The sequence below is a fragment of the Babylonia areolata genome, chromosome 18 (assembly GCF_041734735.1).
Source record: "Babylonia areolata isolate BAREFJ2019XMU chromosome 18, ASM4173473v1, whole genome shotgun sequence".
NCBI classification, from domain to species: Eukaryota; Metazoa; Mollusca; class Gastropoda; order Neogastropoda; family Buccinidae; genus Babylonia; species Babylonia areolata.
Window position 1 is genome coordinate 5,669,364 of NC_134893.1, and position 72,089 is coordinate 5,741,452.

General features: G+C 39.4%; 2 protein-coding genes across 4 annotated transcripts in view; one reads left to right on the plus strand and one right to left on the minus strand.

Moving 5' to 3' along the window:
• The first annotated feature begins 14,674 nt into the window (after positions 1-14,674).
• LOC143292390 (uncharacterized) lies at positions 14,675-44,342 on the plus strand. 3 transcript variants are annotated; one of them, XM_076602615.1, is made up of 13 exons: positions 14,675-14,923; positions 20,931-20,991; positions 21,970-22,020; positions 23,011-23,068; positions 27,345-27,451; positions 29,857-29,991; positions 30,507-32,629; positions 33,571-33,684; positions 34,359-34,445; positions 36,509-36,566; positions 36,797-38,419; positions 38,906-38,970; positions 39,431-44,342. In XM_076602615.1, exons 5-13 carry the CDS (start codon positions 27,442-27,444, stop codon positions 39,443-39,445), a joined length of 4,230 nt encoding a protein of 1,409 aa, XP_076458730.1. In that variant the 5' UTR covers positions 14,675-14,923; positions 20,931-20,991; positions 21,970-22,020; positions 23,011-23,068; positions 27,345-27,441; the 3' UTR covers positions 39,446-44,342. The 3 variants fall into 3 exon arrangements, with proteins under 3 accessions (XP_076458730.1, XP_076458732.1, XP_076458731.1); XM_076602617.1 differs by having other exon boundaries at positions 34,362-34,445; XM_076602616.1 differs by lacking the exons at positions 14,675-14,923; positions 20,931-20,991; positions 21,970-22,020; positions 23,011-23,068 and having other exon boundaries at positions 26,974-27,451.
• Positions 44,343-65,909: 21,567 nt separating this feature from the next.
• The window catches only part of LOC143291852 (uncharacterized), a 38,436-nt gene continuing 32,256 nt past the window's right edge, over positions 65,910-72,089 (minus strand). The window contains exon 9 of the mRNA XM_076601969.1: positions 65,910-72,089. This exon is cut by the window's right edge and continues 1,888 nt beyond it. The gene's annotated coding sequence lies outside the window, so the exon portion shown is untranslated.

A 72,089-nucleotide genomic window follows, 5' to 3' on the forward strand; every position in this document is an offset into this window, starting at 1 on the left:
TTAAAAAGGAACGGGCGTGGCTCCGGGCTTTGTCAGGTGTACAGAATCTATAATATACAAAAAAATCCGAAATTGTTATCAGTAAAGTATACACACGTTACACCACTCACCAACACACACTCTATCTCTCAGTATCTCACACTTTCAGTCTTAAATACAGCTCAAGCGCGCGCGCACACACACACACACACACACACACACACACACACACACATGCACACACGCGCGCGAGAGAGAGAGAGCAAGCACACAGAAAGAGAGATATTAATGAAAGATAGAGACATTTTGACGTGTAGGGCTTTGGTGGGCTAAGAATAAAATTAATGCTTTCACGCACAGTACACAAACACACACATGCACACGTACTCACACACACACACACACACACACATAACATAAAGAAGCAAACAACCCATCCCCACAACACACACACACACACACACACACACACACACACACACACACACGACTACAACGAAGCCATGCTGCTGCATTGCTATTCCTGTCAGCTACACAAAAGCTTTCACCGGCCGGAGGGTCTTTCTAGCTTGGGGATGATGTTGTTTTTCCACTCAGTCCACCTTGGCCTCTGCCCCTCATCGCTCCCGACAGTTGTTCTGTCGTCCTACAACAGCACCACCGCTACGAACCGTTGTCGTTGACCTCCAAAAAATGTCACACGGTCACCAGACATGCGTATAAAAAGTAGGTCACGGCAGGTCAAGTTTTATGTCATCGTTCTGCGGACTTCGCTTGCGGACAGAGTAAACCAGCTGCGGAGTCCCCGTTCCCTCTCTCACTGCCATGGCAGTCTGTAGGCTACAGTATCGGTTTCTCACTGTGTCAATCTCATGAGAACATCTTCGGAGCACGACCATATAGTATGTCTTGATTTCTCATTGCAATTAATTACGTGGGTCTGATTGTGAGTCCATGTCAAAAAGAGAGCGGGAGAATCTTGTTTCAGTGTTTGACAATGAATGCCCCACTTACTCTCGGCCCTCCTCCCTCTGACACAAGACTCAAGACTTGTGTAATGTAATTACCATTGGGAGCATGTGTCATACGCAGGCATTGATATCGACACGTGTCTGTGAGCCATCGTTATAAAATCTTACACGTCACAGCTGTGCAACTTGAGATTGAGCCGAGGGCAGCAGGCGAGAATGAAGACGCACAGGCACGTGTGTGTGTGTGTGTGTGTGTGTGTGTTTGTGTGTGTGTGTGTGACAAGACAAGACAAAACCAAATCTTTATTAGAGAGAGAGAGAGAGAGAGAGAAAGTGTGTGTGTCTGTGTGTGTGTGTGTGTGTGTGTGTGTGTGAGTGATGTAGGCCTACATGCCTGGGTATGTGTCTGCATGCTTGTGTGCAGTGCGCGAGTGTGTGTCTGCATACGTGTGTGCGCAAGTGTGTCTGCATGCGTGCAGTGGGTGCGCGAGTGTGCGTGTGCGTGCGTGGGCCGATGCCGGCGGGCGTGTGCATAACGTTTGTTGTCCATGCGATTCGACCTGGGTAACCCTTCATTGTGCATGCACCCTCACTCAACGAGGTGAGAGGTCACCGAATTGATTCCATACGGTGAGAGGATGTTGCCTTCACGGTCGTTCATGTGACGACCTCGCCTCCACAGGCACCTTCACTCTGCCTCCTGGAGTCTACCCGAGCTCCTTTTTTTCGGAACGTAGCTTTGTTTTGGCAGAAGTGAACCGAAGGTGAAGGCAATGACCGTATGTCGTTGCATCCCATTTATCATTTTGGTGATGGCAGTAGTTTCAGTTTCAGTTTCAGTAGCTCAAGGAGGTGTCACTGCGTTCGGACAAATCCATATACGCTACACCACATCTGCCAAGCAGATGCCTGACCAGCAGCGTAACCCAACGCGCTTAGTCAGGCCTTGGGAAAAATTTAAAAAAATAAAAAAATAAATAAATAAAATAAAATAAAGGTGAATAAATAATAGATAAGCTTACATAAATAAATAAATAAAAACCTGCAACACACTAGAACTAGTGGCATCACCTCAGAACTCTTCACTGTCATACAGTATCAACAACTGTTACCATACCAAATAAAACATGGAATAAATAATAATAATAATAACAACAATAATAGTGTTAATAATAATATTATTTTTTATCAATAACAACAACTTCAACAACAACAATATCAAAATAATAACACAAATAATAAAAATTAAAAATGCCTAAAAAAAAATTATTTCAGAATCACCTACCGGGCCCACTATTGTGGCTTGCCAATGAAATAAGTCATCATCTACAGATGGCAGCAACAACATTGAATGTCCAGCCTGGGTCTAATATTGACAATGCTTCGGGTCGAAACTAGATTTTGCAGGAATAGATGTGGACGTATGTGGGTAGGTTTGTTTTGGTGGGTAGATGATTTATATACCTCAGTATAGATAGACGAGAGAGACAAGTATGGTCGGACTGAACTGTAGTGATGTGTACCTGTATAATTATTCATTCGTTTTTTTTTAAAGGTTGGTTTATTAAACTCTTGTGCTCCTGTCAAAGTGGATGTGATCTTTCCGCTTTATGTTGTTCATCTCTTGTGTCATACTATATTATAGTGTCATGGTCGACGATGCTCTCTCTCTCTCTCTCTCTCTCTCTCTCTCTCTCTCTCTCTATATATATATATATATATATATATATATATATATGATTGTATGTGTCTGTTGTGGCAGCTGATTCTGTCTGTCTGTCTGTCTGCCTATCAACGTCTTCCCATATTGGCAGTGCGCCGTGTCCTGTCCTGTACCCTGTAATATAGTATCATGTTGTGCTGTGTTATTGTTGATCTCATTGTCACTTTGTGGCGGCTGATTTGGCTAAGGTCCCAGAACTCAACACGCAATTGCAGTGCAGGACCTCTTTTTTTTCAGTTCCCATGCATGTCTGAGTTTACAATTAGTATTTGTGTTTCTATTTGTATTTGTATTTCTTTTTATCGCAACAGATTTCTCTGTGTGAAATTCGGGCTGCTCTCCCCATGGAGAGCGAGTCGCTACACTACAGCGCCACCCCTTTTTTTTTTCTTTTTTTTTCCTGCATGCAGTTTTATTTGTTTTTCCTATGAAGTGGATTTTTCTGCAGAATTTTGCCAGGAACAACCCTTTTGTTGCCGTGGGTTCTTTTACGTGTGCTTAGTGCATGCTGCACACGGGACCTCGGTTTATCGTCTCATCCGAATGACTAGCGTCCAGACCACCACTTAAGGTCTAGTGGAGGGGGAGAAAATATCGGCGGCTGAACCGTGATTCGAACCAGCGCGCTCAGATTCTCTCGCTTCCTGGGCGGACGCGTTACCTCTAGGCCATCACTCAATGTATTCCACATCATTATAATTTTTTTAAATGAAAAATTTTTTTAGCATAAATAAAAATAAAAATCGGTTTTGACTCTGTATTTTAATATATTTTGAGCATCTTTTGTGAGGCATTGCTAAGTTGGATGGGAATGGCGCTTTTCGGAATTTGTCAGTTCCTATACCTTAAAGGACCCCACCGATTTCTTTGGGGTGAAGCTGTGGACCATGGTGTAGACGTGTCTTCGTTGTCAGTGGGGCTCTGTTAGGGCCGGAAAAGTAAAATGGGTCACTTTCGCAGTTTTACCAGTAACTCCCATGTTTTTGGAACGGTAGCTTGGCCTGTTATCACTGCTCCTTTTATATATCATTGGACACGTAATGTGTGTCGAAAGTAGTCGAATGATCGAATGTAAAGGCCTGACATGTTGCAGGGTAAGTCAATCATTTCTGACTGACCCCTGAATGCTGTTTTCTAATGCTTGCGCTTCGGTGGCTTCAGTTCAGAACAGCTGAAAAGGTAAAGAATTCACCATGTGTACCTGTAGGGCTACTCGACAGGCATACTTATCTACGCTCAGTGAGTCTGATCACCTAACACCACTGACGTGGCACAGTACGATTGTGCGGTCCCCGACCGGCGGTGTTTTGTTTCTGTGCTGCAAACAATGTCTCGATGACTTGATTTCGTAGAAAATAGTCACACACCTCCAACCCCAACCCACACCTCAAAAACGAAAGAAAGAAAGAAACAGAGTATCACCCCGGTGGAAGAATCATGTTGTAATTTGGTGTCTGCTCCGTTGCAAACAGATAATGTTGTAAGAGTTTATTCCATTTAAACACACACACACACACACACACACACACACACACACACACACACGCACACACACACACACATACACACACCACCACCACCACCACTGAACAAAAACTATGATTTTAGGGTGAAACCCGAATGAAGGTCATGGCCTGGTTTGATTTCAGTAATGTCTTGTTAACTATGTGCGGTATGTACATGCAAGACTGCATAACGTGATAACAAATCACACGGAAAAAATAAAAAGACAAAAAAAATATTGTCAGACACTTTTAGCAGCACAAGAATTCTAAGCAGAGCCTACCATTCATTTGTAAGACCTCTGGCTAGAATGGTGGGGTATCATTAATTATAGTGTATACTTTGTCGCTATAGTAACATCCCCGACCATAATGGAAATGAAAAACCTACTTATTCAGCAACTGCTTCTAACAACCAGAGAATGGATGTACGGCGTCTCATCTTGGAAGCTTCCAGCGCTTAAATCAGTAATAAATGACAAATTCGTGAGCTGTTCAAATCGCTTGTAATTGTAACTGAAGGGATTGCTATAGACTTTTCTATTCATTTGTATTGATAAATATTTGAATGAATATATAACGATAAGGGTTGTGGTGATGATTGTACCAATAACAACCACCACCATAACAACAACAACAACAATAAGAATACTAACAGAGCAGAAAATTTAATGCAGGTCGATATTCTACAATGATAGAACGGAAACAGACTCAAGAGTATTGAGCCTGTATTAAGCCCATCATTATCTTGAAACAGCAATGCACTGAAATGATATGCTTGCCGGGATTTACCGAAGGCTTGGGAGAACAACTGAGCTTGATGCGATCACAAGGCCTAACAGTAATTCAGGGGCCCTTGGTGAATTGTTTATTTCAAAATTGATCCCATTGATAACATTCAACAAGCAACAAGATTTGTGATTGTTGGTTTCAATAAACAATTATGGTCACAGCAGAAGTTAACGTGCGTGTGTGTGTGCGTGTATGTGTGTGTGTGTGTGCGCGCGCGCGCGCGTGCGTGTGTGTGTATGTGTGGGTGTGGGCGTGGGTGTGTGGGTGTGTGTGCTGCTCGGTAATCATGATTTCTGTAGAGGCAAACGGGAATACAAATTATTTGGCATCCAAGTTTTCAGTTAGTGTTACGACACTTTCTCAAGGAGAAGGTCAAATGCCACGAGCAATTTAGGCTACGCAATCCAACGCAGCGCAAAACAGTGCAGAACATCGCAGTGCAACGTATCGCAACACACTGTAATACTTACAGCATATGACGCAACTAAGTGAAAACTGTACAAAAAATGTTTTGTTTTGCTTATCGATGCATTTTAGTTACTTTTTTCTATTTTTTTTCTGTTTATTTGTTTATTCATTCATTCATTTGTTTATTTATTTACTGTTCTGGTTTAGATTAATTTATTTCTAACAAACACGCTTTTTGCTGCAGTCGTCTGCCGACAACACTCGGACTGAGCGCACGATCGATCATCAAGAGCCAGTCGAAACTGGATTAAAAGGTTTGTACACAGTTGTTTACTGGTCACGGGTGGGTATCTGTTTTCTTTGAGAGTGTCCACTGCCCGTGGTGAGCGTCAAGGCTCACAGCGCTGCTCTGTGTCGCTGTTCGTAGACACTTGCATTATTATGCTCCTGGTACAATAACCTCCCGGCATTGTAAACCCTTGCCGTATGGCGCTGAATAAGAATTGTAATGTAGTTTTTGTGATCATGAAATGGCCCTTGCGATGTGTTTGTCTATGAAAGTATAAACAGTATGTTTTGAACCTACATCCAGAAAGACTTTCACCTTATCAGACATACGCGGTGACAGTGTCAGCAGTGACAACCGAAGTTTCATCGAGAGCAACCAGGCCCATAAATGGTGACAGCTGCACCCTCTCTTAATGATTAGAAAAAGCCACGTTTGTCAATAAGGAAAAATTATCAACACCTGTCGTTTTAAAAAGCAATCATTTCGTAGGCTTTTTTTTTTTTTTTTTTTTTTTGGTGTCACTGACAGAAGTTTCACGACAGCTGTCATCTGCAGAAACCCCGTGTCATTTAGCCTGCTGTCATTATTCACTCACATGAGCATTGTTTTACAGATGACCACCATATATATACACTCAGAAGCATCGGATGCCATGTCCGTTTATGTATAATATATCGGTAAGCGCATCATTTCACAAATGTGTATATTTACAAGTCTAACGATCTGATGCACAGCTATTGTCTACATATATGGAACCATCACGTTATTGTCCCCGTAATGATATTATTCTATAGCGGTATTAGGTCATTGACAGCTGTAACGTACCTAACCATAATCTGATAGGCAATGGTCATTCATGGAAATAACGTGTTGCAGGCAGTCATCACTACAAATGTATTTCGCCAGGGAAACCTCTGTTGGAAGGAATATCGAATCACACGGACCCATAATATACGGAACTATCTGTCAGTTACACTTGAAATCACTACCAATAGCATGGTCTTTTGTGCACAGTATATTGATATTGCATTTTATTTTGCCATTTACCGAACTCTTTGGAACACGAATTAATACCCAGGAATTTCACATCCTTGTGAGAAAGAATATCCGTAAAGCAGCTGTTATGGTGTGACATCTTGGACTTTAATACACTACGGAGCCTTATGAGAATATCGTCCTAAGGTTACATATAATTTGTCTGTACATCTACAGTGAAATCATAAAGTACCATCCCAGCTGAGAGAGTGCAGGTCATTTGCAAAACGAAGCAACAGCTCTTAAGTTGATTAAAGTTAATATATCTTCACAAACTCATCGAAGTGCACGGTCTGTTATTTCCAGTGTAAGTTATGTGAGAATTTCGTCATGTTGCATATAGTTTATCTGTTTATCTACAGTGAAATTATAAAGTAGCATCCCAGTTGAGAGTATGTAGGTCATTTGCAAAAACGAAGCAACCACTCTCGAGCTGTCTTCACAAACTCTCATCAAAGTGTACGTTCTGTTACTTCAAGTAGTGCTGACAATACCGATGTGCTAGTTTGTCAGATACTAGTACCAGAAAAAGTACAGTTCTTTTCCTGACCGAGTGAAGTGCGCCCGTACCACATCGGTACCATAAGTGCCAATAACACATATTTTGCATTGCACATACATACAGTTGCAGTCATTGCTCTTCTGTCATTCCAGTTTGCACTTCGCGCATGTTTAATAAGTTTCTTTATTTCAAAATTTAAGAGTGAAAAGAGCTAGCCTGGAAATGTGTATTTGGCAGAGAATTCCGAGAGGCTATCCATACAAAAGGATTTTTTTTTTCTCAGAACAGCAATGAAATATAGACAGACAAACGTTACCGGTATAGTCAGCTCCACTGACTGCGGTAATGTTTTTATGTTTTTTGTTTGTTTTTTTCTCCTTTTTTTGTTTTTGTTGTTGTTTTTTTTGTAATAACTGGGGAAACAGCTATATCATACTTTTTTGGGAATTGTTCCTCTGTACATCAGATCATGATACCTAATAAGCCCATTGGAAGCGCAAAACAGCATTGCATGGCTTGAAATTGTGTTCGGGAGCAAAAGGTTGAGAGCATGTTCATCTTCATACTTTTGACGGAAACGTTACACCATACTTTTGTCCGTCAGCCCGACAGACAGACATTCGTACACACACTGTCTTCAGTTTCCGTTTTGGTTTTGACAAGCTTGTGCAGCTCTGTGGACTTGAGCTGACGGCGTTCTTTTGTTTGTTTGTTTGTTCCCGCCATTGCACCGGGCTGAGCAACACTTTCTATGAACAAGTCTGGGTGCAAAAGCAACAAGTGGCTGAGCCACACCAAGTTCTTTCTCTCTGAACAGTTACAACACACGCCGACCCGCCGCTTTTGGCTCCATACCAACGAAGACTAATCTGATCTGGTTGAGTTCATACCAACATCACACTCTGTGTGTGTGTGTGTGTGTGTGTGTGCGCGCGCGCGCGCGCGCGGGCGGGCGTAAGAGGGTGGAGGAGGAGGGGGTTAGCGGTGAGGAGGGGGGAAGAGTGTGTGACGGCAAATGTGTGTGTCTGTTGTTGTTGCTGTATGTGCTCGTGTCACTGCCAGTCACTGTGTGTGTGTGTGTGTGTGCGTGCGCGCGTGTGTGTGTGTGATTTGTTGTTGTTCAGTGCTGTACTAGTGTGCTCGTGTGCAAGTCAGTGTTTGTGTCTTTTGTTGTTGCCATGTGTACTCGTTTACCAGTCATTGTGTGTGTGTGTGTGTGTGTGTGTGTGTGTGTTGTATGTGCACGTGTGCCTGTCACTGTGTTGTGTATCGTGTATGTGAGTGTGTGTGTGTGTGTGCTCGTGTGACCGGCAGTCACTGTGTTGTGTGTGTGTGTGTGTGTGTGTGTGTGTGTGTTGTATGTGCTCGTGTGACAGTCACTGTGTTGTGTATCGTGTATGTGACGGTGTGTGTGTGTGTGTGTGTGTGTGTGTGTGTGCTCGTGTGACAGTCACTGTGTTGTGTGTGTGTGTGTGTGTGTGACCATGGAGCTTTCAGCAGCGATTTTTAATAAATCAGTCACAAACATCGCACTTTCCCACTTTCCCCCCTCATTTTTGTAACGTCCATTTACGATTCACACACACACTCTTCCACACACACACACACCCCTCCACACACACACACGCACTCTCTACAACCTTTTCCTTGCAAAGTTATGTTTAAAAAAAAATGTGCCCAGTGTTGCATGTGTTGTTGTGTGCTGCCGGTTTTATATACCAGCTGTTATGGCAGCTGCCACAGAGTTTAGGGATACGGACACTGCATGAGAGAGGGAAGAGAGATGTATATTGGAGAGGGAAAGAGAAAAACGATGGAGACTGAGTTGGAGGAGGGGATGTGGGGGGGCAGTGTACTGGGGCAGGTGCGTTTGAGTTCCATTGAGATAGTTCCGTATAAGGGGGGTTGGGGTGGGCTTTGAGCGACAGTCCATCGGGTTACCCCAACGAACGATATTTCCATGGAAAAAAAAAAAACGCCTTCCCCTACTACCCCTCTCCAGCGGAGAGAGAGACGGGGGAGGGGGGGGGGGGGGGGGGGGGGGGGGGGTACAGCCAGTGTTGATCCGGGGCCAATCGTGCCATGTGGTGTCTGCGCAGTTATTGATTTTGTCGTTCCGCCGGTGCAGACTGTTGGGTCTTGTCTGTACAACAGTATGTGCGTCCGTGTGTGTGTGTGTGTGTGTGTGTGTGTGTGTATGTATGTGTGTGCGCGCGCGCGTGTTCTTTCCTCCTTTTTTTTCACCTGGGTCTGTACAGTGGCAGTAGTAGCAAGGGAGCTTGGGTTTATGACCTTGTTACTGGGTCACGACTGCGTGCGGCGGCGGCCATGACAGCTTGAAGGGAAGGAGACAGGGGTGCGAATGGGGTTTAGGAGGGTAAGCTTGTAACACGGACAAGTGTGTGTGTGTACATTTTTATGGGGTAGGTGGGTGGTTCGCGAGCGCGCGCGTGTGTGTGCGTGTGTGTGTGTGTGTGTGTGTTGCAAGTCTGGAAGCTAAGAGAGTTGGAAGATACAGAAAATACACAGCTTGCACGACACAGGGAAGAGAGGAGTGCGAAGGAAGGGCTTGGGGAGTGAGGGGGTAGGGAGCGCCGTGGCTCTTCTTTTGCAGCTCAGTGCTCGAGAACTGTAGAACTTGAGGGACAGCGTCATGGGAGCTGGAAGTCAATCGCAGAGAAAGAGAGAGGGGGAGAGAGAGTGCATGCAGTGTTTTGGTCATACCGTTGAATGGGGTCATGGTTCGTTCTTTCCTGCCTGCTCCTCCCCTGTACTGTGTGTGTGTGTGTGTGCGTGTGTGTGTGTGTGTGTGTGTGTGTGTGTGTGTGTGTGTGTGCGTGCGTGCGTGTGTGTGTGTGTGTGTGTGTGCGTGCGTGTGTGTGTGTGTGCGCGCGCGCGCGCGTGTGTGTGTGTGTGTGTGTGTGATTGACCTGTATCAGTGTTTAAACATCTCTGGTGTGTGTGTGTGTGTGTGCGTGTACATCGTATATCGGTGTCAGCGGTAGGTGGGGGTTGAGGCATGTGAGGTGGGAGCAGAAATAGTAAATATGAGGAAGAGGTGCATATGCGTGTGCATGTTTGTGTCCATGTGAATGTGCGTCACTGTGCGCATGTTGTGTGAGCAAAAAATACCTTTTATACGATCATTCCTGCTGACCCAGGTTTTCTGTATTTCGTATCTGCTTTTGGAGATGGAGAGAGAGGGGGGACATAAAAAAATGTGTGTGTGTGTGTGTGTGTGTGTGTGTGTGTGTGTGTGTGTGTGTGTGTGTGCATTTTTCCTGAAAGGGTGTTACTTAATTGAATCAGTTTTTACGCAGGCCTAACAAGGTTTGATTATGAACCGTTTTTTTTTACCTTCCAAACTGACAACATTGACTGGCTGCTGTCTGGCTGATTCAGCCGCGAATTGTATGGCCCTTTACAGAACACAGGGCTATGAAGCAACATGATTTGATTTAATTTAGCCGGGGAGGGGGTTCGGGTGTAGCTGAAAGGCCGTTCGGGAGCGGGGGGGTTGGGGGGGGGGGGGTTGGGGGGGGGGAGAGGCAGACCCACATCTGGCAATCAATAAAAAGGCTTCGCCTTACCACCACCCCTCTCCCCCCCACCCCCCTTCCCCAACTCTTGGCGGTACGTAATAATGCAGGTACGATCTCAATCGGTATCGCTGAGGGAGCATCATTGAGTGAGGACCACTGATCTAAAAATAGAATACATATCAGTGGTGAAGATCGCGGCCGCCGGTGTCATATCGATTGTCCGACATGTCATCAGTCCGACATTTCAGTTTAATCCGACGTCCGACGTGGCCGCGATGGTCCAACAGGGTAGTAGACTGACGTCAGTGTCATCAATCCGACACTTTCTTTTTCCTCTTTGTCCGACGTGGCATTGGGCCAGCGTTCCATAGTCAGCTCTTCACCACACAGTGCCTGACATGCCGTGATGGATGTATGCATCTCTCTCAGTCTCCATCTCCGGCCCTCTCTCATCGTCGTCATCACGAGTCATCGTCATCTCTCTCTCTCTCTCATTGCACTACAACGAAGTATATTCATATACATTTTTTGTCTTGAATATAAGTATAATGAGTATGCACCTGCAAACGTTAGGCTGTGTATTTGATTGCTATTGAATGTCATTTGTGTTTATACCTATGTAACATTTTTGGTGTTTTGTGAAAATTTTGATATGATTTCTCTTTGCCTTGAGGGCTGGATGTAAAAAAAAGCATCTGTGTGCTTATCAGTTCCACTTTCCTCATCAGTAAAAAAAAAAAGAAAAAAAGTTCACTCTCTCTCTCTCTCTCTCTCTCTCTCTCTCTCTCTCTCTCTCTTTCATCGGCGGCCTGCCCGGTTGTTCGCAAACAATCATTTTACTGATCAGCAGACACAATCAGTTTGCCGCCGAGGACAGACCTCAAAAAGATAAGAATATCACAACAACTTATAAAAAAAAAATTTAAAAAAAGGGGGGGGGGGGGGGGGGGGGGCGAAGGTGTGTGTGTGAATGAGGCTCATCTGATCCTTTTGAACTGAACCGAACTGAAAAACAATGCAAGCAAATATCATCATCCAGCAAAACCAACCGCCGTAGCTATCGCGACCACTCAAATGAGCTGAGTAGGACTTTTGATCAAGCTAAATGGGTTAAACCGTTCTCACCCATGACCTGTATTTTTGTATCATTCTCAGTCAGTTTATTATGTATATACCGATCGAAACGAAACCTGTCTCACACCGCCACACACACTCCGTCGTATCCCCGCCCTCCCTCCCCCACACATGCACACATTCACAAGAACACACACACACACATGCACACACTCAGACACGCCGAACACACTCATACAGGAACCCCTGCATCCCCCCACGTGTTCTGGCTCTCTGAATTTTATCTGCAGCGAATATCATGATCTTGATTGAGACATCATGTCATAGAGAGAGAGGGAGGGTAGGGGATATTGGCCGTTTTATGTTTTAGTTACAGCCACACAATCAATATTCGTGCAAGAACAGTTGATCGTGGGATGAACCTCATCCATAGACACTAATCTCTCATTCTAGTGTCTATGGATGAACCCATTCAGCTAGCCAACTGTTTAATTGCAGTCAGCTTCGCCTACTCAGATATTTTTTGTACTCGGAGAGAGGACAGTGTGTATCGTCAGATCGAGTTACACACACACACACACACACACACACACACACACACAGAGAGAGAGAGAGAGAGAGAGAGAGAGAGAGAGAGAGTTACTTTGTACAACAACAGCACTCGAATTACAACACACACATAACTGAACTGAAAAACGAAAGTCCTTTACGGACGCATTTTTTAGTTCTTTCAATGTCGTTTCTTTGGCCGGTCCGCGGTTGAGATATTCAGTTTATCAGTCTATGTGACGAACGACAATCATGCTCCTCGAGAAAAGACCTACGCAGTCTGCAACTGCCTTTGTCCAGTCGGTACGGTCCTGTGCAACGGCAGCTTCAATTCAGTTGCGGCAAGGCGCGAACACAGCCTGTTAGGAAGTTATGTAACTGGCTTTACTGATTCAACCACACAGCCCTAACTTTTTCCTGTCTTTCCTTTTACCAAAATGAAGATTGCAACTGACTTGGATCGAGTTGATGTGACCGACGGTTTTGTAGGCCGGCAGTAACTGTTTGTTGTTTGTTTGCCGTGAGCGAGTCAGCTCGCAGTGTGTGTGTGTGTGTGTGTGTGCCATCGGTGTGCCGTGCTGCGTATGTGCGTGTGTGTTTGGTGTGGGCGTGGGCCGGGGTGCGTGTGTCTTAGACTGTGCCGGCGAGTGAGAAAAACACATAATCAAGTACTGGTATTGACACCGACATGCACAGGCGCACCCATACAGCGCCGGGACACACGCACGCATGCACACACACTCAGACAGATCACGAGTACACGTGGTATGCGCACATACACACACACCACACCGAGACGTTAGATTCATTGGGAGAGAGAGAGACTGGAGAGAGAGAGAGAGAGAGAGAGAGAGAGAGAGAGATACCCGGAGACAGACTCACGTAACAGACGTAACATATAGATGCATGCATAGTGAACCCGAGTCAAAACTGCCACGGAACACGTTCACTCCTTGGTTGGTTTAACTCAACTTGAAGATATTAAATTCATAGTAATAAAAATGACAACATGCATAGTCATTCAGTGCTGCTTCATTGCCTTTTAAGCATACCCATAAGCCATAAGTTACGATCTATTCATTTACAATCTGATGGCTGTGTGAGCATCGACGGTGTCAAGTGTTAAGAGACTGAGTCAGTCTTCGGAGACTTGTTTTCTTTTTACATTGGTCTTTTGATTACACGCCGGTACCTGAGTACTGATCAGCAGTTCTCACGTCTCCTCCTCCTCCTCCGTTCGTGGGTTACAACTCCCACGTTCACTCGTATGTACACGAGTGGGCTTTTACGTGTATGACCGTTTTTACCCCGCCATGTAGGCAGCCATACTCTATTTTCGGGGGTGTGCATGCACAAGCAAGTCTGCACACATGTTGACATGGGAGATCGAAAAAATCTCCGTCCTTTACCTGCCAGGAGCCGTTTCCGAGATTCGCACCCGGGACCCAAAGTCAGTTTGAAACGGTCCAACGCTTTAGCCGCTCGGCTATTACTCCCGTCGTATCAGTTGCTCAAGGAGGTAAGGCGTGCATTTTGATTACACATACTACTGTGACCCATTGGTGCAGACTCCAGCAGGTGTCTTGATTCAGTCCCTGTCCTGTGCGAATGATCGAAATTACAAGGTCACGGCGACCGGTCTTGTTCAGTTTCTTGCATTTGTTCTGTCCTATCACGCATAGTGCAGCTTATATGCAGACTATATACTTTTCGTACAAGTTCATGATTGATAATGATGTTTTATATATTTATCAAGCCAGTGCGGGCAGGTTCACATGCAGGAAGGCGAATCATTCAGTCGTCAGTAAAATGAGCATGTGGATTATGACCACGGGGTGACATAATTATGTCGCCAAAGAGCCAAATTTATTTATTGCTTTTTTGTTGTTGCTTGCTTTGTGTTAATGTTAGACATTTGCGCTTTAGTAATAACCCCAATAAAACCACAAAAACAACTATACAAATTTCGAACACATCAGTGGCAGACATTTTCTTTTCGACTGCGCGGGTCTTCCCTTTCGTAGACTACATGCTAGCCGTTATGCACAGCCGTGTGCACAGATATGCAATAGGCGGAAACTCTTGTAAGAAGAAGTTGTATCTTATCTTAACCTTTTCATATGGCTATGAGCATCATGATTTCATTCATAGCAACTATGCCCTGTCTTAGTTTCACTTTGTCGCATTCTACTCAAAACAGTCCAGCTGACTCAGTAAAATCTCTCGAATCACCGCGTCGGCTCTAAACATATGGACCACGTGACTTAGAGAGCATGCGCACACACTCGGCATTTAACCAACACCGAAACCAGTCACCAGCAACGTACAGAGTTATGGCTAACTTGGCCCGTGGTGGAGGCCTGTTAGCTTAGCTTTGTGTTTGCGCAGATAGTCTTCTTTTCGGCAATAAGTAAGTTTGGAACCGGTGCTATGTAGATTCTTTTCTTTGACCAGTTTAGAGCACGTACTCTCCTCAAGCGTTTCCTGTGATAAATGTGCAGTTTTCCAGGGTTGGACAAAATCCACCACGAGCTGTCGACGATCGAATTCTTGTCAGGTAAATCATGTTCTTGTTTTCGTTTTTTTTTATGTTAGTAGTTGGTTTTTTTACATGGACGACAGCGTTTTTAAGTTTTAAGAGGCGTATTGGAAGCAGCAAATACATGAATTGTATCAGTATTTCGATGCGACTTTCGTGACCTCTTTTATTTTGCGTTTCGTCGAGAGACCAATACCAGTTTTCAGCGTCGAACAGGTGTTAGTGTTTACCGTATCTGTATTTTGGGGCCTCGTTTATTCAGGCATATGGTTCTTGATTAATTTTTTTATGTGAATTTTACATATTTTAGCATGTGTGCTTTTGAACGTTTGCATTGGACGTGTTTTTCTCTGCGACAACTGCGAAAGGAAAGACGCCATTATTATGGCCGCCATGTTTTGCCCAACGGGAACCTCATGAAAATTCAAGATGGAGGTCGCATGCTTCTAAATACAGTGAATGACGACTTCGGAGGTAAAATGTATTTGAGCATTGGCTGATGGTGTTGTCTTGGCAAGGTACAGGCGCACGCAGTATTTTTTTTGTATGTTCAATAGATTTTCTGGTTAAAGTTGAGATGTTTATTTGCAAGCATGCACAAACAAAAGAAAATATAATTGCCTTCGTAATTTGTTTCATGTTGAAGAGAGAAAAGATGTACCCACATCAAGGCTTTCTATTTTCAGCTGTGCCTCATGGCTTATGTTTAGTAATTTTGGCTGAAAAGTTGGCATGAGTGCCTTTTCGTTTGATCTTTTATTAGTATATATTGATTATTACTAAACAAGAAGCAAAGTCATCAAGACTCACTTAATCCAGTAAATAAATCATGAGGAAAGAAAAATCGTTGAAAAGTGCTCTGTATTAAATATGACATATGAAATAAGCATAGGAGAAAAAAATACATGCAAGCAGGATTGAACTATGTTCAGTTCCGAAGCGAGCAGACTAAACAGCTGCTGCAGCGCATCTGACATCATTTGAGTGAATTTAATATTTAAAGCAATGTTGACGTTTTCTTATTCATGCGTAAAAGAGATGATTGTAGTGGACGATGATTGTAGTGGATGTAATGACACCGTTTGAATCAAGTTTTTTTTGTGTTTGATTATATCTTGATTATTCATTTATTTCCGCGGTAAAGATGTTGCCATCGCTTCAAGCACATCACAACACATAGTAGATCTCAAGATCTGCATTACTGGAACCAGTCCACAATGGCCAAAAGAAACAATCATTCAGTGTTTCCTTTATGTTCATTCAACTTGATTCAGTGTCCACTTTAGAATATTTATATGCAGTAAATATGGCTGATGGTGTTGTTAGTATCACTGTATCATTTTTGTATGTGTTCTGTCCAGAATTATTTTGTATTTCTTTCCTTTTAACTGTGAACAAGAAAAGAGGTCATGTCATCTTCAAACATGACCTACCTTCTAGTTACTCTGTGGCAAGTGGATTTTAGAATTTTTGGATTTGGGAACGAATCTCTGCAAAATAAACATGATTAAGAAATATGGTTTTTAAATCGAGACTTTCAACCTGTTATTGGTATGACTGAAGATTTTTTTCATACTCTGTTTAAGCCAAACATGGAATCGGCAGACAAAGTGGTATTGGCATAGTATTTCCAGAGAAAATGGCAATGTTAGAGTTTACCACAGACACACACACAGACAACAGAACACCGGGTTATAAGATAGACTCACTTTGTTTCACTTTGTTTACACAAATGAACCAATAAAAACCACACCCTATATATGGGTGTGTGTTTATGATTATTAATATTAGTTGCAAATAACTATCAGTGACCATAGTTCACTTAGAAGATTTTTCAAGTGTGGGCTGAATGGCCCACTGTCAAAATCTTCTATTTTAAAAGTAGACAAAAAGTGGTCATAAAATTAAGTGGGGGCAGCAATTAGGGTTGTAATTTTTTCCCCCCATTTATATATATTGGTAGGAACATGCAGCCTTGACCACAGAACTGAAGCTTAGACTGAAAAACGTTGATTTTGCCTTTTTTCCCAAAGCCTGTAACTTGTGATGTTTAAGAAATAAAGATATGTTTTATACAGGAATTAGTTTAAGTTTCTCATTCCTATACTGTCCTTGTTTTTCTTCTATGTTTTGTCTTTGTTGAGCAAACGAATAAAAATCATGGATAGTCTGAGGGCTTTTTGCATGCCGTAGATGACTGCCTCGACATAAATCGAGTCAACAGATTTGCGGGTCGGTCTTTCTTTCATTTCGTTTGCCTGGATTCTTTTGACCTACAAGGCTATTTTTAGCACTACTTTGTTCGTTTTAGCCGGTGCTCTTCAGTAGTTATTGTTTTAGCATAATAAACTTATTTTTCCAAAAGTAGCGCTTGAAAAAGATTTTTGCCTTTTTTTTCTTCTTCTTTTTTTATACATGTATATTTCTCAAAATTGGTAATAAGTTTTGAATGAATGCCTGGTATGAAACGAAAGCTCTTAATTCCTTTTTTAATGGTATATGAAAGTACCGCGTGACATTAATGATGCCAGCAAGTTCTGAGTCGAAAGAGCGGCTGTGCATCATTCAGATGCCAAAATGGCAGCTACCCATTATCTAAGACATGCGTCTAACTTCAACATCGATCTAGATCCAGAACCTGATAGGCAAGGGAAATGTTGGAGATTAGCTATTTTAACATTATGCTGTTGAGGATATCAAAGATAAACATTTATGAGAGGAATTTTTCATAAATAAGTGCACATAAGTACTCGGATCACTGGGAATATCCTATGAAGTGCAAAAAATCAGGCCACATATGTTTGACTTGGAGTGATGATCGTTTCTCTTATTTTCAGAATGCAACTAATATGAATTATGAGATTTTGGTTGTCGAAATAAAAGATAAATCAGCAGATGCACTTTGAGGTAGTGGTTTTGTTTTTATTTGCATAATACTGTCAGCAAATTTTCCAGAACATCGTCATGCTACAACTTGATAACAAGAAAATAAACAGGAAAATAGGTTTGCTGGATGTGACTTTTAAATTGGAGAGAGAGAGAGAGAGAGAGAGAATGCTATTGTGTGTATGAATGTGTTTGTGTGTTCAATAAAAATTTAAAAAAAGAAAGAAAAGAAAAAATAATTTATAACAGATCACGTCCAACAGATCTGCTTGGCTTTAGCGCATGCATGTTGAATATTTTGTGTGACTCATTGACTGTAAGCAAATTTGTATATGTGAAAATATGTAAGATAAGGGAAAAAAAGAACACCACAATCAAAGAGACATTTCCATTAAAAAACTTAGTTATGATGATAATCCCAGTCTTTTTTCTACATATATTTCCTCTTCCATGCCCCACCCCTCCATAAGTTTATTCCACTTTCAGTTTCACTTGATCTTTTGCTTTGTCTTACACATTGTACAGTTTCTATGCTGTACATATTACATAAGTGCATTTGTGTATGTAAATCTACTACATGAATAATACAACACAATTATCATTGAGCACTATCTTTCACTTCAGTCTTGTTTACAAAAATAAAAATATCCCATGTCAGTGCTTACATGCACCCCCTCCCCTCTCTCTCAACAAATTGCATTCTGTTTTCATCAGATCAGGTCTGGAGCAGTACCATTTGGGGTTTTGTTGTTGTTTTTTAATTAGTAACTGGTTGATAAAAATGTTTGATGAACACACACCTTATAAACGCATCCATTGATCTTCATTGCTATACTTCTCCATCAAGTTCTTGAAAACAATCCTGAAATTTTGCGTAACTATTCCATGAAGCATTTTGCAGAAGATACTAGGTGATTATGAAGACCTGAAAGATACATTTCAGGGGAAGTGAACTTGCTTATCTGACATTCAATGAAGATACTCTGTGATCTGATGTTACAGTCCCAGGGTATGCGAGCAACACAGAAGGAACACCCTGATGAGCCAGGAAGAAGGGGGGACCCTGAGGGTCGCAGGGGGCAGGGGGGGGTTATGGATGTAAAAAATGTTTTTCCTCGTATAGCATTTCCTGCATCTCATTATAAAGACATTGCTCAGTTGCATAGAGATCACTTTCTTTCACCAAAATAGCTTTAAAAATGATGAAACTGCCCATTTTCCTATTTTGCCGTGGGAGAATTTGAGAAAAGTTTGGATTTTAGAGCTCAGTATCAAGAAAACTATCAGTTTGTATAGCTGGAAAAAAAATTAGGCATAATTTTTTTTTATACAAAATATTATTTTCCGTAGTCTTTATTAGCCTTCTGTGTTGCTCAGTAAACATGCAGTGCAGTGATCCTGTAAAATCAGAGATTTGTCCAAAATCTCAGAAGGCTCAATTTCAGTGAACTTCACTTGGCTGTAAATTTGGTTCTAATGTAGATAGATAGAATCATAATTTTGCTGTGGTGTGTTTGTTTCGACTTCCAGTTTTAATCTAAGCTCCTTGTTGAGTTGATTCAACAGACATTTCTTTTTTCAAAAAAAGGGTGCCAGTAGCTACATTTGATTTAGTTACCATTTCACTCCCTATGCTAAGTTATATAAAAAAAAAATTTAAAAAAAGAAAAAAGAAAAAAAAGATTTTTTTTTTTATTCATTACAGATATTACTATTAGAATTTAGATTTACAAGTTTAATGATTGGAATTTAAAAATTCCTTTCACCCAGTACTCACAGACAGTGAAATTCTGTCACTACACCTTGTACAGGAAGAAATAGGCAATGTATAAAATTAACGTGTACACAGTGGTGTGCTCATACTGACATAGTCACTCACTCTCTCATTTCTTAGTTTTGATTAGTCTTCCGTCTGGCTGCCATATTGCGCATTACAGGAAAGTTTGCCCCCCCCCCCACCCCCCCCAAAAAAAGAAAAAATCCTGCAGCAACTGCTCTTTCTATGCTCCCTCTTTTGTTTGTACATAATTAATTGGTTTTGATACAGTTTTCTTTTTTGGGGTTCTGTATTTCCTGTTGAACATGGACAATTTTTTTTAATTAAAAAAAAAAAGTTTTTTGCATGTGTGTTCCATGACTCTTTGTTAAATCCAGTGAATGATGTATTCATTAATATGTGAAACATCTCCAACTCAAAAGTCAGAGATCATCTGTTCTTTGACACTTAGTAGTGGTTTCTGCATTTGGTCTCGCAGGACAGAATGGTCTTTAAAAAATAAATAAATAAAAAGGTATGGTAGTTGTAGACTCTCCTTCACTATATTATCCTTAAACTCTTCTGAAAAATGGGCACAACAACACTTATATTTTCAGTATATTTTGGAGCTGTGGAAGTTTTCAGCATCTGTATGGTTAAACTTGGAGTGCACCGTCACTTGTTTTCTTTTCCACAGTATTTCAGCGCAACAGTGAACTGAATGAAAAACAAAAATGCTTTGTTATAAAATTGTACAGAGGCACAAATTGAGACGATAAATTACTTCATTTACTCATCAGTTTGGTTGCTCTGTCAAGTGGTTGGAAGTATATGTGTCACACAGATGATCAAATGAAATTGCAGTTGAATTTAATGACATGATTGATCTGATCAAGTTGCAGCACACTGACACTTGCATTGGGGGGAATGGGGAGGAATGGTTCATGGGAAGTCTTGATCAGCCTGGGAATAATGAGAGTATATTTTGCGGCAAGAGGCGATACATTGTCAGGAGTACAGTTAAGGTCAAGGGGTTGGTGGTTGCTATCTCTGTTTGTTCAGTTAACAAATTAAATGAAAATGAAAAACCAACTTCCATTTCTAAAATTTTGACATTTACACCATCTATTACAATGTTTCAGTTATTTTTGTTGTGTTTTGTAGATTGGAAAGAAAGAAAAAAATTTGTTTAAAAAAAAAAATAATAATAATAAATATATATATATATTGTGTGTGTGTGATTGACATTGTGGAGTGTCAAATAAAGATCTGGTGGTAGTAAAATTTACAAGTTTGCTATCTATTGTAAATATAAAATGAAGATTCAGAGGAAAAAAAGTTGACTTCACCAAATTTAAATCTGACATGCCTTTTTGTTTTCAGCTGTCATCCAAAGATCTTTCAACTTGGCCTTGCAGTTAGTCATCTTTATTGTTAAATAAAGGTATGTGTCATTGTCTGCCACTAGTACTACTGAAGTAGGAGAAAAAATCTGGTATTGAGGTGAGGAAATGCTATTGTTAGATTATTAAGAAAATGATTTTGACTCTGGGCTCATGTAGTGATACTGATGATAGACATTCATTCAGTGATTCAACTATTTTTTGTGTGTAATATTTTCTTGTCTTGCTAAATATTGCTTTTTGTTGTTATTATTGCCCCATAATGTGCATTACCCCACACTGCTTATTTGTCCTCTGTATATAAAACCATGCAGACTTGTATTTGATTAACAAAAATTGTGCACGTAAGAGATAATTTATTGAAATAAATTAATTCCTACATATGAGTATTTTTGTGGAGTGTTTGGCATGTTCAGAGTATTCATTGAAGTGTTTATCTAAAAAGATGTTACAAATTTAGGAAAAAGTTCAAATTTGATAGATGGGGTTTGTATTGGCATAAAATTTTCTTAGAAGTTTGATGTTAAACAGTGAAAAGTTTATTAGTGTCACCTAACATTGTTTGAATCGTTCACTTTTTAGTAAGTTCGGTTTCACAAAAACTTTCCGCTGGTGGGCTAAATATGTGATTTTAATTGATTTATGCTGTTCATGGTTTGTTACTGTTGCTGCAGTTATTGTATTAAAAATGTACTAATATTTATACACACCAGATAGACATCTTGTGTGTTCAGAAACAAAATAAAAACAAACTTAAGATTAACTTACTACAATGACTTTGTGTAAAAAATATTAAACTTGTCTTTATGAAATTTGCAATAGCTTGCCAAGGGCTCTAGATAGATCTATCTGGTCATAATATTTTAAAGTCTGGATTAACTATAAGTATTTATAGACAGTTCCAGAAAAGTTATTTGTTACATGTTTGCATTGTTTGCAGTTTTTTTTGTTTTTGTTTTTTTGTTTTTTAATTATCATTTTCCAGATTTCTCTAATCCCATGCATTTTTTTTTTCTCAGAACAAATTCCATTGCCAAATTGAGAGACACTGCCTTTACGACACATTTTAGGTGAGTGAAGGCATATAGTCCTGTGTTAATGTGCAACAGGTATACCTACCTTTCTGCTTTTCATTTTGTAGTACTGTTTCATTTGGCTCTGGAAGTTGTGACAAGTTTTCAGTACTTTCACCATTTTCACATCCAAGAAGTTGGCTGTTAAAACTCTTGCACTTAACCAGAGGTGCTAAGTTGGAAATGAACAAATGATGAAAAAGTTGTAGGTAAAAACATTTATCACTACGCAAAACTAAAGAGAATGGAAAAGTTGAGGATTTTTTAATTGCAATCCTGTATGGATCTGTCAACAAATTGTGACACATAAGGAACATTAATGATATCAGTCTGGAGACTCATAATCATATTTATAAGTTTCTGTCTTTGCCCAAAGATAATTTATTACATCCCACTAATACTGTTTCAGTTTCATTGTAGTTTAGACTTGGGAAAGTACATTATTAGAATAGAATCAAAACTGGGGGGAGGGTTTGTTTTTGTTGTTGTTGTTGTTTTTTTGGTATTTTTTTGTTTTGTTTTTTTCCCACATTTACCATTGTTAACTTTGTCTTATATTTTTGGCTTTGGTTCAAAGTGACTGAGAGAGACTTTTATTTTTACTTTATTCCCAAGTGCGTGGGCTTCTAAATGAAATGACCAAAAACAGATAATAATGCTGAAAAACTGGAACTGGAGGTCACAAGAGAAAGGGTCGAGTTGAGACCAGTTGATTGACTAAAGTTAATGACATGCAGTGAATTTCTTTACATCATTATTTTTCAGTTCTTTTATTCTTAGGAAGAAGTTTTATGAGACTTGATAATGGATCAGCTAATTCATGGTAATGCTTCGCAATGTGACTATACTTTTAAGTATTTAAGTGTGACCTTTAATTTTTGTAGAAGTTGAAAAAATGTCTATTGTTTTATCAGAGCTGGGTGAAAATCCGTTATCTTAGCTATATTTGATTTTGTATTTACGATGATGTTCTTGTGTTGATTTCAGATCTCAGTTTTCATGCAACGTGTGTCTCATTTATTGCACTGATCACCATATTTCTTCTGTAAGTATATTAAGTCATAAATGCATTTGTAGTTGGCATAGCTGATCACTAGGAAAAACAAAAGCATGATAATTCATCCAGACAGTGAAAATTGACAGGAAGCACAATCCTGTTTATTTCTGATCAGATACAACATTGACGTGATGTAAGGCAAGGCAATGAGAATCAGAAGAGTAATTTACTGTTCTTTAGATAGTTACTTGTTCAGTTTCTAAGAACATCATCTCTTTTTTTCATACATATTTTTTTTCTTTTTTCCCCATTTTTTCCAAAACTATTTTCTCTTCTCACCACTTCATGCACATGTACATTTTTTAGGTTTTGTCTCTCACTTGTCACATGGAAGCTGGTTCCCCCATTATCTGGAACTCAGCTGCTACTGAGGGTTTTAGAGATTCTTTTCAATGTGTGACCAAGGATCTCTGGTCTGAGGAGTCCCCAGAGGACAAAGTGGCCATGACTTGCTCTGGTTATATACAGTCAAGTCACTGCGCATCTCTTGTGGAGGATCCAGAAACTTAGCATCCTTCAGAATTCTTTAAGTTGTCCTGTTCCTTTTTTTGACACCAGTTTTGTCCTGATCAAGCTATTTCCTTTCACCGTTCTTTTTCTTCTTTTTTTTTTTATTCTGTGGTTGAGTTTGTTGAAAAGACTGAGATGGAGTTGATGGCTGATGAGAATGGCTGCAAGTTCGAACAGACTAAAGGAGATGTTTGTTTTTCAGTTTTGACTATCACCACATTTGTTTTACATGTGTTAGATGTATGATGACATTTGTTTTTATGTTTTAATAACTATGTGATGGTGCACGCGAAAATCATGGATAATGATCAAAATTCACAACATGATTTTTTTTTATCCGAAAGCAGAGAGAAATCTGAATAAGATGCAGAAAACGGAATTCAGTTATCTTCATTAGTTTCTGAGATACATGCATTTGAGTCTCATGATGATCACAAACATACTTCTGAAAAAATTAAAAATTTATGAACATTCACATAGCTTAATTTTTTAATATGAATTTTCCCTAGCAAGTGAACGGCACCAAAATGTCATGAATGACTTTGAGAACTTGGGAAATTTGCTTAATGACATCAAATAATTGCTGTTAAAACATTGTCTCAGATGCATGCTCACTGGGCTAAAACATTGAAAAATTAATGGGCAGTTTGTGGTTTCACTTTACCACAAAAATTGTAGAAGAAAACCTGCAAGTGTATGTCAGAATTACTCCAAACTCTCTGAAAAGGTACAAGAATGCTTGAACTTTGATCTGCATCAGTTATGTTTGTATATATTTAGATACTTCTGTAATAATTGTGTCACCCCTGTGGTGACACACCTGATAATACATGTACAATACTGTTAATGAAGACAGGCAGTTGATAACACAAAACAACAGTGGTATTCACCAATTTTGTCCACACACTTGTAACCTGGGACACAGTTCAGTCAGTCAGTCACATGTGATTTTTCTTCAATGTTCCTGGTCCTGTTTCGTTTCTTTGGTATGCCTTGGAATATTAAGTATGAACAGACACATATGCATTCACTCACAAACTCACAAACACACCCTCACGCACACACACGCATACGCACACACAGGAACACATGGAATCATGTATGCACACGCACGCGCGCGCAGACACACACACAATTTTAAATTATCATTATGTATTCACACACATGTGCACACACACACTCACACTCTCACTCACACTCATCACACACACACACACACTCACATGTTTAACCACACACACACGTTATCATTTATGCATACAAATACATATCACACACACAATTTAATAATTATCACATAAGCACATGCGCACGCACAAACACACACACACACACACACACACACATATGTGCATACAACAGTCCCATCACTCGCCCTCACAAATAAGCACCCATTCTTAATCACCTGAAATGCATTATAGTATTATACACTTTTTTTTTTTTTTTTAATTCACATATACACTTTAAAAGTCTCAAGCATCTAAGTGTGAAAACATGCCATAGTTTTTGATAATCTTTGACTGTTAGTGAATATTTTTCCCAACTTTCACTTTCGCCTTGGCAGTTAGTTGCTAAAAATAGCATCAACATTATCAGCATTGTCTCTTGTTTTTGATGGATTTCTCTGACTAGTTCAGTTATTATTTACAAATTTTAAGTGATAAACATTATTCTTTCCATCTAAGTAATTCAGGTTCGCCATAACTTCACATAACTTTGAAAACAGATCAAATAAACGTTTGAAGCAAAAGCTTCGTGAATGACGAAAGCAAGGCAAGTCTTACTGACCAGATTCATTGTCTTCATTCCCATTTTCCACTTGCACAGGTTGATTTTCTTCATTACCACCGCCAAAATCTTCAATTTCTGATAGTTTGTCACCACCATAGTTCTCCGTCACTGCTTCAGTGAGCTCTAGAGAAGTGAAATTTGCCGTTTACGAGAGCAGTTTGGAGATCTGCGTGCCTGTCAGTTTCACCACCGCCATTGTTGTGCTTCATCTTTGAGAAACCTGATGGGTGTCACTCACTTTCAGCAATTATTGTGGCTTTTACAAAACACTGACAGCGCTAATAATGCAGACTTAGACAGAAGAAGGTTGCTGCTTCTGATAATAATTCAAGAATGCGATCAAAACTAGCAGTGATGACTGGAGTGTCAGCTAAACTTGACCATGGATAAGTCACTCGAAACATGTGGTATCACATTAAAATCTGAATTACTACGCCTAAACATAAAGGACGATTGAGAACAGTGTAAAAATAGGACTAGACTGTTTTACAACCAGGAACCTGGAGTGTTTGTTCTTGCGCTCCATCAGTCTGTTACAGAACAAAATGGTGTTTAAAATTGGGGCAAACAAGTTCACTGTTTCTCACTTTTGACCATCAATTCCCAACGGGAAAATATCAAAATAAAGCACTGATACTTTATATTTTGCTATAATACTTGGAAGTTTGATAGAAAAAGTCATAGAATCTGAATAACCAAAAAAATCAAATCTGAAATTTTCTCCAGCGACTTACCCATGATTTTCGTGTACGGCGTCGCGTATTGAGGTAGAATTTGACAGGTCTTTTTTTTTTTTAAGTGAGAAAGGGGAAGATAATTCATTAAGTGTTGGCATTTTATTGTCAGTTTTAAGTTAATGAATGGGGAGAAAACTAAGTACTTTGAGAACACTGAATAAATCTAATGTTTACAAATTGTGTGCAGGTAATGAAATAATTACTAAATTAGAATGAAATTGGTGAATGATTGCCCAGCTTTGACACATGTATTGGTGTTTACAAATAGGGAATAAAAAAGATGAAAGTCATAGTGATTTGCTGACCCGAATTTAGCAGGTGAGATTAAAATTGCTCTGAATTACTTCAAAACTTTTTACCTATTAAAAATGACTTCCCCATAAATAAGACTGATAATGAATTTAAGATGCCTTTTATGTTGTTTGCTTATTTTTTGTTCATTTACAGTGTATTTTCTGTTGATTGCATTTTTGCTTAACCCCTGTTAATTGTAAGCAATTCTGTGTTTTAGTTAAAATGCTGATTTTGCGTTGTTTGTGAGATGGTCCGTTACCATTTTGCAGTCAAAAGCAGTTGGACCTTAATACTGTTATATTATTATGTTTGTGGGTTTTCTTGTTTGTTTGGATTTTTTTCTCACTTTTTGCGAACAGGGCTGAGGTCATTCATAGTGGGTGCACATGCCTGTTATTTGTTGATATGGACATTCATGGCAAGATGATTTTTAAAGAAGAAAAGAGGGAAAGCAATGATTACAAAGACATGAAAACAATACTTCCATTCTAGAGTTATCTCTCTCTCTATATATATATATTATGTGTGTATATATATATATATATATATATAAGAAAAAAGTTATACATTGTAACTATGTCGATTGTTGACTGATAAAAAAGAAATATTGAAACAAGATTGTGGAGAAGAGAAAGAAACAATCGTATGGAATCAGAAAAAAAGGCAGTAAGAAAAGAAAAGAAAAGGCTTATCTGGTTAATTATGGAGAAGAAAAAAAGGAAAAATACCAAGCAGACTTGAAATGACATGGTGCATTTAAGGAGGGGAAAAAAGGGTGATAAGACATCCCAAGAAAAGGGAAGGAGTACTTTGGCAGTCACCCTTGCCTATGGAACTTGACCTGCCTTGTATCACTGTCACTTGATCAGTCATGTCCTTGCACTTTGGTGACCTTGACAGGCCTGTGTTCATCCAACTTGCTTGTTTTGCAGCCAGGTATTGATGATACAGTAAATCATCAAGGTACTTTGGTAAGAAAGGGGAGCGACCTGCATTCGCCCAATCTGCATTTTTTCCTCCGACATAAAGATGCAGCAAGGTACAGTCTGTGAGAAACTAAACTCTAAGTTAAGTAGAGGAAACTCTGGAATTATTTTCTTAGAATGGGATCATTATTATTTATTTTTGTAAATGTTGCTTAAAAAAAGAAAAAGAAAAAAGAAATATGTGCAAACAAAGGAAATCATGGAAAACTACAACATTCATAAACATAGCAGTACATCTGTATTGACCTAACCATTTTGTGATAAAAACTCCATGCCCAGCACCTCACAATTGTCTGCTAAGGCCTTCCCTTGAACTCTCTACCTTTGCTCCACTTAAAGCATGAAAACACTTTCTGAACGAATGTGGGCAGGCATCAAGGGAAAAGAACACACTGCAGTGTTTTAGGGAAGGTCTTACAGCTAGGTCACAGAATTGCCTCTGTAGGTCAGCATCATCATGCCCAGTCATTTAATGTTTATGAAATGTCTTATGAAGTAGTTTGTGAAACAGCATAAGCAAAGTGTGAGCAGGTAACTGAATTCAACAGGGCTTTTGTGACGGTAGTTATAGAACATTGCTAAAGTCAGAGCATTGGATCTCGTGGGATAGCTTAAGGATCATACCACCATCTTCTGTGAACGAAGAAAAGAGCTTTGGAGCTGATTGAAGGAAATCATTATAATGTTACATATGGAAGCGTGATACAATCATGGTGGTATGAACCACCATCTTCTGTGAATGAAGAAAAGAGCTTTGGAGCTGATTGAAGGAAATCATTATAATGTTACATATGGAATCTTGATACATCTTGAATATTTACTGAGCAGTAATTGCATCAAGGGGATCAAGATCTATGCAGGTTGAACTTCTAGATGTATTAAAGAACATGCATTTAATTTTTGAATTCGAGAAAGATTTCCAAGTTTAATCTTGTGAATGGTTCTCCTGACTCCTTTGCTGGGCTTCTTTTTCACAGTGACTCAGTCCAGATATGCACAATGTAGCTCTGAATCTACAAGTTACATCTCCCATTATGATCCAGGATTGATGATTTTTAAAAGTAATGGTTGCAAAAATAAGCTTTCTTGAGCTCATGAATGTGGTTTAAGTAATATTAATACCTTGCCTAAATTGTCCACATCTGAAAGCTTGAATGCTGATAGATTTGATACTGCTGCATTGTCTGTCAGGCTACAGTGGGTTAGGAATAGTATTGAGGACAAGTAATTTGTAGCCTTTGTGACATTTTTATTGTTGGCCTTTCTCCTGTTTATGTTTACAGTTATTAAGAAAATTGAAATTAAGAAAATTAAAAAGAAAGAAAAAAAGCAATGAAAAAGGGGTTCTGGCTCATGTAGTATTACTTCTGATCTGATAAAGGACACCTTATTCACTTTTCTTTTTTTTTTTTTTTTTCTTTTTTTTTTTTAAATGGTCCATCAACCACCACAACAGCCAGATGCTGTTAAAAGCATGTGTCCTGTTTGAGAGATGTGTTCTTTACAAAATAAAAAAACCCAGAAATCAGTTGGAGTCACATGTAAGCCACAAAGCTATGCTCCTCATGTTTTTGATTTCATTTGCTTCAGTGTTCTCGTATTCCTTTGATGAGTTCATATTGGAAGTGTTACATTTCTTGACAGAACACATTTTTCTAAAATTCCCGTCCCCATTTCCCTCCTTTTTTTATGCACAGCCCTTACCACAGCCTTCCGTCCTATCTCCAAACCCTTTTCCCCTCTTCATCTGTAATGGTGTATCTTTAAACATAACAAAATAACCATTGATTATTTTTATGAAGGTATTGCCCAGTTTCTGTTTTATAGACTTAAATATTTTGTCTGGGTGAAATATTTTCAACTTAAGTATTTTGTCTGAAGCATTGTGGAATATAAACAGTACATATGTTTCTAAGGGGAGGTTTGGGAAGGGGATCAGTGTGTATATCTGTAAAATTAGACTTCTGTACTGCTGTAATTATAAATACTGGCATTCCACTCAGTGAGAGCATAGTGTTAAAGAAAGGGCAACTTGGAATTTTGGGCCTTGACTTGCAATTTTTGTTGTTCATTTGGCCAGGTTGAAGTTCACCTTGTGGACCAAAGTTTTGGGGAAAGGAGTAAGATTACTGGCATTAAGATATTTAGGATATGGTAAATAAAGTAAAAGAAGAGATTGTGGAAGGAGTGCAAGCATATTGGATGGGACATGTTGACAGAAGGGGGAAAAAGATAAAGTGAGGGTAATGAAGAAAGAGGATGAAGTAGGGGTAAAATTAGATTGGTTGGGGCCTAGTGAGTGAAGGAAAAAAAACAACTGATAATGTTGTGGGCATGATGAGTAGAAACTTGACATGAGGAAGTTATGACAAAAGAGCTGGATGTTGGCAAAACATGTAGTCAGAAATAGGGAGCAGAACACATTCAGGGGATGCCTAACCTGAGGCTGTGTTTTCAGTCGGCCAGCGGCCAGCAGACAAGCAGCAGTGGGCTACAGGCACTGCAGGTTGGGTACAGAGAAGTTCAGACAGTGACATTGACTGGACTCAGCCACCCCCAATTTCTGCCCCACCCCATTCTGCAGGGGCACCAGGTGTGTATTTTAATGAGTGTGTGTGTTCTTGTGGTTAATATAAACAGTGGCATTTTCTGTGTTTCACAGGATGGTAGGCTGTGGTAAGTACTTTCTAATGGTTGCCTGAAATGTTGCATTTGGGCAAAGGTCTAATAAACCTTCAATTAATTTTGAAGCAATAGATCTACTATTTGGATTTGATTATTTCCACCTCCCTTGTTCAGTCATTTTTGTTGTCCTTTCAGAGAGTATTTCATGGAAGTCTTAAATGCTTCACCTGTGAAAATGAGAAATTTGTGATTGATTTTTCCGGGATCATAGATCATACATCAGTAACAGTAGTTACTTGTTTGGCATTCATCTTCAGGGTTGTGTAGACTCCAGATCATACATCAGTAACAGTAGTTACTTGTTTGGCATTCAACTTCAGGGTTGTGTAGACTCCTAAAGTTGTTTTCCCCAGTTTCTTGATAATACAATCGATGTCAGCTTGCCTTAGTGAGTGTTTTTTTATGAGGTTATTTTGATTGCAGGCAAAGTCTTGTGGTCATCATCAGGAGAAACGGACAATGCCCCAGATTCAGGTGGTGCTGCCAAATCGGGAACTGTGAACTCAACTCCCAGCTCAAAGAATTCTGATACCAATCCAGACAAATCTCCCAACACAACCATGGCAAATCTTAGTGCATCTATTTCATGGGGAGCCAACTCTTCCACCTCTGGTGGGCTGGACTCCAGCCTTTGGGGAGCAATGAACACCACTGCAACAAGTACCAGCTCCACCTGGGGGTCGTCCACTGCACCAGGCTCCCTGTCACTGAACCAGGGTCAGAGTATGCAGATAGGAGCCAGTTCAGTGGGGGATGGTCAGAACGCAAACGGGTCTGCTTCAGCACCTGGCTGGGGACTGTCTCCAGTAACTCCTACTGGTAGCACAGGGGCTGACAACAGCCAGTCCCAGGCAGGTAGTGTGGCCAGCAACACCATTGGACAGCAGAGTGGCCCCTCCACCCTGGCCAACAGCCAGTCGGTGCCACCAGCCACCAACACTATGCCCTGGCATTCCACGAAGCCCTTTGGTTTCACCCCCACCTCGGACACCAGCTGGTCCAACCCATCATCTTCTGCCATGAACACGACAGGCAGCACCAACAGCAAGGAGGCCAGTAGCAGTATTGTGGGAGTCCTGGGTGAGCCAGGCAATTTGGCACAAGGACTGGCTAACCTGAGCATTGGTAAAACGCCCCCACCAGACTGGAATGCTATGAAGACTGGGTGGAACAGCACCATGGACCCTTCCAAGCTTCCTGTGGGGGCAGTTGGTAGTTCTGCTGATATCTCTTTTGCACAAGCCACACAAAAAGGATTGAAGCCACCCATTGGCAGCATTCGGTCAGGCGTCTTGTCAGCCAAGGAGGAAGAGATACGCCGAGCTGTCAACACAAATGAAGGTTGGGGAACCAGGCCTGTACGCCAGGACACCAGCTGGGACATAGAGTCCTCCCCCAAAGCAGCCCGAAAAATGATGGCTGAAATGCCTGAAGTGGCCCCATCCAACGTGTGGAACAACAACAATGGCACAGCCATATGGGAGTCCACACGGGAACCCTCAGCTCCTGGTTGGGGACCCAATGCAGCAAGTGGAGGCACCATCTTTGCAGACAAAGATCCCAATAACTGGAACATGCCCCCCAAGCCCAACATGGAGGGGACCAACTGGGGAGGGGGTGGTGGAAATGCTCCAATGATGAACAATCCCATGTCAGACAAGTCCATTGGAACCTGGGGAGGAGAAAGCCAACAGTCCTCCAGCAAATTGTGGGGAAACAAGACGGAGACTGGGTCCTGGAATGAACCACCCCCAGAACGCAACATGACCTGGGGTGGGCAGGACACAGATGTAGGCACTTGGGAAGATCCTGCCACAGCCGCTGCCAGGCGCATTGTGTCTAGTAGTGGGGTGGGACCGATGGGCATGGGTGGAAGCGGTGGAAATGGTGGTGGTAACATGGGCAGCAACATGGCCATGGGAGGTGGCAATATGCCAATGGCTGCCAACACCATGACCATGGGAGGGGCGAACATGGGCATGCCAGGGGCCAACAACATGCCCATGGGAGGGGCTAACATGCCCATGGGAGGAGCGAACATGCCCATGGGAGGAGCGAATATGCCCATGGGAGGAGGAAACATGCCCATGGGAGGAGGAAACATGCCCATGGGAGGAGCAAACATGCCCATGGGAGGGGCAAACATGCCCATGGGAGGAGCAAACATGCCTATGGGAGGAGCAAACATGCCTATGGGAGGCAACATGAACAGCATGAACAGCATGAACATGGCTATGGCTGGAGGCGGTGCTATGAATATGGGTGCTGGTGGCATGGGAGGCGGCAACATGAATATGCCCATGGGCACAGGTAACATGAACATGGGAGGTGGTGGTGATTCCTCTGTGTACTGGAATGACCCTAATGCCAAACCGCAAGGCTGGAACCAGGCTGGTGGCCCACCACGCCCTAAACCTGATGAACCCTGGAACAAGCCTGGTATGGGCCGACCTGGCAACAGCAATGGATGGGGAGACCCCAGCGGAGGAAGTTCACAGAAAGTGGATGATGGAACAAGCATCTGGGCTGCCAATGCACAGGAGCAAGTTAGTATACTGTCGGCGTATCATCAGCATGATTTGGTATTTGTTGGGTTTTGTGTGACCATAATTGGATATCCTTTACTCTGCTTTTTGCAGCAATCTGTTGAAACTGTTTGTATTTTGAGATAGCTGAAGTGTTTTCCATTATTATTTTTTGTTGTTGGTTTCATTATTTTAAGGTAAGTCTTCAGGCTTAGGTTTAATTAACGTACTTTACTGTGACCCACTGGTGCAGACTCCAGCAGGGGTCTGAAGCGATGTAGTCCTGTGACCATGCGAAAACAAGAATGAAAAAGGTATCGAGAGATGCAAAAGACTTAGCTGCTGGAAAGCACAGGATCGGGATGGAAGATGGCTGCCGGAAGAAGAGGGCACTTGAAAGGCATGCACAGGGGAGGTAACCTACAAGGGGGAGGTAACTAGCCACATGTACTTTTGTTTTCTCCTTTTCTTAGGGGTAGTAGTTTGCACGGGACAGGGAATCGGACCCCTGCCGGAGTCTGCACCAGTTGGTCACGGTAAGTATGTTAGAATAAACATAATTTTAGGAAGAAAATTTCCTATTATATATTTTGTTTTTGTGTTTTTTTTTATGTAGGAGATCCTATTTTATAGTGTAATCAAGTGAAAGTAGACTGAAATATTTTGTGAATATTTTATGTCGGTAAATTTGAATTAGGCACAGATTTTTTTTGATTTTTTTTTTTTTTTTTTAGTAATTCATTAATGAATAATCTTGAAAAAGATATATCAAAAGTGCATCTTTTTCCAAAAGATCAAAAGGCAGATTGTATTTCAAGCATATTGTGTCAGCTGAACATCCAGTTTTTTTTTCTAGGAGAAATCTTGCACTTTTTCCCCTCCAGTAAGGAGGTCTGTGGAGGTGGGTAAAATGTAACATGTCTAAAGTTGTCCTTTTCAAGCAGGGAAGACTGTTTTTGCAGGCAAGAGCGGCTGGTTGGGGTGAGCCTGGCGCCATGTGGAACCCAGCTTTTGGTGCTCGTCCCAAGGCTACCTCCTGGTCAGGAGGAGGAGAGCAGGACTGGCAGCGCAAGTTGGTAAGAGCTCTGGTGTGTGGAAAAGAATGCTTGTTGAAAGATGAAACCACAGTCATGATGTTTGATTAGATATGACATTTTCCTATTAAAAATATGTTTAAGAAATGAAAAAAGAAAATTGAACAGCTGCTTGAGTACACTAATAGTTGCTGGTTTGTTTTTGGTTTTGTAACATAGTGTGTGTGGAAGAAAGCATCCTAGTATATAGCTGGTGAAGATTAGTAGATAGCTATTGTCTTTGCCCTTGTGAATAGATCATTTTAGATGCTAGAAGCCACTGCTTGTTCAGTTAATTCCATCCATTGTAAAGGAACACTTGGGTCTAAGGGAAAAAGAGAAAAGTAAAAAAAGCATCCCTAAATGTAATGGTAAATTAAAGTGTGGGTTTTTTTGTGTGTGTGTGTGTGTGTTTTTTTGTTTTTGGTGTTTTTTTTAGGTGTTTTTTTGTTTGTGTTTTCTTTCTCTTTTTTTTTTTCTATGTCCTTATGTCATATACTGTCAAATTTGAATAAAAATGTTTATTTAAAAAAACACTTTGGTCAGATGACACAGGGGTTAAGATCTTTGGAAAGGGGGTGGGGGGGGAATGTTTATAGTACCAAAGATATTGTATTTCTCTAAGGCATTATGGTAAGTGTTAAAAGACCTTACTGAGTGTACAGTACTACTTGCAGCAGAACCAGCAGCGTTTCCCAGGCAGTTCAGGCCAGCCCCAGATGAGAAGTAAGCTGATCCAACAACTGATGGACATGGGTTTCAAGGTGGGTACTTTGTATTGTTTTTCAGTCTGTGAGCATGGAGTTGATTCTGCCAGGATGGACAATACATTGTAATCAACCTTGAGAAATCATTTTGGGGCCAAGACGGACAATTTGGATGAAAAGATTTGCCATTGATTTTGAAAGATAATTGTAGAAACTTTCTTGTTATGCTTGAATAAACAGTAAAGCAAGCAGAAGACAGTTTTGTCTGTCTGCGTACCTCCAGTGCAGTTTCCTGTATGTTTGAATGACTTTTTGAATCACTTGTGTAAACAAAGTGAGTCTATGTTTTAACCCGGTGTTCGGTTGTCTGTCTGTGTGTCTGTGGTAAACTTAAACATTGCCATTTTCTCTGCAAATACTTTGTCAGTTGACAATAAATTTGGCATAAAAATAGGAAAAATTGAATTCTTTCCAGTCATCTTGTTTAAAACAATATTTCACCTCTGGGATAGGCACAAAAAAATTTTTTTAAAAGAAGCCAAATTATATGCAAACTGAATTTACTGTTATATTTTTTTTTATTCTCTAAACTCGGCACTTTGATCTGATATTCTGACACAAGAAGAGCAGTCATTTTTATCATTTTTTGTTCAAACAGGAACTTCTTTTGCAAAGCATGGAAGTTATATTTATTTTGCATATCTTTGGTGCAGATAGTAAAAAAGGGAAGTTAATCTGTAATTAATGCTAGGGGGCTTAATTTGCTTTAAACTGATCTTTCTCATCTTAAACATTACATTTTGAAATTATACTCAGTACATAAAAAGCTTGTATGTTTTACTCTGTGTACAGGGCTTTCACTTTGTTCATTAGCCCAATTGGTCTTTTTCGGAAAATATTAATCGACAGTACACGATAACATGTGATGGAAAGTAGGAGAAGGAGACAATTAAATATTTATTCAGAGAAAGATTTGTGAACGCCTCATCACTTACTGGATTATGCCCCAAACTGCCATAAAAATATCCATAGAATCAGTCGGAATTCACAGTTAAAAAATAATAAACCATGAGAGTTAATACCCTTGAATAGATGAAACGCAAAATTTTCCAGTCTTGACTTTTCTCAAAATGAAGTCCTTTTCACTTCATATGATGTTTAGAAGTACTTGTACTTGGCTCTGCATGTTATTAGCTTAACAAAATACTCAATTTTCATATCAACTTTAAAACTATAAAACTTGAATGAACATAAAAGACGAATTGACCGCCGTGTCAACCGGGTGTAACTAAACTTGTACATCTCTCTAGATCCAGAGAAAACGGCTAAATGTTGCAGTGTGATTGCCGCGATAGCCACATCTCCTTTACTGCGGACTTAAAAAGAATTTTTAATTGCCCTTTAAGATTTTTTGAATGCCCAAGATACACCAGAATAATACGATTTAAACAGCGTTCTCACTGGGAATACCGCAATCGATTTATCGCCCTTTAAAAAAAGCCTGTTTATATGTTATATTTTTTAACGTCGGTGTAAGGAGCCACGATAGTGTAATGGATAAGACAGTTTCTTCTCACCCGAACACGCGGGGTTAAAATCTGCCGTTAGGACTTTTTTTTTCTCTCTTTTTCTTTTAACCCGAAACTTTATGATAACAAATACAGAACACATTTTAACGATTAGATTTTTTTTTTTTTTTTTTTTAAGTGTATTACAAGTGAGTCTTGAAGGCCTTGCCTCTCTTGTTTTTTCTTTTTTCATCTTGCAAGAATTTTTTGTCAGTGTCATCCTGGTTCAAGGGCACAGGGTATAAATGTTACTGAAGTCATGAAACTGTATTGTTAATTCGATTCCGATAAGATTTTCATTATATGCTTAGACTGAGTTTGTGTGCATTTTGTCTGTCCAGACCATTGACATTGTTTAAACCTTAGGAATGGTTTGTTTCCACAGGTGAAGTGGAGAATTATGTTGGTGACACTTCATGGTCGGCTGGGCTCTAAGCAATATTTTTAATTTTAATTTTAATGTTGGTGACAGGGCTGTAGATTGAAAAAGTTGTTGTTGATTGTTGGCAGATAGTACTTATTTAGTTTTTCTTATTTGTTTTTGTTTTACAGAAAGAGGAGGCACAGAATGCGTTGATCAGCAATAACATGAACTTTGAGAGTGCTCTTGGTGAGTATGGTTGTTGCTAGTTCTGATGAGCATGACTTGATGTGTGATTTTGAATGGATTCCCCCACCCCTCTCTTCCATTAGTAATGAGGGCTACAGTGGTGTGGCACTTAACAGACAAAATACACACAGTCACACACACACACAGAGCAATTGACTTGGTTATTGTTTTTGTTTTTCTTTGTGTAATTGGACACAATGAATTATTTATGACTTGTTCTGTTGTTTCAGGGGAGTTGACTTCAGGGCTGCACAAGAAAGAATCAGATGATGTATTTCAGTCTGGTGGCTCTAAAATGCTCCGCCAGGGTTTCGCTGGGGACAATGCTGGCATGATGGGAGAGGACCTAGACAATCGTTCAGACAGCAATCCACATGTGCCTAACTTTCCCATGCAAAATACTCCTTTCAATAATGCTCAAGCCGCCAACCCCTCATACATGTCAGCAGGAATGAATATGTATGATCATCGCAGCAAGGGAGGCCCCCCTATGCCTCAGACGAACAACGGCAGTCTGAACAACAACTTGCAGCACAAGCTGAAAGTGATGCAACAGCAGCAAGGTGGAAGCAACAATGCTGCACCAGCTCTGAACAGCCTGAGTCCAGGGCAGGTAAGAGGCGGGAATGTTCCTGGCTCCAGCAACCAGAGCATGGTGCAGCAGCAGGCCGCTCAGCAACAGATCCTGCAGCAGCTGCGTCTGGCTGTCCAGTCAGGCCTCATCTCTCCCCAGCTGCTCAACTACCAGCTACCTCATAACATTCTGGTAATGCTCCAGCAGCTGCTGCAGCTGCAGAACGCCCTGCAGAACCTGATCCAGCGGCAGCAGTTCCTGCAGCAGAACAAGGTGACCCTCAACATCCCGCGCCCCCAGCTGGACCAGGTGTCTGTCATGATTGGCCAGTACAAGTCCCAAATCCTCAACCTGCAGAAGCAACTGCAGACTGCGCAACAGAACATGCTGATGAAGCAACAGCCCCCCACGGCACCTACACCCACACCCTCTCAGATGCAGACCATGAGCCAGCCTCCTTTGGGAATGCCCCCTCCTATCCCTACATCTGTGCAGGGAGAAGGGGGTGAGTCCATCATGCCCCTGCCTGGCGACATAGCAAGTGGGGCATCCAATGCAGCCAGCATGTCTCGGCTCAGCCAGTGGAAACAGCCCACCATGGATAAGGAGGGTTCAGGAGACCTGAACAAGGCTCCAGGATCCAAACCCCAGGGTCTGCAGCACTCACACTCAACACCCACCATGGGACCGTTTGGAGATCTGACTGGCCTCAACATTGGAGGGGACAGCACCTGGTCTTCCCTGGCTACCTCCACCTCCAGCAACTGGCCCAGTGCCTCTGCTGGGGACAGTAGTGCTGAGGATGGAGGCAAGAGGGAAAATGGCACCCCACCCACCTCTGGTTTGGCCGCCATGTTGGGAGGAGGAGGAAACCTGGGGCTGTCCACCGATGTGATCCCTGAATTTGTGCCTGGCAAGCCATGGCAAGGCCTGAGCAGCAAGAGTGTGGAGGATGACCCTCACATCACCCCAGGCAGCATCTCCCGCTCCCTTAGCGTGAATGTGGTGAAGGATGACTACCTGAACAACCTGACCAATGCCAGCAAGTCCAGCCCATCCTTCAGCACAGACGCCACATGGAGCACTGGTGACAAACAGGCCAACCCTGGTGCTGCTGAGACCTCCATGGCCAGTGCCATGACACTTGGGGCCTCCAATCTGCAGGCCCAGCAGAATCGCTCTGCTGCCGCCAACAATGCTCAATGGCAGCCGCCTACTGGTGGCTATGGGCGCCAGCATTCCTGGGCTGGAAGGTCTCCCAGCTCTGCTTTCACTCAAGGTATACGGCTTTTAAAGTTTAAATTTTATTACACATACTATACTGTGACCCACTGGCCTATTAAATTCTTAATAAATGATTTAAATCTGATATTCACACATGTGTGGTTACTGTTGTGGATACTTTTTTTTTTTATATATACATCTTTTGAAATTATATAAATGTTCTGAGACAAAGAAGAAAATTACATTTGACTTGAAAAACATACAAGCAAATAGTTTTAATTTAGTGATTGTGAAGAATTTTAATTATTTTTTTGTGCTGGCATCATGCCCCCCCACACCCCCCTTTTTTTTAATTTAAATTTTTTATTATTATTTTCCTGTTGCTAAATTTTAGGTGGAATAAAAATGGTTTTGTTCACCAAGGTACCTTATTTAAAGGAGAAACTGCATTGAAGAGTATTAAAATGTGTTTTCTAGCTGTATGTGCAAGACATTTGGTTTAAAAAAAAATGTGTATTGAACTTATAACTTTGTGCTGCAGTCAGCGGATCCGGTTGGGACAGCCGCCAGTCTTCCTCCTGGCTGCTGAAGAACCTCTCCACTCAGGTGAGCAGTTGTTCTCCACCAGAGCCTGATGTGTGCGTGTGTGTGTGTGTTTCCAGTGGTTCAGATTTTGGATTCCCACAGATGATTATAGATCACCAGAAAAAGACATAGCCTTGTCAGTGTGTTAATTTGTATTGATGAATCTTCACTGCAATAATAAAAATTACTGCCAGAGGTGAAGAGAGATAGACTGACATTCAAAGGCAATGATTGGAATACTGACATAATTTCTATTAATTATAAATTGTTGAAGTCTACTGTGTTGATATGTCACTCTTGGATAGCACAGTAGAAACGCGTGTTTAGTATCCTTCAGTAGCTTAACTCTGTTGTATAGATATGTACTTTCAGCAGTGTTAGGTATCAGAATCCTTTACAGTGACTGTTCAAGTATTACAATTTAGAAATATTTTTGGCAGGAATACTTGTGGTCATGAAGGCTTTGGTTTGTGGTATTCAGGATGAGGAGCAGTAAGAAAACCAGCAACACAGAGACCCAAGACAAAAGCTCCGTCTGCCACTGTGCCTGCCTGTCTGTTGTGGTTTGGTAATGGGATTACACCTTGCTGATGGAGCCCCCCTACTTTCCCTGCTAAGAGTTTCCCAGTCTTCGACCAGTCCTCCTCCAAACCATAACATGGGTGCCACACCTGGCGTCTACCCCTGAACGCTAGTGTCACTACCGTCCTCTTCCTTTTCCCATCACAACCATGTTTACCTAAGCTGTGTACCATTACCTAGTCACAACCACCTCCCCACACATCCCAACTCCAGTCCAGGTGGTGGTCAAGGGAGAGGACTGGTGACACTGTAGTCACATCGTGTTCTGTAATTCTGCATTGTCCACTAAGACAGGCATCAACATACATGATATCTAGCCTGTTTGTTTTCTTCCTTAGAAAGAAGAAAAAAAAGAAGAGACTTCTCAAAGAATTGAACCCTGTTCCCTTGTCCAATTTATTTTTCTCACATTGGCCCTGATCATGTTTACTCTTCCCACATGTTCCCCTTGTGCACAACCTTTTACATGTTAGTGTGATCTCTTGTCTGTGCGGGTTAGTTATTCTGTGACAGAAGCAAAACAATGGGCAAAGTGAAATAATACAGGCAACTTGAGTATATGTGTATTCAAAGACAATGACAGAAAATATGTATCAGTTCAATGTGTTCCAAAAACTATCAGCAAAGAGCTGCCTCCTCGTTGTGCATACCAAGGTGCTCACCTCTTGTCTTGCAGAGAGCACAATGCTTTGACTCATTTTGCTTTTTTCTGCATGGGGCGATGTATCCAAGTCTTTCAGAAAATCCTGTTGTCTTGTCATTCTTCAGGGGTGTGGAGTACAGGGCAGGGGAGAGGGGGGTGTTCGAGGAGCAGGGACCAGCCTCCCTGAGCTTGGCTGGTCTAGTCATGGGAAGAGCATCAGTTGACAGCTGGCTGGGCACCTAAACTAACCCACCAAACTGGAGAAGATGGGATGCACAGCACCAGCTGATGCCAGTCTATGTCATAATCGGTATTTAGTCGGGATAGCTGCAGGTCACAAAGGCAGTAGTTCTGCTGTCAGGTGCGGATTGGATGGTGTAAGGCAGGGCCTGGTGGCCCACAGCACTTCAATGGTTGTGTAGTAGACAGAAGTATGTTGTGGACCCTCCTTAGAAAGTGGGTTCATGTCAGGGTAAGTTGTAGGAAGAAGTTTGTTCATGGGCTGGCTCTCTGGAGGAGAGTTTCTTTGGAGGGAAGAGGTTTTCGAACCAGCTACAAGCTGAAAGAGATAGGTCAGTCGGTAATAGCTCTGCCATCATGATTCAAATGTGCTATGTCAGTCAATATTGTTGGCACCACAAGTACTGGTCATTCCATGACAAGCCCCCAGGCTGTTTCTCTAAGGAACAAGTTCTTAGATGAAGTCTGTGCAGTGATGAAAGTTGTTTTGTCTTCCTGGTACAAATGTACATATGACTTTCTGGAGGGAGGGAGGGGAATTGTAATAAAGATTATAAAAGCAGTTGGTGAATCAACAGACACAATGCACCATCATGCTGATCTGCTATCTGCTCCAGGTGATTGAGATACACATTGTTGAGATTGATTTACAGGTAGTAAAGATGAAAGTGTACAGTATTTTTCTCTTTTTTTTTCTTTTTCTTTTTTAAATATGTGTGTGCAAATAAAGTGGGACTTTTAGCCATTTATTTTAACTTCTGATAATGATCGTGGAGTTGGGGAATCCGATTTGACAACTATACATGGAGTTTTCACATATCAACTTGCAGTCCTGAACATGTCAGCAGGGGCACCATAATTATTATTGCGGTTTTGTTTCATATGTTTGTAAAGGGGTGAGGGAAATTGGTGCATTGTTTTAGGACTATGCCGTTTCATGTTTGAATTTCGTGTTTTTGTGTTGAATGATGTGTTTTTGTGAATGAACAATATGACTAATAATATTACAGTGTGCATATTTTGCAAGTGTTAAAAAAAAAAAAAGATAGTGCTTTGATTGCTTGTGAAGACCAGATGAACCATTGTGAGTTGCATTTAAAGTGAGGAGACTCTATGACATGTTTCTGTGGCCAGCCCTTCTACTGTTTGACCATATGGACTCTTGTCAGTTGACAGGATTGACATACCTGTGATAACTGATGTCTCAATGTTTTGTTGTCTGTCAGTCTTGTTAATCATGCAAGTGAATCAGGTTTCAGGTGCTTTACCAGCTTCCATCATATTCTAGTTCAACAAGGACGTGTATAGTTTAAAAAGAAAAAAAAAGGACAAAATCATAGGGGAGGGATACTTAAAAATAAGAAAAAGAAAAAAAAAGTTTTGTTTGTACAGACATAACTACACACCTCCTTTTTCACTATGTCACTGTTTTGGACAAAGTGGAGAGAAAAGAATACTACTACTTTACTAGCCAGTTTGAACTGCTGTACTATATTTATATATATATATATTTGTCAGTTTATTGTTCATCCCTTGTTCGCCTTTGGTGAGATTTATCAAATAACAATGAATGTAACTATATGAACTCAAATTGTTTTGCAACAAATATGAGGTATATATATTTATCAATTTTTGCCTGTCTGAGTCATTTATGGAAAATCTGTGTTGTTTAAACTATTTGTGCTTTATAATTTTTGTGTTTTGGTTTTAAATAATAATATGATCTGGTAATGGCTGTGATGTGCCGCATGGCTGGCAGCAATCTTGTATGTATGTAGGGTCACTTGACATTTCCATTGCAACAGTGATGATTCCTCCCTCCAACTTAGTTGTGGTTAATTCCATTGCAAAGCAGTGTGGTTAAGAAAGTCCCAGAATGCTGTACTTACTGCTTGTCTGTACATCTGGGGTTGTGTTGATTGATGTTTTATGTTTTATCATTGTTTGCCAGTATCATCCCTCACATATTCATCATGTTTAAAGTGTGAACAGAGGTTTTTTGACAGGATGCTTTAAAGATGATCATTTCAGTGTATTAAACAAAAAAACAACAAAAAACCCAAAACAAAAAAAAAAGAGGGAGGGATGTGTGAAATTGAGATCACACTGCATTACAAGAGAACTTTTGGGAAGGGACAGTGCTACCATGAAGAGCAGGATGCAACTTGTGGCTGCCATGTGCTTTGACCCTTCACATCACTCAAGCTTCAGAGCCACACATTACAGCAATGATAGCATATGTCTGAACAGTTTTCGCACACATACATGCACACAGAGCTAGATGTGCAGATTTGCCACACACAGCCCTTTGATTTGCCGAAAGGGTTGTTCAACCTTGTACAGCTGTGTCAGGCATTATATCTGATGTTGATAAAAGAAAAGTTATAATCATTTCAAAGAAAAGAGATGTATAAGAGTAGTGACTTGTATGTCTAAACCCTTGCAGCTGGCTTTGCCATCAGACTCTGTGTGTGTGTTTGGGCGCAAATGTAGACACTGTTATCGCAGTTGCTGAGTTCTGTTAGCACAGTGATATTGCATGATTGCTAGAAACCCATTTCCTTATTTGTTTCTAATTGCTTGAGTTGTTTTCTTGCCTCACAACATACCACTAATCAGTGAATCTGCATTGGCGAGGGGAATGGGGGAGAGTAGAGATTGTCCTCCTTCCATGATATTTGTTGTGTATTTGACTGCATTTGAGATGTTTCGTATGACCAAATTGAGAAATAAGATCACAACCTGCCAAAGCATTGCAACATATGATGATCCCACAATCTAGGGCAGCTCTGTCTGTCTTATCTGTCTGCCTGCCTCTCTCTTTCTTCCATTCCCCATATATCTTCTTTCCTTTCCCTGTTTCACTTCTGGAGCAAGTGATGTTTACTCACAACATGACATAATGCTTTTTGACAATGTTCAGGTAGTGATGATCTTTGTGAATGTACTTTGATTCCATGCTGACAATACTTAGGACTGATGGTACTTATTGCCAAAGGATTATGCTTTTCTTGTATGTCTGTCAGCCGTGTCTTGATACCAATTATTTGCTGGTGATGTTGATTGTATGGTGTTGGTTCCAAGAGATTACAGAGGCTGGCTGGTTTGGGGCATTGTGTTACTGTGTTGGTTAAAATGTCTACATATCCTTATCAGTATCACATGTTGTCATGGTTGTTGATCATCTGCTAAAAACTCTCCACTTCTGGGACAGTTAATAACTTTTCCGCTACCTGCCACTTGGGTTTGTAAATACAATGTGAAAATGGCGCTTGCCTCTTTGGTGTGTTATGAATATGATGACAAAGAGGAATTTGTCTGTTTTAACTTAATTGATGCCTTCAATGGCTCTTACTTTTAATGTGGGCTTATCAGGAAAGAAAAGAAAAGAAAAAAAAGGCCTGTGGTGAAAGTGATAGGGTTTTTTTGTTTTTGTTTTTTAAATAGGTGATGTGATCCAAGGACGGTACATATTTTTTCTCAGTTGTTTATTGATTTCATTACTGTATATAATACTTTGTCTTTAACTGATTGAAAATTATTTTTAAAACTGACTTGAAGGGAAGAATTTGTGAGAAGTGTAGAATCAGTGCTGACCTTTGGTGAAATATAATGTAGTGAGCAAGCATTTTATGGGTTTTTTTTGTTGTTGTTTTTTTTCTCCTCCAAAATGTTAATGGGTGCTTCATTATTGATTGATAAAGTGCATGTTACAAACCTAAAAAAAGGTTTTCTGTTAAAACAGTTTCTTCGTGTTGACTTGCTTTAGATATCAGATGGTTTGTGCACAACGAATCACAACAAAAGCGGAATTGGGTCAAGTGTTTTTCACTTGGAATTAAGATGTAGATATCTCATACAGAAACATAGGTTTAAAATAAAATAAGATAATAAAAATTAAAAAAAAAACGAAAAAAACCCAAAAAAACTCTTACAAATTCATTTATCAATCTCAATGTCTTACCAATGTGAATATTTTATGTTGTGTATTGTTTCCAATTTGTAAATATTGTTTACCTTCCCTGTTAATTGTGTGGTTTCTGTTTTCTTTTTGTTTTTTTTCCCTGTGCTGGTAGTGAAGTAGTTTCCACATTAGGCAAAGTGTTCTAGTCGAATGGGCTTTTGGGCGATGTCTCTTGATCTGACCAGAAGCCGAGTGAACACAGCTTATACCTCTCCCATTTACTCTCCAGCCTCCAATATCTGCTGGCCGTGTGACTACCATCGCATGGCATGGTCACTCTGGAGAGTCTGAAATGCATTTAACTTTCCCCAACCCCTTGTCTCCACCCACCCCACAATTATTTTTGTACATTTCCTGAGGTTCAGATCATACATCTCCCTCTCTTATCTCTCCAGTCTTTATCAGCTTGTGTGATTTTTTTTTTTTTTTTTTTTTTTTTTTTTTTTTTTCGCTGGATATTCTAATGTTCTATAGGACACAGTTGCAATCAGAGAGGAAAATGTTTTTATTTCGCTTTTCATTCACTTTAACTTGAATAAGATATACTTGCCATTGAATGATTGACGATTTCTGTCTGAAGACTGGCTGAATATATGTCTGTCATTTTTATTTTTCTTAAATTTAAACCTGCCACCCCACCCACCCCTCTTTTTTTGTTTTTGTTGTTGTTTGGTTTGCTTGTTCGTTGATCTCATTACAACAACAAAAAAAAAGAAGGGAAAAAAAAAGACACACAACCACATCACATTGAAGATGTGAGTTTTTATCCAGTTCATTGCAGATGCCACAGTCATCAGCATATTGTCGCAAGCAAGGAGTTTGTTGGGCACAGAAGGAAAGGACACAATCAAACCAAAGGCCAGCCTTATTCCTACAGCCATTCTCCTGCATTATCCATCCATGCCCCCACAGGAAAGTGGGAAAGTGCGAGAGGACTGTTTTGTGGGAGGATGGATGATGAATTAAATAGCGGACCCCCCCCTCAACATGCAGAGATGGAAAAGGCATGTGGGTGGAAGACAGGTCTCTCCTTGGGATGACTTGTGTGTGGCTATGACAGACAAGGTGATAGTGGATTGGAGCAGACGGACCTCTGTGAGGACTGACCTACAAGTGTGTTACTGTGCAGTTCAGGTGTCGGCAACCATTGCATTCCAATTGAAACCTGTTGAAAGTGTATTGTATGTTATGCCAAAATCATCAGTTCACTGATTCCAATGCCATGATAATGGGTTGTTGATTTTTGTACAGATTTGATGTTGACTCTGAGGGGTTTTTTTTGTTGTTGTTTTATATATATATATATGTGTGTGTGTGTTCAAAGGTGAAGGGGAAAAAGAAATTCTCATTTGACATGTTTATTTTCCGATGAATTGCCAGCTCATTATTATCAAAATATTTTGTCATGCAAACGAACATATTACTGTATCAAAAATGCTGTCTGTATTGGATTTTGACCCTTACAACAAAGTATTGATCTTTTCTTCTTTTTTTTTTTTTCTTTTTTTTTTTGTACCAGATATATAATGCGATATTAACTTTTGAACTTGTGTTGGTATTAGTCATGTGCTTTTTTGATGATGGCAATAAGTTATTCCATTTGTATGAATCTTTTGTAATAACATAGAAATGTTGTGTTACTTTATTTATGACTTGTAAAAAAAACACAAAAAAACCCAAAAAAAAAACAAAACAAAACATAAAAGGAAAAAAAAAGAAGAGAAAATGTGTATAGAAGTGTTGAAATGTTATCTATGGCATCTGTGACTTGGTGCAGCTGTATTAGGGTGAAAGCTGTTGCCATGTGGATCCCCTCCAATCTGCACAAATGTAACAGCTTGTTTGGCTATGTTTTCATGAACACTGATTCCCCTGATAGCTAGTCCATAAATTGAGTAGAGCCATCACATTGTCGACCCATTTAGTGTTCACATGATTGATCTGGAGAAAAATACTTTTTACCAGTTAACAGTGCTGGACCATACATGACTTTTACTCATGCTGCTCAGCTGAGTGAGGGTGAGCTTTTTTCTTGTTTCCCCAGAGTGTGCCCTTGGGTTTGTTGCCAGCCTCCTGTGTACTGTAATCTAGTTGTTTTTTGTGGGAAAGGGAGGGGGGTATTGATTCCAGTGGATGGCTTCTACATCTGTGTCCTTGTGATGTGATCTTGTTGTGCCTGTGGGTGGGGTTGGGGCAAGGATATGCATGTGTGTATTGTGAGCATGAGGAGGGGATGACTTTTTGATGCTCGTGGAAAGAAATATTTGCTGGATGGGTATTGTTTTGATGTGGAGTTTCTATCAGTATTGTTCCAGCTCTTGGATTCTGACATAGTGTGCAGTGAGATTTGTCTTCTCAAAGATGCCTTAGTATGCTACCAGTTTTGCCCCACCTATTTAATGTGTGTGGAGAGAGCTCACTTTGTAGTAGGAACAGTTTCTGTGAAAATGTGATTTTCTGTGAAAATGTGAAGTGTGTGCATGTGTGTTGTTTTGGGGAAAGGCTTTGAGGGTTTTAAAAAAAAAATAAAAAAAATTGGGGGGTAAGGGGTATCTTGGCCCTTGACTTCAACAATTTTTGTGCAGAATGAGACCATGAACACTTCAGCAGCGATGACTCTTAATGTAATTTTGAAAATGTGTTTTCATAATCATCTTCATATCCATAACACCTCAACTTTTCTCATTAAAAAGCAAAAATCCTGGCTGGAAAAACAAGGCTTAGAAATTGGCTCTGATTCCCATCATTCACAGGAAAGAGAACACACATGGCATCACAGACTCTGTAACAATGGTCTTCTTCACAAGCATTCCATGGAGTGTCACAGACTTGGGCTGAGTATGCCCCATGGCCTGCTTCTGTTGAAAGCACCGTAAGGCTTGTTAAGTCCAGCTGTTCAGAGGCTGCTGGTGCTATGGTTCTCTTACCAGGCAGCTAGTAAGTAGTTTACTTCGGATGGGAGAGAGTGGTCCTGTTGATAAATATGTGCTTAGTTGTCTCTTAGAATGAGTAGGATTTGCTCTCACTTAGATAAACTGCTTTGTTCTACAGCATACATCATCCACTTGTTGGTCCAGGCATCTGGTGAAGTGAAGGGGTATTTTCACAACAGGCATAAAGCTGGTTTTCTTTTTCTTTTTTCTTTTTTTCGGTGATGCACGCAACTTTGCGAATAGCTTTTCTTTTGTATCAGTATGTTTCTGATTTGAATCCCCCCACCCCCCCCCCCGTGCCCCCGTCCCCTCTGCCGACCAAATTGAGTGAATATGAACATGCATAATAGATCAGTAAGCAACATGGTGATGCAAAGTTTACTGCTTTGGTCAGTTTCAGGCTTGGTCGTACGCATACAGTGATAGATGTTTTCAGTCAGTTGCATTAGAAGATGCACTTCGGGCCCTGTGTGGTCAGCTGGGCACACACAGAGACCTGCCAGCTGTGTTGTTTCTGTATGAGTTGCTGTTCTTGATGATATTGCTGTTTCAACGAAGTGATGTGCGTGTGGCATGCAGGAGAAAGTGTGATTGAATATCAAACAACTTTAATCTTTAATCGTAGGTAAATATTTTATTCTTTCTTATTTGAAATAACAGAAAAGGAAACAATTCAGTCATATCACCAATTTTGTTGACTCAGACTAGCATTCTCGACATTAAGTTTGATCAACACAGAAAGTGGAAATGATCAATTCAGACTGTTTGGCTGTAGTATTGTATTGTGTTGTATTTTGTCACAACATATTGATGAGTTGAAGAAGGAAAGGTGCTAACTTTTCATCACTGTATGATGTACATGATCAACAAGTTGTATTAAGTTGTTATATTAAGTACAGGATTATCGACTATTTTTTGTTTGTATGCATATGTAGTTTATTTTGTGTGTGCTGTTTTCTTTAGTATGATTTTTTGTTTTAAAAAAATACATTTTTTCATTCTGGTGATTATAAGCACTTGTGGAAATATATTCATTGAAAGAGAAAAGAAGTGACCAATACTTTTTTTTTTCCAGTGGTTTCTTTCTTCATGGATGACAGTACTGATATGCTTAGCTTTAAAAAAAAAAAAAAAAAATTGTCCTTGCAAAACTTGGCTTCCCCTTAAAAACCCCATCCCCCTCTCCCTTGCTAACCACTCAAATATGAAGCTGAAACGTGTGTACAAGTGGGGTTGTTGTTTTATTTTTGGGGGAGGTGGGTGGGGTGTTTGTTTGCTTCAACTTTTTCTCTTGACAAGTTGGTGATAACATTTACAGTTGATCACCTTAGGAATCTGTAGCTGATCAGACGGTATGTACAGTGAGTTCAGGTCATCACTGTAGAATGGAATCTTAGTGACATGTAGAATAAAGACAGTTCAGCTGACAGTAGTTCTGCTGTGTCCTCCTCCACTGTCAGCTCTTGAACAGTACTGCTGCCAATGCTACTCCATGAAGGAAATTTCAGATCAGAAACAACAGTTGCCATTCCTGTATAGTCAGTCCAGATAGCTCACTGTAATGACACTCATTTTTTGCATAGTACCGCTTGTGCTGGGGATAGAGATAGGATGTGCTGTTCACTCAGAGTATGTGGGAAACAAGAGTTTAACTGCTGGGGGTTTCCAGTCTGTTCAGACATTGTGATATTCACTTTAAATGCCCTCAACCACGATTCAGATGTTCCTTTCTAGGAAAACCTTAAGCCACTATTTCCCAGTAATATGTAGTATGTCGCAGCATGGATTATCTCGGTTACAATATTAACATAAAATAGTGTGGATAAAATTGCCGAGAGTATTCCATCAGTGAAGTATTAGCTGATTATCTCTCCTCCGTTAAAATGAAAGTCAGTTATCTCACCTTGCCTCAACCCTTTTGGGCTTCCCCTGATCCATCGACAATGTAGAAAAAGGTTGCTGCAAAAGTGTAGCATCATGATTCAGTGTGTGGAGCAATTGCAAACTGCTGGTCTGGCATGGACCAAATCTGAGCCATTCAGTATGAGAATGTGAACATATTGATAGTGGTGACACTGGCCCATATTGATATTGGGTAAAAAATTTAAAAACTGCATCCCCCCCAACCCCCGTCCTAAGTCTTGAGTGATATTTCATTTATTGACTTCAGGTGACAGCTGACATGATATGACACTATACTGAGAAATACAGCTTTCCTGATAAAACCGCTGCATTGACAGGTTTATGGACCAGTGATTTTTCCCCCCAGAAAATTTAGCTGATATATGGATGCTGCACTGACCTACAATAATTCAGAGATGTGGAGATGATAATGTTGGTCACATTTTTGTCATTTGTTTAAATGTAATTCAAGGCGGATATATAGAAGAGGCATTACATAATTATGGGCATCAATAATACTCTTTTTTCAAATGTCAGAGGCTATCTCAGACTTACTTTCAGTAAATTTATATATACTACACTGCCCCCAATTTCCATTCACGTTTGATTTTTTTTTCCCCAACAGAAATAAGTATGCATTTTCTTCTCTCTCTGTGTCTCTTTTAATAGAATTTATATTTGTGAATATTAAATAAATTTTAACTTTTTGCCACTGAATGCCTGTTGGCTTCTGGAATCAACTCTGCAAAGTCCCTGTTTTGATACTCAAAGATAAAAAGTGTATAAATTACACACATAAAAAAAAAAATCGTCTTGACCTAGTCTTGTTTTGGGCAGGTCCTCCTGTGCAGGGCAAGGCTGTCTGATTTTGAAACATGACGACTGATAGACTACCTGAAGAACACCTTTCAGAGAACTGATGGCTTGCACTGAGGATTGAAATGCATTTTTCAACAAATGTGCATGCATGCTCACACACACACGCATACATACACATACTCATACATTCACATTCTTTCTGTCTCTGTTGGGTACATGCGTAGTACGAATATGGTGAAGGAGACGAGCATCTAACACCCAACACATCACTGTTGGTAGACAGATCTGTGCTTTCCCTGTTGACTATGTTTGTTCACCCCCATCTCCTCTCTCCCATCCTTCTCTTTATCTGTTGTTCTTGTTCTTAAGAAGAGATATTATCTGTTGCTGAATTACACACAGAACAAACGGTATTAGGGGAGGGGGTATAAGTTTTACAGTTTAAACGTAGTTGGACCATCATGGGTGGCAATCACTGCTGAACTGCCAAGGTAAGGGAAATGGTAAATGAAAGCAACTTTTAGAATTGAAATTTGTATCACAGGTGTCCAGTTCTCTCATCATGTTGTCATTTACTGTTTCACCTTCCATATTTCTGTTCTCTTTTGTTTTTGGTACAAAGCTAATTTTAAACCTATTGTGAATTACTTTTTTATTATGAGAATTGGGGAGGGATGGCAGCATTACACACAACTTGGATATCTTAAGCAATTGTTTCACACTGCTTTACCATCCATTTTGCGTTAAAGATGAAAAAAAATTCAAATGTATCCCAGTTTAAAACTATGGCAAATAAAAAATTTTTTGAAAACCAAACAACTGTGCATGTCGAAGACAGAAATATAGATATTACGAGGTTTTATTTCTGAAGTAAATTCTTTTCAAGTGTTATGAAAGGAAGTGCAAAAAGAACAGAATCAACTTATTTCTTAAATAGTATGCATGGTATTATCAAAACAAAAGTTGTGTGTCAGTGCCTGGTTTTATATAGACCTTGAGCAATAACAGATTCATCAGTGTATCCCTGGTGATCAGAGCAGTGGGATACAGGAGTATTTGTTTGGCAGTAAAGAAGTACATGCTTGCGCCAATTCATACACATTTAAGAGACTAGCAGCCTGGATATTTTGTAAATATAAGTGAGACGGAGAAAATTAAGTGTTGACAAATGTATGATGTGTTTGGTATATCTGTGATCATCATGGGTGAACCGAAATCCTGTATTTTGACTTTTCTTACGGAGCATTTTGAGGGACAGAAATTGTTTCTGTGTGTGCCATTCCATGCAGTTGAAGGTGATGCTGATGCAAGACAATGAATAATAATCACAAAGCCAGCATTCTCTTCTCTGCATGTTTCTGGAGATCAGCTCCATGTGGTCCTCGAGTAATGAGTCCCCACACCCCTGCCAACCCTTCCAGCATCTGGAATCAAACCTTTTGTCACACAGATGGACCACGTAATCAAAAAGTGTATTTTAATGCATCAGAAGTGACCTTGATTGTCAAATGTTTTTTAGGCTCTTTGATATATTTTGTTCATTTTCTTGATTGAAATACAAACAGATGTGACTTACTTCACTGTGTGTGGAATGATCCTTTCATTGATCACATACTGATCCATTTTGGTGGTGGTGTCACCTGTTTCTGATAGATGTGTGAAAGGTGTCTTCTTCTTTGTTGTTTTTTTAACCTGCTAGTCCCTATTTCTCACTATTTTTGTAATTTTTTTGGGGGGAGGGGGGGGGGTTGTAACAGTATTTTGATGGTTTATGATCACGTACAGTTTGCAGTTGCATCATTCATTTTTTGAAGGCTGAGCAGTTTGCTAATGCTGTGGTGTAAAAAAAACTAATGTGTCAAAGGTACACAAAATCTCTTCAGAGAAAGAGAAAACCAGGTTATTCATGAAGCAATGATGAAAATGCTTTAGTTTGATCATTATGCATTTTTATCCACAGATGCTAGAGTGTGTGCACACATCGCACTTAATAAGTATACATATTATAACTACACGTGAACTAGATTCCTTCCACCCTCTTCCCCCAACCCCCTTGCTGATATACCAGGGGCACATTTGAATTAACACATCCCCACCGTCCAATAATATGCGCAAGAAAATTCCTCTGTCACTGTCTCATTTTTCTGCATGCTGTGGTCGTCGGGGCTTTGAGTGACAATGGTAATGACAATGCTTTGGTTCCTTTTCTGTCATGACCTGCTGTATGCATTCCCAGAAGATTCAGTTCTATTTTCAGTTGTTTTTTGGGGTTTTGTTTTGTTTTGTTTTGTTTTATTTTGTTTTTTATTGTTTCTTTCCCCAGAACCACAAAGCACATCTTTCTACATGTACCTGTTCACTATTTTGGGATGCTTGCAAGGCTGCTGTTCTCTGAGGGTTAGATTGATTGCAAACATTGGGATAGACACTGGCTGTAGTGTTGTTGACCAATATGAGCTTTTTATAGTTTTGGTTTCCTGTGTATAATTTCTTTGTTGGTCCTTTATGTTTGTTTGGTTTTGTTTTTTGTTTGTTTTCACAGTCCAGAGCTAATAAACAAAATGACTACTTTTGGCACTATCTGATTTTATTGTTTTATTTTCAAATTCTGTGGTGTGATAGTCAGCAGTGACAATGGTTGCATGTTTTGCGTGGAGGGATTCTGTTTCTCGGACTTGCTTTTTGAGTATTTTGTTGTTCAGTTTTTATGTTTTCAGCGTTCACAAGCGTATTTTCAGTCAGCTGGGCTATGAAACTTGAAAACAAGCAAATCAGATTTTTTTTTTGTTATTGTAAACTTAAAAATACATACATTTTCTATTTTGTGTCTGCAAGTGTAACAGGGCTTTCAAACTGAATCAGCAATACCAGGTTCCGCTTCAAATACCCCTGTATCTGGTTTAAGGCACATTGTAAACCTTGACCTTTTAGCAGAGGGTTGTTTCCTTTTTTTTTTCTTTTCTTTTTTTTTTAAAGCATGTAATTTTGTTCCTTATTGCCTCCATAGTATGACTGAAACGCAAGCCCAGTAATTAAGATAATGATTTAAAAACAAAATGAGAAGGAAAAAGCACACATTGAGACTACAAAGAGAGAAGGGAGAAAAGAAAGGTTGACTGGTGACAGAGTAACTAGCAGTGCACAAATACACACATGTACCTTTGCATAATATTTGAAGCTAATGTAAGTTGGCAGACCTGTGAAATTACTTCCAGTCGAATGTCCACAGCATACTGTAAGGCACACAAAAATGTACAGTTTAAGAAAACATTCCCATCTCACAGATCCAATCACCTTCTCCTCCAACCCTTACCCTGTTTAAGAAAAAGAGCAGTTCTTGTTTGTCACAATCATTCATTTATTTTGGTATGAGAGTGTATGCCAAAGCACAGCCCCCTTTCCCTCTCTCCCTCTTCTGTATAAATAGATGAATATGAAGGAAAAACAAATGTAAAGAATTTTGTAAACACACACTACACACACACACAAAAAGCTCAGAATTGTCAGCTGGCAGAAAAAGTGCATAATAAAAGATTAAAACAAATAATAAATTTGTGAAATGGATAACTTTTTGATAATATTGTCAATGTGCTGACATGTATTGTGCTGAAGTTTATTTATGGTAATCGTTGTCCGTTGAATATGCTATATAAATTGAGGGGAAAGGAAGAAGAAATGCCTCTTTTCATTTTGTCGTGTGTGTAATGAGTATCGGTAAAGATAACCTGACAGACCTTGCCTTTTTTTTCTTTTTTCTTTTTACATTCATTTTGTCCCCGGGTCATTCACTGAATAATCTGACAGTTGTTTAGCAACAGAACTCGCTTGAGTTCAAAAAGGCATTTTGCTCTGTAGTTAGGTTTGTACATTCCACACCAGGTGGCAAATTAAATGATGTCATTTCAGTTCAAATCAAAGTGAAATATAATGATGATCACTGTTAAGTTCATTTGAAGCATGTATTGAAAACAAATAATTTCTGTGTATTCTGAATGAATACATCCTTTTGAAGCATGAATTGGGAAGAAATAATCAGCCTGTATTATTCTGTAAGGCAACAAGTTCTGCTGATATCACTCTGCACATTCAGCACATGTAGATGTTGGTATTTTCTCCCCAAAAGACCAGAAATATATGGAAGATTTTTCATTGGATTTGACCAGAAAAAATGTAATAAAACCGTTGGAACACAAATGATAGTGTCCGTGAATAGACTTCAGGAACATTTTTGGAGGGAGGGTGAGTGGGAGAGGGAGGGATTCTACAAAAAGCATAGTGTGGTTTGGCATTTAGTCTTCTGAAAAATCCTTATTGCCCCACCATCCAACAAGCATAGTGAGAAGACAACTGTTGAAAACCAGGGAAGCACTTGAATCACTTAGCCATGATTGAGCAGGACATTTATAAAATGAAGAATTAAGATTTTGTAATCAGTAATGGCAACAAAGTGCCAGTTAGCTGCAGAGCTACAATTTCCTTGTAATTTGCTTCACTGCATTAAACTAGGTCTCGCCACATCTGCTGTTCAGTTCTGCCTGACCACAGGGTGAAAACAAAATTGTGGAAGGGAGAGGTTCATCCGAAAGGAGCTATTCAGTTTTGTTTTTTGTTTCTTCTTCTTGGCATCTGTAATAGGCTGTGACATGTTTGGGCTGGCTGCTTGTCACAGTGTAGTTTTCAGAGATAGTTAAACTTGCACTAGAATTTTATGATGAACCTTTCTTTTTCAAAGCTGCTTATAGAGCTGACCTGGTTGTAAACAGAAAGGTCAAAATGATGGTTTGCCTTTGTGTTGGCATTTGTTCATGTGTGAGAAGTCTGGAGCAGTACAACAGTACTGTTGTCATATTACAATCTGGAATTTTGTCCCTCTGAATGTGTGGCACTTCATCTGCAAGGTCTCTTCACAAAATTACCACAAGCACAGTTATTAAACATGAAAGAATGAAGGGTATCTTTAAAATTGTTTTCAGGTTTTAATCCTTTCTCTGTGTTCTGTTGTTTGTTTTTTCTTTGGTTTGCATGTGTAAACAGTTAGGAATGATGCTAGAATTCTTGGTTATCTTTTTACTGTATGTGATTAGTTTGAACATGTTCTTGGGGGTATGCTTTTTTTTCTTTTTCTTTTTTTTTTTTTTACCTTGTACATTCTGAAAACTTGAACATCAAAGCAGCACAGTCAAAAGTCATGTGGGTGCAGTTTTGAACTCTAACTTGTCTGTGACAAATCTCAGAAAGCCATATCACAAGAATGGTAGTTCACTGGTAAATATATGTAATGAAATCTGGGGAAAGTATTCATCAATGTTTATTCATATTCAAGATCATCATCAGACACTGTCAGTTCAGTATGTGACATCACAATATCTTGTCATTTTAGCAATCCATAGTTTTTTTGTGGGGGTGGGGGGGGATATTGTCATTTTAACTTCATGAGCTGCTAATGATTGATAAAATCTTTTTGAAAATGCAAACTGAAATGTGAATGTGATGCGTTCTTCCATTGTTATTATCGAGAGTGAATACTTGTTAAAAGGCTTAGACTTTGAAATCTTTTAAACAGTGTTTTGGTTTTTTTTTGGTTTTTTTTTTTACTTTAAGTGTGTGTTTTCAAGGTATTGTAAAGACACCATTCTCCAATACCCATGATCTACCTTCATAATTTGTATGTCATATACATTATGCTCATTGGTTGGGTACAGAGGTAAGGAAAGAGGTGTGTCATCCTGTTTAACTATTGAGCTTTTACCCTCTCCAGATGCCTGCATTGAAAATTTGTTCTTGGTATGTTCCTTTCTTTGCATCGAAAATTTGTTCTTGGTATTTTTCTTATTCATTTAATTACTGGAAAATATATTGTTCATTGAGAATCTGTTTTTGTTTGGTGCTGTTTGATTTTAACAAAACTGAAGAGGGGGGAAGTGGGAGGGGGTGATAATGACTTAACATTGTGTGGCCTTTTTCAGAACCACTATCCATGCGGATTTCCCGAGTTCACTTTTCAGAATTGGACAGTGTGGCTAAAAGTTGTGGGTTTTGATGTAGATATGTAGCTTCTGAAGAGATTGACTCTGATCATAGCAGTAATTGTGCTGAGAAACATCACATCCTGATAAATCCACAGTTCCCCTTTCTGTGTGTGTTTCTTTTCTGTGGGTCAGTTGAAAACATTTGTCAGTGTTGAGAGGGCAAGAGGTTGTATGTATTTAGGTAGGGCATACATTGACAGGTGCTTGGACCTGGTGATGTGTGAGTGGAGAAGGGATTAATACAGTACTGCCTGATTTTGGCAAGGGTTACACAACTTCTGAACACTTACTCATTCAAACATATTCAGCCTCATTCATCTAACCCTCCGTCCATTCGTAAACAAGCTACATGATTCACCTTTTGGACAATGGCACTGATTTTAGGCTTTTTCATTTGGTAATGCTCTTATTACCCCTTCTTTCCTCTTTTTTAAGGGTACATTTACCAAGCAGTAAACACTGAAGACAACATCTAGCAAAGACTCCTGTGGTTTTTTGCTGTGAAATAAACATAAAGGTGTTGCTAAGAATGCAATTGCTTGGTATGTACAAATGTTTGAATTAAAAAAAAATATATATAAAAAAAATAAAAGATAAAGGCTCAGCAATAACAACACTAAATGATGTTTATTGGACAGAAATAAACGTGGGTAGATCATACAGGAAAATAGTGATGGAGCTTGACAGATGCCACCCCCACCCTCCAACCTTCCCAAAAAAGTAGGAGGAAGGAATGCATAGATTTTCGAAAGTGCCATCATAACCAACGTCCAGCAGTTAAATATTACCTATTACCTAAAGTTCTTGTTGGAATGGATTTCTAGAATCTTGCCACCAAAAAAAAAGAAAAGAAACCTTCACAAATAGATAATTATGTAAAATAAGATGTTGCCAGGTATTTTCCCACCATATTTGATAAGGTCCAACTATTGATGTTACATGATTGTTTTTTTGTTTTCTTCTTTTTTTTTTTTTTTTTTTTTTTTTAACATTGTAGAAAAAAGGAAATGGCTTTAGCATTTTAATTTTGCAGAGTGTTTAACAATTTTTTCTTCCAGGATTTTTTTTCCTGAGTATCATTGATTTTATCTTCATAATGTCCTACTGAAATAACTAGTGTTATGCGTGTTTTTGCTTTTTTCTTTTTTAAGATTTTTTTTTTATAATAATAATAATGGATACTTATATAGCACACTATCCAGAAATCTGCTCTAGGTGCTTTTATTACTTCATTGCCAGTTTTCCCCTTGGTCATATAAGCAAGTGTCATGCTGCCTTTATCATTTATCATGTGTGCGAGTCCTCAGTCAGTCTGTCCCTCTCTGCCTGCATGTCCGTCTATCTTTCTAACCATGTCTAGGTGTTTTCGTAGATTTTTTTTTCTTTTTTTTAACAAATTAAAAAGTGAAAGATAGATCCGCAGTTTCAATGTTCACAAAGATCATTAAAAGACCATTTTGATTATGTAAAGGTCATTGGTCATAAAAGGATTTATGTTTCAAGTTTTTAATGAATTGTGTTTTGAATGAATTGTGAATTTTGTTTGCTATATATTCATGTTTTTTGCATATTTGTATAATCCAGTAATGATGTGAAACTGCTTTTTTCATTCTGGGAACTGATGACAACCAATTGGTCGATTCTTTTCCTCTTTTTTCCCCTCCTCTACATTTTATTTGAAACCACTGACAGCATAAAGGCCCAAGCGTCTGGTAAATGCTTCTGTCAGAAGTCCACATTGAAATCTGGACCTTTTTTTGTGATTCTGTATTATTTTTATGTATATGAAAAGGAAAGCATTTGTTCAGAGATACGTTCAGCACACCTGCTTCTTCAAAAATCTGAAAGAGAGCTTTTGACTGTTGGGGTCTTCTTCAGGCAGATTCAAACACAATTACGAGATCTCTGTGAAAATTAATCAAACCAGTACCACAGAGCAACAGATGTGTTCAGACAGAGTTTTTTTTTTCTAAATTGATAGTCCTTTTATATAGTGTTGAACCAGAAGGAAGCAAAATGCATGATGCAATCAAGATAGGCATTGTAAAGGTTTAAATGTTCAATAACATTCATATGAACAATTATTTTGGACACGTGTAAATATTCAGTGACCCCACCCCATCCCCCAACGCCCGCCTCTCCCCACGGGGATGCTGAGGGTCTTTCAGTTTAAGTAACATCTCTGCCTTCTGGAAATTCTGTGCTAGAAATTTCCTCTTTTCTAGTGCTCTTTTTATTTCTGCCTTTTTTCTTCCTTTACTGTTGTCTGCTTTTTCTGCCTTTCCAGTCCAGTCCCCTGTCTTTTTTCCAGCAAGCCTTGACACTCTTTTCTATTTTCTGTTATGGCGATAAGGCAGTGAAATTGTAAACACTGGGATGGGTACTAGCTGTCCATCATGCAGTGTTATTTGCCAATTTGGACGTTTTATGTATTTTCTGTTTGGCTTGGAAATATTGCTTTTTTTTTCCCTTTCCTATTTTACGATTTTTTGTAATCTGGGGATGATGAATTAAGCGGAAGGGATGACTCTTAGCATGGCCTCGTCTGATTTGCCCAAAGGAGTTAATGGTTAAGATAATGTGTCATGAACTGAGTTTTGCGTGTTTGTGATTTTTCATCATTGTTTTGTTTTTGTTTTACATGTGACAGTTTTGCGTTGATACTGTTTAGTATTTGTATGGTTTGACAGCCCTTAAATGGCCCTTGTGCGATCATTTGGATTGTAAGCAACAATAAACAAATATTCAGTGCTGCTGTGTAATGTTCTTAGTTGTGGCATGAAACATATTTAGGACAAGCTGATTGTGAAAGATGAATTTTGTGCAAACAGACCTGACCTTTCGTTTTCCCTTTTTTTTTTTTTAAACTGATGTGCACAATCCCGCTATACACTGAGAAAAGAGCATGCAACTGCATAATGATCATGCTCTTGGAAAGTGCATCAATATCTAAAAACTGAAAACCAGGTCTGCTGATAACTAAATAATTGTATGCAGGTTTTCCACAGAATTCTAGCAGGAATTGCTAGAAACAAAATCAGTAAAATATCTGTAATGGACTTTATTGAATTGGTTATTGATATTTTGTTCATGAAGCGGTACAAGCTGTGGACACCAGAGGTATAGATAAGGCAAATTCTGAAGCACAGTTTGAAAACATGGTCAAAGACTCTAAGCATTAAAAAGAAAAAAAGTAAAGTGTGTTCCAGAAAGAAACCCAGGCCATAGAATTTGTTCTCCTCGTCTTGTCACTTGTGATTTTTTAACTGTTGGTTACTGGCACTTTCAGACTGGTTTGTCTAGTTCTCACTGGCACAAGAGGTTAGATTATGGGATCTGACTTCTGTAGGTAGTTTTGCATTCAGTCTGCCTGAGGACAACCCTTGAAACAAAGGTTCCAAGTGGCTTGAAAGATCAAAACAAAGGTGTGGAGGTTGTAGTCTTTATAGAACTCTGTACTGCTCTGCTAATTTTTTTATTCCTTGTTGGGAGACATCTGTATAAATAATGTTTAATGTTGCCATATCTATGAACATCAGGGTAACACTATGATAAATGCATAATTATGGACAGTTCAAAACAAATTTGATATATGTTTATCTGGAAAATCTTGGAAACTTGTTTGAGCTTGCATTTTGTGTGTGATGTTAGTTTGGTTCATTGTATATCAGTATCTGTCACCCATATTTATCTTTCTCAGCAAGTATCAAAGCAATTACAAGACCAAAGTCATACACCAGAGTTTGTTCTTTCATTGGGTTTTTTTCTGTTAAAAGACTGATTAAAGATCTCAGTTTGATTAATTTCAGATTCTGAATGAATAAGAAATATGTAGAAAATATTTATTCAAAGCACAGTGGTATATTTATGCTCCTACGTCATGCATCATGCTGAAAGAAATTTGTCTTTGAAGTTCAGTAAAAGAAAAGAAAATATTTTGGCTTCTTATTTTTGTCTGAAACAATTTATGAAATCAAAATGTAGTTTTATCTTCTGTCAGTATTGCATAAAATACATTTATCTTGCTGGCTTTCTATTATTTATATATGAGGAGGTGGGGGGAGGATCTATATTATGTACAAACTGAAAGCCAATTGTTATAGGACAGGTGACAATTAAGGAAAGAGGATGGTGTAAATAAGTGTAAAATGGTTTAAACATACCATAAGGTTAACATCTTTTCTGACCCTCCCTCTCTTAATTTCTTTTTAATTTCCCATTCAAATACCTGATATTTGGGAGCAACCTCAGCTTTTTTTTTCTTCTTCTTCTGTTTTTTTTAAATGTAATTTGGTGCTGACTCTGTGCAGTTGCAAGATGTTTTGGATGAGAGTTCAGGGGATTGTCGTGTTTGTGTGTTTCTAGCCTGATGAAGCCAGTACATTAGATCCAGCACCCTACGCCCCACCAAAAGTGGCAGCCTTATATCTTCTGTGCTGGTTTCTCCGTTATGCTCACAATCCAGTGTGAGGGCATGTGCAATTTGTTCTTTGTGGAAGATCTGTGTTGACAATGAGCTAGCTTCGTCATCTTCATTCTGTCACTTTTTTTCTTTTTTTTTTAATTTCCCATGAAGACAAATGCATTTTGCTGAATCCTTTTATTGTGAAAGACGATGGGTTATGTTTGAGGTTGTGTGTTTTGGAAAAAGGGTTGTCCAGCAGTGGCATTGTTTAGTTGTCAATTTATAGGATGTGTTTGATACCTGGAGATGATAATGTGCATGTGTTAAGAAACTAGTTGTTGGGCTGTTATCTGGCACAGCTTGACTGTTGTGATGGGTGTGTTTGAGAGCTGATCTCTCTTTATCCTGATGTGAAACTGTGGTCACCACTTGAGGACTGGGCAACTTTGCAGCTGGAATAAACAAACACAAATGACCGAAATTTTATGGCACAAAGTTTTTTTCTTTTTTCTTTTTTTCCTTTTTTGTTTGTTTATTGGGGTGTTTTTTTTTTTGTTTTGTTTTTTTCTTTTTTGTTTATTGGGTTTTTTTTTTTGGGGGGGGGGGGGTTCTTCTCCTTTTTGGGGGTGGGGGGGGGGGGGGGTTGTTTTTGGGATTTTTTTTTTGGTTTTTTTAAATCATTCAAACGATATGCCAACTCGGCAATTTACATGTTTCATCTGCTGGCTTCATTCGGCAAGCCTTGTACAGAGTTCAGTGCATTGATATTTGAGTCTTGTACACATTTCCTTTTTAGATTAAAAATATACTGGATCATTGCACAGGTATCCCTCCACCCAGCACACAGTTTTTTTTAAAAAAAGAAGAAAAATTGTGACAGCCAGAAGAGAATGAGTGTCATTTCTTGTATCATCTCATATTTGGCAGGTGATCAGTATTGTAGATTTATTGATTACATGAGCTGATTTATTTTATCTTGTGATTTTGTTTAAAAAAGATCATTTTCAAACAAATCCATGTTTATTGGTAAAAAGAGCAACTGTTAATCTTATCAATGATTTTAATTTGAACAGCATGTTTATTTTTGCCTTGTTTGAACTGTTTGTGTCACTCCATTTATGATTTGATAAGATAATGCTGTAGTGATCATAATTATGGATAGGAGTTCCATTTCTGATGAGACAATGCGGCACTTACCTTGATTACGGATAAGAGCTGTCAAGCTAAACAGAATGAATATGTCGGAGTATTTTGGGTCACTGTGAATGTGATGCACCATCTGTTCTGAAAAAAATCAGCGTCACGAATATTTATCATGAAGCCAAGGCAGACTGCGGATTGAGAAGTGTCCGTTTTGTTACTTAACATCTATGTGCTGTTTCCAGATAGTGTAATATATTTGTAAATGAAGAGTATGTACATGATTCTGCACTTTAATTACAGAATGGAAGAGAGCCAGACAAAGCCATTAAGTTTCAAAAATACTATTCCTGAAAGTATGCAATGATTATATCATACTGTATTTTGTAATTTACAACACCGAAGGTCAAGAGGAGAAATTGTGTGGCATTGCTATTAAAGACTTGAACCACTTGAGCACAAATAATTCTGCACTTATTCATGGCATTCTGAGCCTGGTCACATTCCCAAATATTTTCACTCTAACACATGGCTGAATGTTTTGGTCTTCAACAAAGCTAGATGGGGTTGTTTTTGTACAGTGATGAATATCTGGTGGGGTTGACTGATGACCATGAAACAACTCACAGGTGGCCAATGAAGGTTTACTTTAGCTTATCTTTGGGACAGGTGTATCCAGTCCTCACAGATGTGACTCAGATACACAGGGATGGGGTTAAAGGAATCATTGGTGTAAGTGGCGGAACTTGTGTGCTTTGTGTTTCGTCTGTCTCAGATCGGGATAAAGAGAGGTTGGTTGGTGTCCCATTTTGCTCACAGTTTTTGTTTGCTCCAAGTTGGTGGTTGAGACATGAAAGGTGATGCATGGGTGGGAGGGTCATAGAAAAGGGGTGTACATGTTGAGTAGATAGCCATTGGAGACCTTTGATCAGGAAACTGTTCTGTGCTCAGCCCTTTTTGTTTTCTTCTTTTTTTTTTCTTCTTTTTTTTGTTGAATGGTGCCATGTGATGGTGGGTGTTTACTGTGAGGAATTTTACCCATGTGGTGTATGGGCTGACGTCTTCACTATGCAAGATGCTGGTCAGAGGGGGTCCTGCCCTCAGGTGGCCTTGTTCGCACCAGTGCACATGGGGCTGCTGTATGGAGTGGGCCCCCCCCCCTCCTCCCCCTTCCCTCCCCAACCCCACTGTACAGCATTCCATGGAGCTGCCCTGTTATTGATGTGGGAGGCGTTGTGGACTGGCTGGCTAGCTGATCACCTTCTGCCCCCACCCTGCCCCTCTTTTGTCCGTGGTGGCCTTATTCCAATGCCCCTTTGCCAGCAATGTAGATGGTTTGTACTGTGTTCACTCATTGTTTTTAAAAATTGAAGGGGGGGGGATAAAGTGTGGGAGCAGAGGGCAGTTGCCCATTTGCGCATATTCTTGCTTGTGATGTTGTTTTGATTGATCATAGATGCACATGTTAATATCATCTATGAAATATTTACACATATATTCGTAGCTGCTGTTAACTTGTCAAGGAAGCCCAGCTCTGTCTTCTCCCTTGATGTATGGAATGATAATTATACTATTTGTTGTAAGGTTCTTTTTGTTTCAAATTCAGAGCTTTCTTTTCAAGTGACATTGTTGTGTACAAGCTATTTGCTACAGGCATGGAGGCATGAGAGGCTATGTTCAGCCATAAGGTTAACTCGTAATCTTTGTTGTGCAAGTTCTGTGTATTGTGTCTGTGAACACATTTTGCTGGCTGTTTTCATGGTTGGTTCTTGTATAACTGGACCCCAGTTGACAGGATTGTCTTTACTTATTGACGCCTTAACTCCCTTCCCCCTCCCATCCACCCCGTAGACCTGACTGTGAAACTGATCAATCAAAAATGACTATCAGTGGAGGATCCACATGATATAAGCTGCATACACTGACAAAAGAAAAAGGCTAACACGCTTGTCTCAGCATGTCTGTTGTCCTATCTCAGGATCTGCTTTCCAACCCACCCACTGAATGTGTGTTCTGTGTGATAACAGATAAAGCTGCGTTCACTCCCATTGGTATACAGCAGGGGCAGGGGTGGGAGGGTTGTCATCTTTTTCCTTGCTACATCTCCTTCCAAAGTGGCCATTACGTTGATGATTCACTTTGTGTGTGTGTTTAGTGTTAAGTGTGATTTATGACCACTTGGAAGTGAGGAGACTATACACATACATGTACTGCATTCAGAAGTGCGTTTTAAAATGACCAGCTTTAAATCATTCATAGTCCTTGACACATGTGTGTACTCCGCCTGTCTTCAGGCCTTCATGGGAAATGTGGAAGGACTACATTTCCAACTTTATTCCCCTTTGTCACAGCACTCAATATTGATATGTGAATATTATAAATAAGTCACAGCTGAAAAATTAAACATTTGTAATTTTTGAAGAGTTAAATGTCATACAAAGATGTGTGTGCAGTTATTTTTGTTTTAAATCAAGCGTGGTATTTTGTAGTTGATAATTAGTAATCATGAGCATTTTACCTCATGAAATCTGGTTACTTACAAGAAAATCGTTCTCCACATTTTTTTTTTCCGCCGTGCATATGATTGTGAGTGCTTTGTTCTGATATGGCAGATCATAACACCAGCATTAGCTGTTATTTGCCAACTGCTTATGCACAGTTAGAGTTATGACTACTTGTAAGTGTATTAAATATGTACATTGATGATGATGCAGTCATAAATTGATAGAGTATTGAATTGGTGACATTTTAGTAATTAAAACATTTGAAGTTACATCTTGTGTTTTCATTTGTCAAGGATGATGGGGTGAAAATATTTGACTTGGTTCTGTTTCAGAATCAAATGGTTAATGTCATTTGTGAGTGAAATTTTGAGAGTGAGACTTATTATAAGTGTTAACTTTCCCTGTAAGTTTTGGATGTATTAAGAGACATGGAGATGAGATGTGCACCTCTCTTCCTAGTGATGTTGTTTTCCTTAATGTTCTCCAAATCTGCTTATTCGGGAAGAGGGCAACATGGAGTATGCCTTCATATCAGAAAAAAGTTTTTGATACATTTACCACTTAAAAAAAAAAAAAAATCCTTTTTTAACAATTGGGACAAAAAGTGTGATTCAAGTACAAAAAGAAGGTGCCCAGCTTTTCTGAAGTGACTTGAGGCAGGTGAGAGAGAAGAGAGACTTCTGAACAAAGTTCACAGACTCAACACATCAGTGAAACCACATGTCATTTGTGACAAGTATTGGTTTCAGATGAGGAAAGAAAGAAAAGTTGTACCTATGTCATACTGTTGCTACTAGTATGCTAACAGGTGCGAGAATGGGTTGAAATAGATAAGCAATTTGGTAAGGAGTACAAGAGGTTACTAAGTACACCTGGGTGGCAGTGGTCATCCTTTCACATTTGTACTTTATGAAAAATCTATCCAGATGACTCATGCCACATTGCTGCTACTTACATAACTTTAGAGAGAATGGGTGTACTAAGTCAGACTGTTCAGCCACTGCAGTCTCTGCATTTGGATTTCAGCATTCTGTAAAGCAGTCATTGAGTGTTCAGATAAGTTCCAACCTGCACAGATTGCATGACAAAGTAAACCACATTCATGGCCTAGCAAGTGAAGGTTGATCATGTCATTCATGGAAAGCCCTGTCAATGCTGAGTCAATAAAAGAACAAGCTGTGCTAATGGGTTTGCTGTACTTTGAGATACATGGAAAGGGGGCAAGGGTAAAATCAGATGGTTCCAGTTTGAAGGTGTCAAAGCGTGTGGACTAATTCATACACCTACAGGCCTTGAGAGCCCATCACAGATATGTATAAAATGAACTACAATGAAATTAAATGGATAACCAGTGAAATACATACACTGAAATATAAGAATTAAAGGTTCATATAGAAGGAAAACAACTGGAATAATTAAAATGGGCCCTGTGCAGTGAATTTCTGTTCAACACAGAACTCACTCAAGCATGTGCATGTATGTACACAAGAACACATGCATTGCAGCACATTTGCAGTATCTATTTGCAGTAGCACAGACACCCATTCACTTGCACATACACATATCCTCACTCAAAAATGGTATTCATACGTTATGAACATAACACATATAGCATCACTCAGAAGAAGTGCACATGCACACAAATTACGTTAATCCCAAAAATTGATAAGTTCTTAGTGGACATGTTTTTTTGGGCAGATCCAGAAAGACACTTCTTTTCTAAAGAAGTGTGTGGGTTGATGGTTTGGAGAAAATGTCAATATTTTAATGACTTACTCTTCCATTTAGGTTAGGCATGATGATGATTTAATCGACATCTCTTCTGGACCAGGATGCCACTAAAATGTGCTTACATGATACTGAGACAACTGGACTAATCCCATTTTTTCTGTTTTTGGAAGTCTGATGTATCCAATGCCTTATTTCAGCAATGGAGACCACAGCAATTACATCTGACACTGTTGGCAGTGTGTCTTCAGCTCCACAGTGTGGAACTGCCACATGTGATTGATGGTATCAGCACTGTCTGGGACCATGCCAAGTTCTGCTGGCACATGTGTGGCAGTCGTACAGGCATCCCTCTGCTCACTTTGTGCACTCTGTTCACAATCTGTGCATCAGCCTTTCTCACCCCCATCACACACAAACACACACCACTGCACACTCTTGCTAAGTCTACTGATTTCTTTCCCCTCAAAAATCAAAACAATATGACATGACAAATCATGAAAGGTGTGAGCAGAAAATTCATAGTAATGCTCCAACAATTATAATCAGTAATGATAACATGAAACAATACAAGACAAATCATGAAGGGTATGAGCAGTAAATTCATAGTAATGCTCCAACACAATTATAATCGAGTAATAACATATGAACCATTCATTATGATGATCAACATGCCATTTTTTCTGTCATTTTAAAGTAAAGTTCAGGGACACAAAAATGTTGAAATCCTCAGAAAAATAAAATGTGTACATATGCTACATGTGCCTGTAATGCAATTCTTACTATAATGTGCACACATGCACACACTCAAAACAAAGAATTGTCACATGGAGGTATTTCTAGTACAGAAAGAATTAAATTTTGGGTGTATTAAAAAAAAAAAAAAATTAAATGAACTAATCCTGTAAAACAGGAAATTATATTTTCACTTGCCTGAATCCCCATGTCATTTCTGTAAAACAGGACTTGCCTTAACTTTGCCTAATTTCCACGTCTTTGCCTATTTCCATTGAATATTCTCTAATTTGGAATTCTGAATTTTAAGGCAAAGATTGTGTTTGATAAAAACTGTTATCCAGCAAGTTGAAAAATGTCCACAAGCAGAACCTCCATACAGAAAACTGTTAAACTAGTAACTCGAAACTACGTAGCATCCCACAATGTGTACCTGGCGACGCAATGGCTGCTATAACAATAAAGTGCCTCAGATACATGGTCACTGAATTAGTCATCATGCTGAAGCCAAACCTGAAAGGCGATCAGTGTTATCGGACCAAGACAAACAATCGAGACCAAAAAAAGCAACTAAAACATGAATCTGTCGTCTGTCAGAAAAAGCTGCGAAAATGGCATCTTGGTGCAATAAAAAAAAATAATAAAACTGAAAATAGGTGTTTTTTTTAACACAGATGGTAAGATCACAAGGCAGAAGGGAGATAACTGGACAAGAAGTCTGACAAGACGGACACATGAAAGGCGCAGTATTTCTACCAGGTGAGGACACTATTTCTAAAACATAACTAGGCAGTTCATGTGAAAAAATAAACATGCTGGTCTAATCCACAGACCCTGATTTGTACAATGAGTGTAGGACATGTCACACATTCAAACCTACCTGCTGACAGTAACATCACTTGTGAGTCTTGAGGTTGACCATTCCTTGCTGTAAATGCATTCTGATATTGTAGCAGTTGTCTTCAGCTTTACATCTTTTCACTCTTAAGTAATATCTGTAGAATTAGGTCATTGTCCATGACAAAGATTAACTCACACTGGAGTTGTCATCAGAATGATTTTCTTCCAAATCAACCTGGTTCCTTCCACATTTTCATTTCCACTCCTTGATGGAGGCTTCATGAAAAGACGAGCAGTTGATGGAGTTGGCTGCCAGAGAGGATGGACTTCACTGAATTTTTCTTCCCACTGGTTCTGAGGTCAGTGCCCGTGGAAGGAACACAATGTCAAATAGAGCTTGACCACTGCCATCATATCTTGTGGAATACAGACAGAAGTATAGAAGTGCAAAACACTGGCACAAGAGCCTTCCAACGACTTTCATCCCAAGTGGCTTTTGCAGCCCATCTGCCCAGGTTTAAGCAGTTGTGCTTGATTCCTCACATATGGGGCAGTGTCTACCACCAATTCACATTCTCCACCTCAGTTGTGCAGGAGAAATTTCTCCTATCTTAACACACTGGGTTATGGTAAGAAAAGCCCTGAAATAAGTGACAGATAGGTAGAAAAATCAGAAAACAAATCAACTGAAATATAGTCTTATGCTTTCTGACTGTGCCAAACATGGGGAAAAAATAATGTTCTTCACAGTTGGATCCAGTAATTCTTTTCACTGCACCTTGCCATTCTCACTTCTTGGGCTGAGCTGAATGAAAAGGCTGATGTGGAGCTGACAGCTGGTAAGAATTACTGGGAAAAGACCACAGATTTGTTTATCTCCTCTCAGGAAAATGTATATCTGTCCTCCATATTTCCCCAGTGCACTTAACTTTATATATACAGTAAATTTAAGATCTGTACCTTTGAAAAAAGCAAAATCAAGATTTAATCGCGTTCCACACAAAATGACTGCAATGTTTTGTGGCCTCAATAATTATGGCATATAATCAAACAACATACAAGAATCGATGACTCATCATTCAGACAACATATCGGAATCAATAATAACATTTTAGATGTTGACATCAGTGTATGATGGTAGATGATGACAAAATATAAACCAACATATTCTTCAAAGCCTACACACACACTAGAACATCCAACCACACATGACTGATTCACACATGCTGCCTGTGTTTGGCCCTGAAACGCTCAGCACAGAGTCATCAAGTTTTTAAAAATGGTATCAATCTCAAAGAAACTGAAGTTGGTTATCTTAAATCACCTTTCAGCCATTAAGTGTATTAATTGACACCACTGTCCAACACACACCATGTCTATGTACCATTTTGTTCTGTAAATGATGTATGAAAACAAAATATGAGTGACACATAAACCAGTCTTTCATGTACCTCCCAAAAAAGACTACAAGATTTACAACCCAACAAAAGTTTCTGCACCCTTGCATGAAATTAATCAATCCCACATTAAGATACACTTCTGAGAAAACAATTGTTTATATTCAGGTGTTCAGCCACTGGCATCTAAATTCACACAGTCATCATACTGGCTCAAACCGGATGAAGACAGGGGGAAATCAGTTCAGAAAGTATTTCTGTTTCACAGGTCCGTTTATAAAAAAAAAAAAAGATCTGGATAACACTTCTGTGTGGCACCCCAGTGACTCTTCACAGAGTTAAAGGAGTAGAAGATGATGTTGTTGTTTTGTTTGTTGCTGTTTTTTAGGCAAGCTAAATAAAACCTGAATACTTGAGGTGAACCTTGGAACTGACAGGTGATACAAATGCTGTGGCTGCCACCCATCCACCCAGTCTCCTTTATATGTTCACAGAATGACATACATACACACCATCCTGGGTGCCTGCTTTTATTCTTACAATGGGTGATGGTGAGGGTAGGGTTGTAGAGGTGGGTGGAGGGGGATGAGTGTAAAAATAACAGCAGGAGGGGGAAGAGTTAAAATAATAGTACAGAGAAAGTTCATTCAAAAAATATGAAAAATTAATTCCATAAACCAAATATTGGTGATGTGAAGATATTTCAAACTGTTGTGCATCTGACACAATCTGCAAAATGAATCACTGTCAACAAGGCATAGAATAGGATTGAAAAAATATATACATACTTATACATCTGTCACACTGAACTGAAGCAAATGAAAAATGTAGCATTAAAGAAATTAACTATGCACCTCACGTATACCCACACATTAATACACACACACACACACACACACACACACACACACACACAGACATACAGACACTTAAACTCACATGCTGTGCTAACCAGCTCCCAACTGCTATGAACCAAAGGCAATCTGATGTAACTCCCGGGTTCGTCGTTAAGTTTTTTTTACATGTATGATTATTCATAAGTAGTCTGGCAAAATATCTGTATTCATCAAAATACAGTAACTATATACATCTATTTTCGATGGCATATTTCATTCACCGAGCTGAACAGTTTAAAACTGATGGCCTGTAAATTTGGTCAAAGCAAAACACAACAAACCAAAGCAAAGCAAAAAGCTCAACTGACCTGACCATCTCTTGATGACACTGTCACCACAGTTTCCAATATTTTAAACACCGGCCACCTATGAGCTGAGCACTGAATGAGCATGTCTTCAATAAGAACAAAAAATATAATAAAAAAAGCCGAGTACAATCAATCAGTCATGACAGATGTCCTGACAATGCTAAAAACAAAATGAACAAAACATTGTAGTAACTGGAGTCTGGCATAAAATGATAAAGTAAACTCTGTAGGAGTTAAGCATACTGATAAACATTCAACAAATACCCTATCAATGAACATTTAACTGGTAACCGCTAACCATCAATAAAAACTTAACAAAAACCAATCAGTAAACAAGCCATGTATGTCTAAATACTCTTGTACACAAAAATGGAGCATAAACCTCTGTATACAAAAATCTTTGTTTCTCTTACATGTTTCACCGGGTTGAACAGGAAGAAGAAACAAACAAACAAACAAAAAAAACATAACAAAATGATGATAAAAACGATGGTAGCCACACTTCCCATTTTCTTTCCTTTACATTGGATCTGTGCAGTCTTGGGCTGGCTGTTGCCATACAGTGAGGAGTGAGGGCCATGGCACCTCTCTTGGTCCTGCATCTGCCAAAAAAATGTGGCTGACACGAGCAAACCTACAAACGATAGCTTGCACCAGTTTGCCATGGTCAGTATACCAAGCCAAATGAATTTCATTGTCTTGAAACCTTAGGGTTTAAAAAACAAATAATTGAAAATATTTTTAAAATCTATGAGTTGGTAAAGATTTCAAACACACTTTTCCCAAGATGTTCATGCGTGTGCATTTACATGCAATAGTAAACTTATGCACGTGTGACTGAACAGGAATCTATCTGCTTTTACTGTACACTTCTTACCCTTCCACAGTGAGAGGAAATGCCAATGTTCTGCTATCACAGCAACAGATCCAGTCTTGTATTACAACTTTCTAGTCACTGGTCAAATGGTCAACAGATATCTTCGTCCATATACAATGACAGCAATCGATCTTCATTCTTCTGATAGTTCTAACATTAAAACAGTCTATATCCATTATACTTATTCCCATACATTCTTCTACGATAGGAATCCATGTATAAACTTCAATGATAGCAATTTGTTTTCATTATTCTGCTGTGACAGCAATCTATATTCACTGTTCTATGACAAGTCTAGTTATCCTTCCCATGAAATGCACTTACTCTTCCAAAAAGGCAGCAATCTGTCCAGCTTTCTCAGAGAAAAAAGATGTGCTTGTTCTAACATGAAAAGGAATCTGTCACTCCTGTTTATTACAGTCCTCACAAACAATAAAAGTCGAGACATCACCGGAAGAATGCCAGAGCCAGAAACAAAGACATCCAAAAAAATGTAATTCGCATACATCACCAAAACAAAACAAAAATATGGACCTTTTCAGTAAAATATATCATACACATTACACAGCTATGATACACATTACACAGATGTGTAGAGGCAAAGGAAGTTCACTGGTACTAAAGAATAGCAAAGTGGGGATGATGACAATATGATTCAAGACCAGTACCAGTAAATCAGTGGATGCTGCAAAAATGAAAGCATTGGCTGCATCCAATAGGAATGAACAACAAACCAACATCAACGACATCAGTCGTGTTCAGCGCTGCTTCTGTCAGGGGCAGCTCCACGTCACAAACAAGCAGCAGTCATAATGGCATCCACATGATTTACAAAAATGTGAAATCTGCATCACCAGATAACATATATTCATTCAAAACTGACATCACCGGATAACATAAACATATTCAGCTTGCACAGCAAATATAAATGAAAACATACAACATAAACAGATAAGGCTTCAACCAAAGTTATCACCACAAGAGCATTACTTTTACAGCCTAAGAATTCAACAAAAACAACACAATATGAAAGCAAACTGCTATTAATCATGTCAATGATGAAATGCTGCAGTAGTATGAAAGCGAAACAGACAGGAAGAAAAGTGATCAACTACTTCAGCTGCTAGGTAGAATTCACTGATGACCAAGTCAATGTAAAGACGGCGTTCTGACAATAACATAACAAATTTTCAAGAAG

Bases quoted from the DNA above. Each gene is read 5' to 3' on its own strand.
- LOC143292390 (XM_076602615.1), top strand. The intron at 29,992-30,506 runs GTGTGTATTTTA...TTTTGATTGCAG, and splicing joins CCATTCTGCAGGGGCACCAG to GCAAAGTCTTGTGGTCATCA. The intron at 38,420-38,905 runs GTATACGGCTTT...TTTGTGCTGCAG, and splicing joins CAGCTCTGCTTTCACTCAAG to TCAGCGGATCCGGTTGGGAC.